The 72,089-nt window shown below is 39.1% G+C and overlaps 1 long non-coding RNA gene across 2 annotated transcripts; it reads right to left on the bottom strand.

The window, feature by feature from the left end:
* Window positions 1-38,613: 38,613 nt before the first annotated feature.
* Window positions 38,614-45,976, bottom strand: LOC147610138 (uncharacterized). 2 transcript variants are annotated; one of them, XR_015264155.1, is made up of 3 exons: window positions 45,725-45,976; window positions 39,151-40,210; window positions 38,614-38,654 (listed from the first exon to the last, which is right to left on the bottom strand). It is a non-coding gene; the product is annotated as an uncharacterized LOC147610138 (long non-coding RNA). The 2 variants fall into 2 exon arrangements; XR_015264154.1 differs by lacking the exon at window positions 45,725-45,976 and adding an exon at window positions 42,266-42,418.
* Window positions 45,977-72,089: the final 26,113 nt, after the last annotated feature.

Below are 72,089 nucleotides of genomic sequence, written 5' to 3'. Positions count from 1 at the left end.
TTAAGCATTGGCAGGCAGTGAAGCGTATCTTTCGCTATTTGAGTGGTACTCGGCATCTTGGGTTGTTTTATCCCAAGGGGGGATCATTGCCGCCAGATTTACATGCTTTTTCAGATTCTGACTGGGCTGGTTGTTATGACACACGCGTGTCCACGAGTGGTTTTTGCTTCATGCTTGGAAGCTCATGCATATCATGGTTGAGCAAGAAGCAGCCTACTGTGGCCACTTCTAGTTGTGAAGCTGAGTACAGGGCAGCTTTCACAGCTACGGTTGAGTGTGTGTGGCTCAGACGCCTTATGGCTGATTTGGGTGTTGGGCAGCCATCTGCCACCACCATCTTCACTGACAGTCAGAGCGCATTGGCAGTTGCGCGGAACCCAGTGTTCCATGCTCGTACGAAGCACATTGAGGTGCACTACCATTATGTCAGGGAGAGACTCTCTGCAGGAGAGATCAGTTTGGCTTATGTGCCAACACAGGATAACCTTGCAGACCTTTTCACAAAGGCTCTGCCTCGTGAGAAGTTCGAAGCTTTTCGCAAAGCTTTGGGCTTACTCACGAGTGGTTTTTGCTTCATGCTTGGAAGCTCATGCATATCATGGTTGAGCAAGAAGCAGCCTACTGTGGCCACTTCTAGTTGTGAAGCTGAGTACAGGGCAGCTTTCACAGCTACGGTTGAGTGTGTGTGGCTCAGACGCCTTATGGCTGATTTGGGTGTTGGGCAGCCATCTGCCACCACCATCTTCACTGACAGTCAGAGCGCATTGGCAGTTGCGCGGAACCCAGTGTTCCATGCTCGTACGAAGCACATTGAGGTGCACTACCATTATGTCAGGGAGAGACTCTCTGCAGGAGAGATCAGTTTGGCTTATGTGCCAACACAGGATAACCTTGCAGACCTTTTCACAAAGGCTCTGCCTCGTGAGAAGTTCGAAGCTTTTCGCAAAGCTTTGGGCTTACTCCCTTTTGTGGATTCGTCCACATAGCTAGGCACTTCCCTATACATGAGTGCTAGCTCTTGTTCACCGCATCACTCCAGGGGGGATTTGTTACCATATTATAGTAGTGATGTGTGTGAACACACTTAGGACCGCCGGGGCACTTTTTCCCTCACTAGGAGGTTTTTTCCCCCGTGCATTGTATATACGCCCATTATCTTCTAGGGCTTGTTATCTTTCTTTTTTGGCACTCATAATACACTACTGTGTTGTGCTCAAGCTTCCTCATCTTCTTGAAGTTGTGTGTGCATTCCTGCAACCCTAATTCCAACAGTTGTATGTAGATAAGAGGGTGTACATACACATGGGGGGAAAAACCTCCTAGTGATGAGGGAAAAAGTGCCTCGGCGCGGTCCTAAGTCTGTTCACACATAACATCACTACCATATAATGCTACGAATCCCCCTTGGAGTGATGATGTGAACACATACAGGGTATGGCCGATCAATCCTGAAAAGGAAGTATGCCCGAAGCTTTACGAAAAGCTTCAAACTTTTCACAAGGAAGAGTCTTTGTGAATAAATCTGCCATGTTGTCATGTGTAGACACATAGACCAAGCTGATCTCTGTTGTAGAGAGTCATTCCCTGACATAGTGGTAATGCACCTCAATGTGCTTAGTGTGAGCATGAAACACTCGGTTCCTCATAACTACTAATGTGCTCTGGCTGCTGTCAGTGAAAATCGTAGTGCTAGACGACTATCCAACACCCAAATCGTAGTGCTAGACGACTATCCAACACCCAAATCAGCCATAAGACGTCGTTTGAGCCACCCACACTCAACTGTAGCTCTAAAAGCTGCCATGTACTCAGCTTCACAGCTGGAAGTGGCCATTGTAGGTTGCTTCTTGCTGAGCCATGATATACATGAATCACTAAGGTGAAAGCAAAAACTAGTAGTGGACACTTGTGTGTCATAACATCGAGCCCAATCTGAATCACTAAAAGCATGCAGCTTTGACTCACTCCCTTTTGGATAAAACAATCCAAAATACTGAGTGCCTTCTTGTAAATAGCGAAAAACCCGCTTAACAGCCTGCCAATGCTTCGTACCTGGGCTATGCATAAATTTGCTCAACTGTGAGACTACATATTGTATATCTGGCCTCGTGTTGCATACATAAAGAAGGGATCCAACAGCCTACTGATACAAACTAGCATCAAAAGAGTCTCCTACATCTTGAAGACTAAGTCGAGTACCTGTCTCCATAGGTGTAGCCATAGGTTTACAGTCTTCAAGATTAAACCTCTTCAATAGCTTCTATATATATTTAGACTACAACATAACAATGCCATCATTGCATTGCATAAACTGAATCCCCAAATAATAATGCAACGGCCCCAAACTGACATCTCAAATGATGACCTGCAAATTAGCCTTAAAGGTTGAAATTTGATCTATATCGGGTCTCGTCAGCAGCATGTCATCAACGTATAGAACGATGAACAAAAATGTGTCCTTACTCCTCTTCACATAGAGGGTACACTCTATTGGACTGTTGTAAAAATCATTTGCAAAACCAAGTATGCATGAATCTTCTCATACCATGCTCTAGGAGCCTACTTAAGACCATAAAAAGCCTTTTTCAACCTGCATATTTTAGACTCTTCTCCTTTCACACAACAAAACCAAGAGGTTGCGATACATACACCTCCTCATGTAAATCACCATTCGAGAATGTAGTCTTAATGTCCAATTGATGTACATTCCACCCATGATGTGCTACCAAAGCAATGAGACACCTAATGGTAGTCATACAAGATATGGGTGCAAAGGTCTCATCATAATCAATGCCCTTTTTCTAGGCATACCCCTTTGCAACAAGTCTAGCCTTGTATCGATCAATGCTACCATCTACTTTGTGTTTTAACTTGTAAACCCACTTAGTACCAATGGCCTTCTTGCCATGAGGAAGATCTGTCAAATACCAGGTGTCATTCTTGAGTATAGAGTTATACTCATCCTACATGATCATCATCCTATGCTTCCTCAAAGGAAATAGGTTCCCCCTCATTACATAAGTAGAAATGAGAACATGATCCACATGGGAATAACTTGCATAATGAGGGCTTGTACGAGTTTTGCTAAGTAAAGGAGCTACCAACTTGCAATCCCTCAATGCATAAGCCATTTTGGCATACACCTAGATTCTTCTATGGCTCCTCTCTCCTCATCCACTACGTCCTCAATAATTGCCTCATCAAAAGGCTGATTTTGCAGGCTAATTTTACACCTGCACACAAAGGCTGAATTTCACCACTTGGTTGAGCATTCAATTGCTCCACATATGGCTAACCTCCATTAAACAAAGGTAGGAGCGAATTAAATATGTCCTGTAAGCATACATTCTTCTATTTTTTACATGAAAGCATGGGCTGAACTGAGTTTTTGACAAAAACAACATCTCTACTTACCAAAAACCGCTTTGAGGCTTGATGGTAGAGTCTATATCCCTTGGTTTCTAAATTGTATCCCACAAATATGCATCTCTACTTACCAAAAACCGCTTTGAGGCTTGATGGTAGAGTCTATATCCCTTGGTTTCTAAATTGTATCCCACAAATATGCATTTAACTATCTTATCACCAAGGTTACTACGTTGTTGCTCAGGCACAAGAGCATAATCAAGACAACCAAAAACACGAAAATGAGCCACAGAAGGCTTCCTGCTATGCCAAGCTTCAGGAGTTTTAGACTGCAAGGCCTTGGTAGGGCATTTTCAATAGATAGTTTGCACACATAGTTGCCTCTAACCTTTGATACACCCAACTATATCTAGAGTAATCACAATAAAAGTGACGAAGTAGAGATATCCCCCCCAATAGATGGTGTCTTCATAGGACCACATACATCACTATGTATAAGCTGTAATTTCTTAATAGCTTTCATAGATCCATCCTTTGGAAATGATGCCCGCTGAATTTTACCAAGAATACCTCACATACATGTCTAGTAGGGGTCTCAAGAGTTGGCAACTCAGACACCATATCATGTCTTTGAAGGCGTAACAAACTGCCATAATTCAGATGGCCAAATCGTATATGCCATAATTTTACATCACTCATAGCACGAGTCGTAGAGAGACTGAGCAAGCATCATGCTGCAACTTCTCAAATACATCCATCTTGTATAGGCCATGAAACAACGTACCTAAGGAAATGATAGAATAACCATCATTTCTATCTTGAACTGTACATCTGTCATCCATAAATTTCACCATCTAGCCTAACAAGGCTAATGCTGAAACTGACAGCAAGTTCTTCTTAATGCCTGGCACATATAAAACTTTAAAAAGAGTAAATGTGCCCCCATTTGTAGCAGTGATGAGCACAACTCAGTGATGAGCACAACTCAGTGAGCACAACTCTACCAACTCCTTTGATAGGATATGAGGAACCATTTGCACATGTGACGATTCCTGCACTTGGGATAGATTCCAGAGATGAGAATAAATTTTTTAATGAAGTAATGTGCTTATTAACACCACTGTTAAAGTACCAAGCATTCGATTCTGCCACTGACATGTATACATCATGAACAGAAGGGTTATAAAACTGCAATGTACAGTCCATGTCCAATCATCTGCACTCATGTATGTAGTGCCTTAGTTTCCTGCAATAGTGACACTTGTCTTTCTTTTTAGGCTTATCACCTTCTTTCTCTGCATCCTTACATGAGGATTCTGATTTTGGCTTATAGCCACCATGTGAAAAAGCTTTACCTTTGCCTTTTTGATTGGCAACAAAAGCTTGGTCACCAACTTGCATATTAGATCTGTTTTGCATAGACTGCTCTTCTTGCAAGAGTACTGAAACCAGCTCATCAAATGTAAGGACATTTGGATTTCCCTTCATCATGAGTCTAACGTAGAGGCAAAACTCTGATAAGAATATGGCAATGCATTGAGAGTTGTGGGCACCAATGTACTATCATGATATATCTCATCCACACTAGCAAAAGCTGCTCCTTAAAATCTTTGATCTTGGTTAAGAAGCTGTCCATTGAGTCTCCCTCATTCATGTGCTCAGACCAACTGTTTACGCAGATATATAACACGTGCTTCATTGCACACCTAGTATAATGCAGCAAGTGCATCCCATACATGTTTTGAAGTCTTACATGACCGGATATGAGGAAAAATGCTTTGCTTTTCATAGAAAGTGCAAGCAATGCATATGCCTCTGCATCTCTTCCATCCCATCTCGTTTGAGTAGCACAATGGAAGGTACTGGTGGTGCATGTGGCACAGTCACATCTATATCAGATTCTACTTCAGATGTACTCGCAGCATCTCGTTGCACTAGTAGTTGTGAAACAGGACAAGTTTCACTACCACCACTGACCACATTCCAAAGGGCTTTAGCAACACATGCCTCATCATATAGGACTACAATGGGTAGCTAGTCCTCATCATATAGGACTACAATGGGTAGTTAGTCCCATCATATAGGACTACAATGGGTAGTTAGTCCCATCAAGTTTGTCCTCAACAACAGACAACATGTTGAATACATCACTACCAAATGCAAAATCTTTCAACACACTGCAAGTACTCAGTATTCAGTGAATGCAACCCTAGATGATGTACCTGCAACACCTGGTTGCATTGGTAGTTGTGAAACAGGATGAGTTTCACTACCATTGACCACATTCCAAAGGCCTTTAGCAACAACCAGTATGTGCCTCATCATATAGAACCATAATCTGTAGTTAGTCCCATCAAGTTTGTCCTCAACAGACAACATGTTGAATACATCATTATTGTGAGCCATGACTTTCTACCAAATGCAAAATCTTTCACAACACACTGCAAGTACTCAATATTCATTGAATGCAACCCTGGATGGCTGCCAACTACTGAAGCACCTGCAAAGTGTATAAAAAATAACACAGAGTAGAGAATAGAGTGTTACTGGTGGCAAAAGTATGATGGTCAATGTTGTTGAAGGCAATGTAGATGCTGCTGCATATTAAATCTTTGTCGCGCTGCACATCCCAAACACCCAAAATCGAGAAGAACCAATCCAAAATGACACCTCTCTAGAACATCTGTAGAAACCTTGCGGTGCCCAAAACACACCCGAAACATGCCCGAATTGCAATCTTCTGCAAACCCTGAAAATTTAGTATACTTTGTATACATTACACTACAGTATATACCTTCTTCTCCTAAGAGGGTATCTCAATCGGAGACATAAAAAATAGGGTCATGAGTGAGGAGGGAGGCAGACTACTAGATCAAGTGTCAAGGAAGCTAGCTCTGATACCAATTGTTGTTGGGAATAGGGTTAGGGTTGCAACAATGCACACATACAAGATAGAGAAGCTTGAGAGCACACAAACTCAATAGATTAGAAAATGAATAAATGTGTGCCAGATACAAACGATAAGTACACACCCCAAAATGAGTAGATAAGAGGGTGTATATATGCACGGGGGAAAAAATCTCCTAGTGTAGGAAAAAGTGCTCTGATGGTCTTAAGTGTGTTCACACACGTCACTACCATATAATGCTATAAATGGATCTTGTCTACGAGCTACACTTTAGCGACATCGATCTCGACATCGATCTCTACATCATCTTATGAGTAAAATTTATACTCATTTTACTATACATTTCTTATATACACCTTGCAAGTCTCCGTTTTGTCACTTAGCGGCCTTGGTTGCATCAAAGGAGCACTTAGCACTTGTAGGTTACGTGATTACTGCTTGATATTCTTAGAAAGGGCAGACAGTGATGTATTTTAGATGCCACTGAGCTTCCCATTACAGTCCTACATGATGTAGCATGTATTGGTAGCCAAATGGCGATGGAATGTTGTGGTTGGTACTGAGAAATGTCATGGTTCCTCTGATAAACACGATGAAGAAGGCACACTAAGATACGGACTCAGTTTCACATGATACGTTACCACAAGATAGCATACCTCCTATGTAGGAACAAACAAAGTTGGATGGAAGAGATGTGCAAGCACATGTGTTTCTTGCTTTGTTAGTCAAGAGGAGTATCATTCCTCCCATTTGGTCATGCAAGACTACTAAACATGCTTAGGATGCACTTGTGTCATTGTACCAAGTATGTAATAAAGCACGTGTTGCTTATCTATACAATTAGAGTAAAAGCAGACGAATAAGGGAGACTCCATGGACAGTTTCCTTATAAAAAACAAGGATTGGACAGTGTTGATGAAGTATATCCTAGTGCCTACTGTCTTGAATGCATTATTGGACTTGTATCAAAGTTTTGCTTCTAAAGGCAATCCAAATGCCTTGAAGTTTGAGGAGTTGGTTTTCTATGCTCTTGTAAGAAGAGTAATCCAGGCAAACAGATTTGCCATGCGTACAAGAGATCAAGATTTTGTTGCCAGTCAACAAATAGGTAAAGGTAAATCCTTTCTTGAGGGTAGTTACAAGCCAAAATTCAAGTCATCAGGCAATCCTACAGATAAGGAAGGCAACAAGCCAAAGAAAAAGGGCAAATACAACTATTGTAGAAAACCTAGTCACTACATTAATAAGTGTAAGAAGATATTGGAGATGGAGAAAAGAAAGACTTAAGTATGGCTATAGCTGATGCGTCAGTATCTAATGTAGAAAATAAAGAATCTACAAACTATCCACATGATGATTGGACTTTCATTGTATAATGCAGTTTTGACTCTTCGCATAAGGATGTATGCATGGTTGTTTTACAGATGTACATGTTTGGTATTTTGACAATGGTGCTAGTAAGCACATTACTTCTCATCATAATTTGTTCTCATCACTTGAATGTGCTCCATAGGGAAACACTATTACATGTGCAAACAACTCCCCATGTCATACAAAAAGAGTTGGTAAAATTGTTCTCACTGCTACAAATGTTGGAACAATCATGCTCTCAGATGTATTATATGTACCAGGGATCAAGAAAAACTTGTTATCTATCTCTGCCATTATTAAGGCTAGCTTAGTGGTTTAATTTGTGTGATATCACAATGATGACATATGTATTTTTCATGATCACAATGGCTTAGTGGTTCAATTTGTGGATGACAGATGTATTGTTCATGATAACAATGGCTTAGTGGTTCAATTTGTGGATGATAGATATATTGTTCATGATCACAATGATGGTAATACAATTGTTGGTTTTGGTACTTTGTGTCATGGCCTTTACAAGCTAGATGCATATGAAAGACAAAATCATGTTGTATGTATAGTTTCTATCACAAAGAAAATTGGTGATACTAAGCTATGGCATGCCCACTTTGGTCACTTAAACTTTAGTAGTTTTCTACGTTTGCATAAGCATGACATGGTATTTGAGTTACCATATCTTGAAGCCCCTATCAAAAATGTTTGTGAGGGCTATATTCTTGGAAAAATGTAGTAGGCATCATTTCCTAAAGATGGTTTAGCTAGAGTTGTCCAAAAATTGCAGCTTATACATAGTGATATATGTGGTCCTATGAGGATACCATCTATTGAGGGCACTGCTACAAATGGTGAGATAATTACTCTCTAAGAAGTCTTGTTTATGCAAAGCACCAAAAAGAACTTGATGTTAGTCTCTGCCACCATTGGTAGGGTCAGACATGGCAATGGTGGCTGCTACATCAGCACCAAGTGTTGAAAAGAAGGACTGAGCGGACTATGCACACGATATCCATGATGTATACATGTGATAGGTCAACATGTTTGGTAGTTTGATAGTGGTGCTAGTAAGTACATTATTTCTCAGTGTGATTTATTTTCCTCACTTGAGTCTGCTCCTCAAAGAGAAACAATCACATATGCAAACAACTCCTCGTATCCAGTAAAAGGAATTGGTAAGGTTGTTATGCTCTACGAATGGTGGGATAATTACTCTCTCAGTAGTCTTATTTGTGCCAAGAATAAAAAAGAACTTGTTTAGCAGTCTCTGCCACCATTTCTAGGGTAGGCCTAGTGTTCAGATTTATTGATAATAACAAGTGTACAGTTCATGACCGAAGTGATGGAGACATCACCGTGGTATCTGATACTCAAATCCATGGACTTTATATGTTAGACATGTATGAGAGGTTGGTATGTGATGCCTGTTTAGTTACTACCACACATGCTATGAGTGACGTAGAGCTATGGCATGCCCGCTTTGGTCACTTTAATTTTGGTAGTTTCTTATGCCTTAAAAGACAAGAGATGATGATGACAGAGCTACCAAAGCTTGAGGCATAAAACATCAATGCACAATGTCTTATACACCTTAACAAAATGGTATGAGAGGAAGAACAAATCTCTTATGGAGATGGCACATTGTGTGGTTAAAGGCTAGTATTTACCTCATGTTTTTTGGTTAAAGGTAATTATGTGCACTTATGTGCTAATAAAGAGATGCCCCACCACCAAGGCCTTGTAGATAATTACTCCTCTAAATCTTAGAATGGTAGGAACCCCTCTATGGCTCATTTGCGTGTTTTTGGTTCAACAAAACAACTATCAAGTAGTCGAAGAGAAGTGGTCAAGCGGCAGTAGCAAATTGACTGTCAACAACCAGTCGAGAGGTGGTAGAGCAGCAATAGCAAAACGACTATCAAAACAGCCGACAGAAAGGCAACTCCATTGAGGTCATTGTGCCACATCAAGAAGGTCAACAAAGGTGGACTGTAGTAGTGAGCCTTCGTTATGAGTTGGCGAAACACATGGGCCAAACACCCAAAAAAATGGAAGTTCAAGGTGGGAAGATTCTAAAACATTATATCACACCTCCTTTTTAAGCATTTTGGTGAAAGTCAAGTGTATTATGTGAAGGTCTAAAATTGGGCAAGTTGTATATCTTATCACTCAAATTTATAGGAGTGAAATCACTTGAAAAAGACTTACTACTGGGAATGTTGAAATGAACACAATAGAGAGGAAGTACTTTGAAGCTCTAGCTCTAGGCACATAGGGGGGTCACATCTAAAAGAAGGATCATACTCCTAGAGTGAAGCAAACTACCAAAAAAAGGACCAAGCATTGTGATACTAAAGACTTGTCTGTTGCATGGATCGAGAGGAAGTACTTTGAAGCTCTAGCTCTAGGCACATAGGGGGTCACATCTAAAAGAAGGAAGCAGACTCCTAGAGTGAAGCAAACTACCAAAAAAAGGACCAAGCATTGTGATACACTTTGGGTAAGACAACCTAAGGAATTGACAGAAAATCAAAACTCAAAAAGAGAGCAACCAATTGAGGGAGTATCAGACAAAGAAAAATTAGAAGACAAGCCGTGGTATTACAAGGTTGCCTTAGCTCAAGGCCTTGGAGATCTCTTAGCTTCTAATTTGGAGCTATATGGGTGTAGTGATGGACTTTGAATGTCTCTACCTCAATTGTTGAATCTTTTGTTTGAACATTGGACTTGTATTAATCTTTCAATTGTTTCTATATAGCCAAAGTTATTTGATTTATTATGCTTCAATCTTGCTCTTTAAAACCTTAAAGATGGGTAAGGACTTCTTTGAGAAAAGTGACAGATTTGATGGTACAAAATATCACACATGGTCCATAAAAATGTAAATGGCCATGGTAGAGAAGAATTATTGGACCATAACAAAGGGTGATTACAAGAAACCAACCAGGGATGCAAAGGCACAAAAAAGTCTGGGAAGCACTTGACACCACATGAAGGCTCTAGCCTTCCTTATCAAAGGGCTAGATGACACACAAATACCACAGGTAGCAAGTGCTGCTTCAGCCAATGAGGCATGGACTAGGCTTAAAGGTATCTTCGGTCAAACTAATGCTGCTTCAAGACTATCGTTAAAAAAGAGACTATATAGGCTTGGCATGGGAGATAAGGATAATGTTGTAACCCATTTAAGAAATATCAAAAGTCTTATGAATCAACTTTTAGGGGTTGGGGTAATTATTAACAAAGAAGAAGTTGTCTTTGTGTTGTTCTCTTCAATGTTCCCAAAGTATGATAATGTGGTTGGTGTATTGCCACCAACTAAATCTAACCCTTGTTAGTGTCTCATTTGGTCCTGGAAGAAGCTCGACTCGGAGTTTCAATCGATGGCATTAAATCTTCAAGTGTGGAAGTACCCATTTACAGAATCTACAATGACGTCCAAGGAAGTGAAGAAAAAGAAGAAGGGACCCAAACCTTGCTTTTACTACAAGAAGAAAGGTCATATGATCAAAGACTATTTTTAGAAGAAGGTTGATGAAGAAAAGTTGAAGGAGATTAAGGACAAGGACAAGGAAGAGGCCAAAATGGCTAGTTTTGACTTAGACTATGTGTAGAAAAGGGTTAAGTAAACATTATAAATATTTTTAGCCAATGGGCATTTTTATGTTTTTTTTGTGTTTTTTCAAATAACTTAAACTTGGTGAGAGCTTACCATGTGTGGTGAAGCTAAACCAAGAGGGAGTATTGGAATTAATGGTTTAGCTTTAGGTTTATCTTTAACCTTTGTGGTGGGTGCTTTTATTACAAGGTGTAAAAGGGACTAGATAAGCTAGTCAAAATTAGGAGTCTAGGTGGCAAGGGAGTCACATGGCATGGGTCAAGTGGCCACCCAATTTGAGGAGATCTTGAAGGTGGCCTTAGATGCTCTCACGGGGCATAATACATCATGGATGATGTCATTCAAGTAGACGCCTTCTTCCTCTCATCCCTATATATTGGGAGGTCACAATTAGCTCCAAAAAAACCAGTGTATAACCTTTGTATTAGCACTTGAGTAAAAGGGCTATGTGCCTAGTTATTTGTGGACTACACCCGGTGTCTTCTTGAGTTATTTTGTTGCTTAACATGCTTATGAAGTACTTGTAGATTTTGTGTCTGTCTCCAATACAGATGGAGCCCTATTGTAGAGATATTCAACCTCAAGCAAGAGGAGGGAGAAACTATGCGAGACTACATTACTAAAACTAAGTATCTCCACATATCGATCAATTTATGACCAGTCTTAAGAGCAAGAGGCTTCATGACCATCTCTATAAGTCTAGACACTACATCTTTGATGAGTGTTTCTTGTGTGAGGCAATAGACCTATAAGACAAGGATGCATAGGTCATCCACCCAAACCAAGAGATAGGGTATGCATCATCCAAAGCCTCATCATCGGCCAAGGGTGCCCAACTAACACCAGCTAGAGTTTTAGTTGAGCATAGACAAGTTGGTAGAGAATTTAGGAGACCATCTAGGCCATCATTGGTAGGTCTTACCACAGCTAGCACCTCAAGCAAGGCACCCACATCTTTTCCCACAAAGAGATATGGTTTGGTGTGCAATTGGCTACCACAAGAATCATTCAAGTACAGAGTGTCCATTACTAAGGCCTAGAAAACAAAATTTTTTTGCTCATTTTGCTAGCACCACGAAACTAAGGCACAGTTCATGTTTGGTACCAAGGAAACAACGAGAACCATGACCTAGCTCATGTTTGGTACCAAGGAAACCCAACAGGGTGGATTCTGGCACATGACAAATTCTCCCTGTGCGCTAAGGTAACCGTGGCAAAATTTAGCCCAAAGGCTAATCTTCAAGGGTCTTCCAAAAGTCCTAGGCCATTTTAGACCCAAAAAATGGTGACTTTTCTAATATATTAGCCCAAGGTAGCATTTTGGGTAAATTTTAGAGAAAAAATCACCAATTTGGCACCAAAAGTGAACATATATCATGAAAATTTTCAAACATTTGCCAAGTTTTCTCAAACTCTACCTTCTATCAAAGAAAGATTCGCCAACCCATCTCTACTTTGACCATAGGATATGCTCCTTATTTTTTACCCTACATTGGCCTTACCAGCCCCACTAGGAACTCCTTAAGTAGGCAAAATCTGGAGTGCATACATATCAAAACCCGTTATCGTGAGATATTTTTAGACTGCCCCGATTGCCAAATCCACCTCCAGCACTACCACCCTAGCGAGTTCCTCTAAGAAACGCACGAGTAAAATAGTACTTAGTGACCCTGCCCACGAAAACACAAACCTAGGAACAAGAAAGCTATGAGTCTTATGACACCAACAAGACCCATATGAGCATCAACAATAGTCCCTCTAGGTATCCTGACTAGGGTTCCCCTGTCACCCTCATAGACTACTTCAAAGACATTACCTATGCTGGCTACCAAATTTGTATTCTTTGTTGACCATTAAGCATTACTGTATTTGGTGGAATAAGCCTTGCACTATAGGGTGTTAGAGAATTCACAATAGCATTGCCATGTCCAAGCATAACCCATGCCATTAGGATACCCAAGGGGCACACTACCAAGAGAGAGGTGACCACCACAAGCATGAACATCACCCCCCCCATCGGGCACTGTAGCCAACCCCCCATCGAGGTCCCACCTCTCGGTGTATTGCCCCCAAAAAATCTGATCGAGGGAGATAACTATGACTAGGTGCAACTGTAGCTTGTATATGGCTCTTCGACTTCCCAGGTTTCCACATGTGGGATAATCTAGCACACCTTTTAGATATTTCATGCTTGAATTGGCTCCAACACCCTCTTCATTTTTGAGCCACCCTGAAAACAAGAGTGAGGCTTGCCCAAGACTATAAGCCCACGCTCTCACACCATGTAAGAATTCATAGTAGCGTTGCCATGTCCAAGCACAACTCAAGCCATCAGGATGACTAGGCAACACACAACCAGGAGGAAACCACCCCCCTGGGCACTACAACAAACCCCCCACCAGGCTCCCACCTCCCACCAATGTGCTACTCCTAGAAATACTGGCAAGGGAGATAACTATGACGAGGTGTAACTCTAGCCTATATTGGATGTATGGGCGATGTGGAGGAAAGAAACAAGTTCTAGTACATCACTAAGCGAGGATGAAAGCAATGTAAAATTGCTATTTACGGGAGGAAGAGACCTTGCAAGAGTTGGAACTTCCAACATACCTTACTACTGAAAAGACTAGGGTTCTGGTTGGATTGGAAATTGCAAATAAAATCACCATAGCTCAAGCACAACCTTATCCAACATGCGAATACAATCTCATGATGCTCAAGCTATGGGATTTGTTAGGTCAACCAACACACGGCACATCCTGAGAAAAGAATAAATTTTACACAACATGATATGTTTGGGGTACTGTGAACATACAATGTATATTGAAACTAACCCCCTCACTTGCAAGTTTTTTGTGGTTGAGTATATATTAGAAATAGATTTAATCTTGGGGCATAAATGGACTATTGTTGCCTAAGCACCACTGTGCTTTGCTATAGCAATAGAGTCATCATGATGGTCAAAGATAAAAAGTTGACAATACCATACTGCAAGGAAGAGGATCCAACTTTAATGGATATCTATGATACTGAATGCAAAAGGATACAAGCCTCTTCCACAAAAGCCCTTCTACACAATGACCTACCATGTGCGTTAACAATCTACTCCTCCAATAAAGCCTCTACTCCTTTAACCCCATCCTCACCTATGAAGTTCAATGCCAAAACCTCGCAATCTCAACAGCTATTCTTGAAGAAGTTCGCATAGCCAAACCATCTATCTCTCACAAGTAACTTAAAGGAAAGACCTCGGAGCCTATGCATCTTCATCGACAAACCTCACCAAAGGAGATAACCACATGCTCAAAGGAGATAACCACATGCTCAAAGGCCTCGTCTCGACAGCCACTCCACAAGAGACTCTAACCTCACCAAAGGAGATAACCAAATGCTCAAAGGCCTCGTCTCGACAGCTACAAGAGACTCTAACCTCATCATCATTAACAATGCCCACCATGAGTCTCAAACTTGTAGCCTCAGTGCTAACCAAAGTCAAGGAGGGCCCCAAACCTTCCACATCAACCCAAAAGAAAACTCCACCAAGACTACCATAATCACGATATCTTAATAGTATCAAAATGTGGGTAGAGAAGAAGCTACTTGTAGCTCAAGGCTACTATAATGGTGCCAATCAAATTTGGGTGCCTCGACAGTCAAAACCTCTTTCTCAATGCAGCACTCAGAGGCCAAGGAAAAAGAAAAGTACTCCACACAGTCCACAAAAGCCTATAGAGTTCCTCAAAAATCTCCTCCAAGTCATCAAGTGTGGGTACCAAAAACACTTCTACATGCACAAGGGTATTACCAAAGAAATACCAAAGCTTCGGTCCCCAAGCACATAACAAAGTCCCCTAAGCTTGCATAAAGAAGAAAGCCTCAGCACCAAGCACATCGGCCACTAGTTTACAATGATCATCAAAGATGGGTGCCTGTGCTTGTGCTTCAACAACAACGATACTATGATAATAATTCCATCATATGGTTACCAAAATCAAACAATGTGAAGAAAACCTCACCACCAACTTCAACCCCAATAGCTTCACCTATAGTTCGACAAGAATGGAGGCCCAAGCAATATCAAGCAAATCACTCAACCACTCTGCATTCAGCACCAAAATAAGAGCTTGTCTATTCAAGCAAACAATCAGCAGTCCTCCCTACTGCCTCGACAACATTTGAGCAACAAATTCAAGAATCAATACCCACATCTACAATAGAGCGCATCAAGAACAAAATACAAATGCTCTTGTCACCCCTTTGGAAGTGAGAAATGAGTGCACAAGAACCTATTGCTCGCAGGTCAGGACCTAGTTGTCCCATAAAATCAATATAAAATTAAAAATATAAAAAACTTGTGACTTCATGGGGTCAAAAATCCTGTAATAATCTCACGAGTTCATGTTTCTCACAAATTATAGTCTCACGGCTTAACTTACGGCTTAAGAATCTACACTTTCACCATTTAAGCCCCATCACGGATTAAGCCATATCACGTAATAGCCACTATATATTTGTTAAGCTTATTGCTGCTTACTATTCTTTTAGCCATATCACGTAATAGCCACTATATATTTGTTAAGCTTATTGCTGCTTACTATTCTCCCTACTGCCTCGACAACATTTGAGCAACAAATTCAAGAATCAATACCCACATCTACAATAGAGCGCATCAAGAACAAAATACAAATGCTCTTGTCACCCCTTTGGAAGTGAGAAATGAGTGCACAAGAACCTATTGCTCGCAGGTCAGGACCTAGTTGTCCCATAAAATCAATATAAAATTAAAAATATAAAAAACTTGTGACTTCATGGGGTCAAAAATCCTGTAATAATCTCACGAGTTCATGTTTCTCACAAATTATAGTCTCACGGCTTAACTTACGGCTTAAGAATCTACACTTTCACCATTTAAGCCCCATCACGGATTAAGCCATATCACGTAATAGCCACTATATATTTGTTAAGCTTATTGCTGCTTACTATTCTTTTAGCTAAATTAATGTAGCAGTTGCTCCATGAGTACATATCCATACTTATGCAGCACTGGAGAACATTTGCACCAAAGCCTCACCATCAACAACTTTCAGGTACATCTCTGGATGGGGGGGCCATGGTGGGCGAAAGCCTAGTCAATGGTACAACCCATTGCCTGAAATTTTCCTTCAAATTACAAACCTCTCCAAACGACGCCACCATCTTCACAAATCAACGATCTTCAATACTTAGTAAAGATATCTATATTAGCCTCGCAAGTCAACGTAATTCTTTCAATCCTCACCAATATAAGTGGCTACTTCAACACATAGCAGATCAATAAGAGTCTATATGACTCAATTCTTGTACTTCATGTAAATTTGCTTCATAAGAGCACTTAAATATACATAAAAACATAAAAAGCACATGGGCGAAAGAAGACAGGAATAGGTCCTTCTCAACAATATTTGATAAGAATCCTACCACACAAAGGGACATCATCAAAAGCCAATTATTTCAAATGATGAATGTTGCTTCAATGAATCAAATGAGGAAGTGAGATTCACCATCTCCTTTTGATGATTAAGTCTACGTTTCTCCAGATCCTTCCCTCTCTTTTCTCTCATTATTAACATCTCTTGGTGTCCCCACTAACAAAAGTCACATGTAATCTTGCCGATGATTGCCAAAAAAAAATTTGAGCCCAAAAAAATGGGCTCACACAAATATAAAAATGTAATCATTCGCAAAAAGCCCACCCCCCACCCCGTTAGGAATTTCCAATAAACCACTAACATCTTCATTCATTAACTAGCTTTTCTTATTTCTTTTGGAGGAATAAAGATCATTGAACATCACTCAACATCAACACCATCGACAAAGCTTATTCATTCTCCCCACACAAAAGGTCTTCAACGCAATCACATGGACGCGATTGCCATCAGGAAGGAAGGATGTTAATCCAATTCTAGGATTAACAAGAGCTACCACCATTATCTTACACCAAGGAGTCACGATAGATACACCAAAGGGTCATACATTCAAGATATAAGGCAATAGTGTCCAAAGCTACAACTTGGACGGGCCCATAATGGTGTGACGGAGTATTTATGGTGATTCCCGCTTCAAGAGCATGTGGCAGGATGAAGTCCTAAAAGTGATGTACTTCATGGATATATTATGAGAGTAGTCATTGTAATAGCATTAGGCCTCTTATGAGCCTAAAGTTCCCGACCGGGCCACAGTTTAAGTGAGTGTGAAAACTTATAGCCATGTATATAAGTGAATATCTCTCATAATACAACATACTCTCCCATTGTGTAATTGAGTCTTGCTCTTGCTAATCTCTCTCCCTAATGTATGCTAGTGAGTGTGTGTGAGAAAAGTGAGGTGAGAGGAGGGATGAGGACCCGTAGTGCAATGTGGCGGTGTGACAACGCTCGTGGGAGGCATGGTGGAATTTAAGTTGTAGATCTTGGAGACCTCAAGGGTTACAAGCTCGGCCATTGGAAAGATCCTCTCACGACACTTGCGGTTCACCAGGTAATCTCTTTTTGGATGTGTTTCAAGGAGGGTTAGGGTGAGCCATAACAAATAAGAAAAGCAAAAAAGAAATTGGGTAAAATTAGGAATAAACCTTTGAGGACTAGGCCAACCCCCCACCCCAATATTTGAAAGTGAGAATCATTTCTTAGAATATGTGGGTGTTGTACAATCCACACCTTTGAGGACTAGGCCAAGCCCCCAATCTTTGAAAGTGAGAACCATTTCTTACAATATGTGGGTGCTGTACAATCCACACCTTTGAGGACTAGGCTAAGCCCCCACCCCAATCTTGAAAGTGAGAATCATTTCTTACAACATGTGGGTGCTGTGCAATCCTATGATAAGTTAGTTCAAATTCTTAGAGAGGATTTGAATCAAATGACTCTTATTCAAACCCTTGAGAGAGTTAGAGGAGCCAATGATTAAACTCAAACATCTTCAAAAGAGATCTCCTCCGAAAAGATGACTCAAAGTCCCAAAAAGAAGAAGAATAAGCTTCTAAAAGAAGCTAAAAAAGAAGCAAAACGGAAAACTCAAGAAGAGGAAGAGCTTGAAGAAGACGTGTCCAAAATCCTTGAGTATTTCAAAAAGTGTAACATAGGAGAATGTATTGTTTACGATGAAAAGGCTACGAGAATCAAGGAAGAAAGTGTAGGATCCTCATATGAAGGACCTACTGAGGTAAAACAAGTTTATCTTATTGAACCTAGTGAAGAGCCTAAGCTGCTTTACATTGCTATATGAACCTAACAAAAGAGGAGGAGAAGGATCTTATCGATAATTTAAAGGAATTCAAAGATGTGTTTGCCTGGAAATACACATATAGGAAAGGAGTTTTACCTAAAGTTTGCAAGCACAATATTCTTATTGTTATGGATGACGCGCGCGAAAGGCAAAGGTCTCGTCTCATGAATCCTAATTATGCAAAATTAGTTCGAGAGAGAAACTCGACAAGATCATCAAGGTTGAGTTCATTTATGAGATTGAACACACTGAATGGGTTTCACCAATTGTGTTGTGCCAAAGGAGAATGAAAAACTCAGAGTGTGTGTTGACCTGAAGAAAGTCAATGCAGCACGTTAAGGACCGTTATCCTTTGCAATTTACTGAGAAAGGGTGGCTAGAAAGGAGGCTTTTAGCTTTCTAGATGATTTCTCAGGCTATAATCAAGTTCCAATTGAACCTGTTGATCAACTTATGACCGCTTTCATTACTAAATGGGACACTTTTGCTTACAAGGTTATGCAATTTACTGAACATGTATTAGAAAGGGTGGCTGGAAAGGAGGCTTATAGCTTTCTAGATGATTTCTCAGGCTATAATTAAGTTCAAATTGATCATGTTGATCAACATACGACCGCTTTCATTACTAAATGGGACACTTTTGCTTACAAGGTTATGCATTTTTGGTTTAACCAATGCTCTTGCAACCTTCCAAAGGCTAATGTGTATGGCTTTAGGAGACTATCTAAGATAATTTGTTGAAATCTTTATGGATGATCTGGTTGTAGCATCACTTTGGAAGGAACACTTATGCTGCTTAAGGAAGGTGTTTCTTAGATGTAGACTCTATAGAATCTCTATGAATAAAGAGAAATGCTAGTTCATGGTAAAGCATGGAGTAATCTTGGGACACATAGTCTCTAAAAATGGTATTTCCATGGATGATGGTAAAGTCAAAGTGATCCTCAAATTACCTCCACCAACAAATCCCAAGGGAGTGCAAAGGTTCATGAGTCATGTCGGCTTATAGAAGATTTATCTTCATGTATGCAAAAATTTCAAGACCTTTGTACAAACTTTTGATTATGTATGGACAGAGGAATGTCAAGAATCATATGATAAACTCAAAAGGCATTGGTATCAGCTCCCATACTAAGAGCACCAAAATGGGATGTCATCTTCCATGTGCACATTGATGCCTCTACATTTGCTATTGGATGTATACGAGCTCAAGCTGGAGAACATAATATGGTTTTTGCTTCTATCAGTTTGGCTAGCAGACAACTCAATGATGTTGAGAAAAATTACACAACTCCTGAGAGGGAAGGAGTGCTATTGGTCTATGCAGTAAAAAAGTTACAACACTATTTGTTGGCAAACAAATTTGTGTTCTTTGTTGACCTAAGCTCTTCTTTACTTGGTAAATAAACCACATGCTAGAAGACAAATTACAAGATGGTTACTCATCTTAATGGAGTTTGACTTTACGATTACAATACTGAAGGGATTCACGCATGTGCATGCTGATCATTTATCCAGAATTACAAATGGAGAACCTCCTATAGGGGTAGATGATGATCTCCCTGATGCTCCCTTGTTCCAAGTGGACATAATTCCTAAATGGAGCATTGATATAATAAACTTCTTGACCAATGGATTACCTATAGACAAGGCTATGCCCATTGGAAATAATGAGTGATAGGGGAACATATTTCATAAATGAAGTTGTACAGTTCCTTTTGAGGGAATTCATGATTGTGCATCGAAAATATTTTCCATATTATCCTCAAGCTAATGGACAGGCTGAGAGTACAAACAAAATTCTTTGTACCATTATGACTAAACTAGTCAATGAAAAGCAAAACGATTGGGAACAAAAGCTTCCAGCTACACTTTGGGCTTATCGAACAGCTTACAAAACAGCTATTAGCATGACACCATTTCACTTGGTATATGGTTTGGAAGCAATCATACCTATGGAGTTAATAATTCCATCTTTAAGGGATAGCACTTGTTGAAAAGCTTGAACGGCATGAATTACAAAATAGGTTGTTCCAATTAGAGCAGCTAGATGAAACTAGGCTAAGAGTGGCATATGGCCTCTATGTCGAGAAACTACGTCACAAGACTTGGTTTGACAAATAGTTGGTTAAATGTGAATTTAAGGAAGGTGATCTCGTACTTATGTATGCAGTAAAAAATAACAAACAAAAATTGAAGCTGATGGGTATGGGACCTTTTCGAATTTTTGAATTTACAACCTCCGGTTCAGCAAGGTGGGAAATGTTGGATGGAATCCCCTTTGATTCCTTGTTGTGAATGGAAGCAAATTACGTAAATTCTATGGACCACTAATTAAATCCATGTTGAATGAAATACATAAAACTCAACAAAAGAAATAACTGGAAAAAGAGAATAGAAGATTGGCCCAGTTGGAAGGCAAGGCCCGAGCCGAAAAAGCAAAACAAAAAAGAAACAAGACATATATAAATAAAGTTGAGTGCTTGACGCACAATCCCGATGTGATGAGGAATATGTTGCTCGTGGCCACCTTTGGTTGGGTTTTCCAAAACGAAAAGTAGGTTTTTCCTGGGTCTTTTAGATTCAGGAGAAGATAAAAACCTTCTGTCCTACGAAACATGGGGAAAGATTGGAAAACCAAAACTTAAAGAAATAAATCTTGTTCTGAGTTCGTTTAATGGTTATGATTCCAAATGCCTCGGTGTATTAACAACTTCCTACCATGTTGCAAATGATCTTTTAGAAGGTAGTTTTTATGTTATGAACGCAAGTGAGCTGTCGGAAGAGATCATACTCAGCCGGAACTGGATGGCCAAGTCCAAATGCAACCCTAACTAGAAAGATCATACCATGAGCGTGGTGCTTCCCTTTGGGGTAAACACTATATATTTAACTAATGATATACCAATAGTATGGTCCAGCTCAGTAAGAGAACCTAAGCACTACATGGAAGGGAAGATTATAATAAGTATAGTAGAACTAGAGCTAGATTTGATAACATTGTTGCCCCTTATCAATCCAATCCTAGGATTAACAAGAGCTACTGCCATTACATCAAGGAGTCATGGTAGATACACCAAAGGGTCATACATTAAGATATGAAGTAATAGTGTCCAAAGCTACAACTTGGACGGGTGCCTGTAATGGTGTGACGGAGTATTTATGGTGATTCCCGCTTCAAGAGCATGTGGTAGCAAGTTAGAATGAAGTCCTATAAGTGATGTACTTCATGGATATATTATGAGAGTAGTCATTGTAATAGTATTAGGCCTCTTATGAGCCTAAAGTGCCAGGTCGGCCACAGTTTAAGTGAGTGTGAACACTTATGGTGATGTATATAAGTGAATTTCTCTCATAATACAACATACTCTCCCATTGTGCAATTAAGTCTTACTCTTGCTAATCCTCTTTCTAATCTCTCTCCCTAATGCATGCTAGTGAGTGTGTGTGAGTGAAGTGAGGTGAGAGGAGGGACGAGGACCCGTAGGTGCAACGTGGCGGTGTGACAACACTCGCAGGACGACACACAGTGGAATTTCTTCTCAAGGAGTTGTGGAGCTTGGAGACCTCAAGGGTTACGAGCTCAGCCACACTTGCGGTTCACCAGGTAATCTCTTTTTGGATGTGTTTCAAGGAGGGTTAGGGTGAGCCGCCATAACACCCCTAAAGCTGAAACCTTTATGGAATTTGGCCAAGTTCTTGCTAATATATCTTCTGCAGTCTCAGTTCTTCTAAATGCAGACATGCCCAATGTAGTGGTAAATGGATACCAATGGGTGGCATAAAAACATTTAGTGAATCCAGCTTCGCATAAGCATAAAGCTTGTTTTGGGCTCCCAAAAAACAAGTACATCCCAAAAAGCAAGTACATCACTTGTCAGCAAAGGATGAATGGAGCCCTCTAACAATAAAACCTCAAAGAAATCAAAAGAGGCAGCAAAGTAACTCTACTCTTTGCTATGCTAAAAATATACATGTCACTAATAATAGCAAGATCTATTGAAAAACAGTGTTAAAATGGTTACCACTGGGAAGTTAGATGCAGTTACATGGAAACCCACAGATATAGACTTATATGCAATCTGCAAAATAGGAATCATGCCAGAAGTGATACGGGAAGTGGCTCCACAATGAAGATCCATTGTTGGGAGGACGTGTGAACCCACATGGCTTTCACCCAACGAAGACAAAACTATAGGCACAGTTCAAAAAGACAAAGGCAAAAGAGCTTTGGATGCAAAACTTTCTCTGTCAAATTTACAGGTCATTGAAGAGCAGATAAAAGCCTTACCATCAAGCTCTAGACCAGCTTTTGGTATAACCAACACTCCTATGACTCTAACACCATAGGCCCAGGCACCACAAATGCAGGTCCAATGCTCAAAATCAGAGAAATCATAAAAAATATACCTGCAGCTAACTGGACAGACAACACCTGTAACTTAGGGATAGAGAACTCAATTTTGCAAACTAATTACAGAAATGGAATGCTCTCTTTCTTGATTAAAGATATCGTGAGTGCCTAGCATCTCTTGCTCCATGTTGGTGAAGAGAATCTGTATTTCAATTTCCACCTTTTTGGTTTGAATCTCACAATTCTAAATTAGGGTCACAATAGCTATTGTAGATTCTGCATTAATAGCAAGTGCTTCTTGGGCTACTTCTAGGCTGGCCTTCAATCTCCAGAACAACTACTCCAATTCATATACTACCCATTGAGCATTATGTGACTATGTTTTTCTTTCATCTAAGTATTAAGCCGAAGGTACCTGTATTTCTTCTTGAGGTTTATCTGCTTTTTGGTCATCAGTAGGCTTGTCCTACCTGTTGGTTGACTTTCAGGTGGGGCTTCGGCCAAGAGTAGTTGAGAAGATAGACAGGTTATAAGGATAGGTTAATTTATTTAGTTGCTTCTTCTTATTCTCATCCACATCTAGGTTTTCAAGCGTATCCTAGAAGTAATCATGAAAACCTTATGCTAAATTTGTTTCTTCCTCATTCTTCAGTATGGGATAGTTGAGGTGAATAAAATCAAATTCCCTTAAACCCCATGCTTCTAGATTTTCTAAGTGGGTGCATAGTAGAAGGTACAATTTTCATATCCCCAAAGTTTGGTAAGATTTACTATTTTTAATCTTCAGATAATTGTAATAATCTTGTGCCTCATAGACCCATATGTGGTCATCCAAGTTATGCTATTAGCTATAATCCCTGTGGGACAAGGAGAATCAAATGATAGATTTTCTGGCAACCCTAAGGATATAATCTCTTCATCTTTTGTGATTTCCTGAGAATGCATCAAGACTCTCACCCACGCTTTGAAGTTATTTTCTAGCTCTAGGTCAATGTGAAAAAATGACCATTATTAATGTAGGTGCATTATGTCTAGACATTCTTTGGACCATCCACTCTATATCTTTATGTATAAGTTCTATTTTAGTGAGGGATAGAAGAAGAGATGATGTGAAAAAAGATTGGGTTTATGCAAGGTTTCTAGGTGCGACTATTAGTGTAGCCAATTGACTTGCATGATTTGTAATAGTATCTAGTGGCATACCTTGGTTGTGTTCTCTCAAGGAGGACTCTCCTTCATTAAGTCCTACTAGCTAAGAGGACTCTAACTCTTTGCTCTTTTCTTTTACTCTTCTAGTTTATATCTAAGGCATTCCTTTTGTGCTCTCTCTAGTTGGGAAGAGAGTTCTTTCTTCTTCTCAATACTTCTTAGTACTGCCTTCTTTTCCTCTTCTTGATGTTTTTGAAGTTGTGTGATGAAGTTTTCTTTGGCTTCATGAAGCTACTTTTCCGTTTCATCACATACAGCGAGCAGCCAGCTTTGTATGTTGAGTGAATCCTCTACTAGCTTGACTTCTATCTCTCTGAGTTGCCGTTAAGAGATGCTTGCTACCTTCCAGAGCTGACTTCTTTTAGTTTTTACAGCTGCTAGTTCCTTACTTATTGCCTCTTTCTAACTTTTCAAGTCTATATTCATCTTTTCGAGTCGTTCCTTATCTCCATTAGGCTTGTTGCAATTTGCAGCCCACAACGTAGATATTTTTTTTTTCTTCAAGCTGTGCTAGGAGTTCAACTATGAGTTGGTCTTGTTGTTCAGTCTCTCTTACCCTTGACTCCAACTTGGTAATCTGTTCCTCCTGCTTGTAGCATAATTTTATCTTTATTTTCTACAGTGTGCTTGTAAAAGATTTATGTGGTTTCTCGTAAGGATTTCGTTAACCTCAATAGCTTTTTACTTGGATACTCTTGCAAATATTTGTAGCATTATATGGTAGTGATGTGTGTGAACACACTTAGGACCGCCGATGAACTTTTTCCCTCACTAGGAGGTTTTTTCCCCTGTGCATATGTACACCCTCTTATCTAATCATTTTGGGGTGTGTACTTATCTTTTGTATCTGGCACACATTTGTTCATTCTAATCTAGTGAGTTTGTGTGCTCTCAAGCTTCTCTATCTTGTGTGTGTGCATTGTTGCAACCCTAACCCTAATTCCAACAATTGGTATCAGAGCTAGCGTCCTTGACACTTGATCTAGTAGCCTGCCTCTCTCTCACGACCCTGTTTTTATCTCCGATTGAGATACCCTCTTAGGAGAAGAAGGTATAAATATTTTCGGGGTCTGCGGCACGATTCGGGCACGTTTTAGGCACCACAAGGTTTCTGTAGACATTTTGGAGAGGTGTCATTTTGGATTGGTTCTGCTCGATTTTGGGTATTTGGGATATGCAACGGTAAAGATTTGGTGTGCAACAACATCTAGAGTGTCTTCAACAACATCGACCATCATAATTTTGCCAGTAACACTCTATTCTCTACTTTGTGTTATTTTTCATAGACTTTGCAAGTCAGCCAGTTGTTGGCACCCATCTGAGGTTGCATTTAGTGAATATTGAGTACTTGCAGTGTTTTAAAAGATTTTGCATTTGGTAGACAGTCATGGCTGGTAGTAGTGATATATTCAACATGTTGTCTGTTTTGAGGACAAACTTGATGGGACTAACTACCCATTGTGTTCCTATATGATGAGGCATGTACTGGTTGCTAAAGGCCTTTGGAATATGGTCAGTGGTAGTGAAACTTGTCCTATTTCACAACTACCAGTGCAACCAAGTGGCTGCAGGTAGATGTGACTCCTCCACATGCACCACCAATACCTCCCACTACTGCTCAAACGAGATGGGATGGAAGAGATGCACATGCATATCCATTGCTTGCACTTTCTATGAAGTGAAGCATTATTCCTCATATTCGGTCATGTAAGACTTCAAAATAGGCATGGGATGCACTTGCTGCATTTTACTAGGTGCGCAATGAAGCACGTGTTGCATATCTGCGCAAACAGTTGGAGTCTGAGCACGTGAATGAGGGAGACTCAATGATAGCTTCTTGACCAAGATCAAAGATTTTAAGGAGCGGCTCGCTACTAGTGTGGATGAGATATATCCTGATAGTACATTGGTGCCCATAGTTCTCAAAACATTGCCAGATTCTTATCAAAGTTTTGCCTCTACCCGCTCTGCGCAAACAGTTGGAGTCTGAGCACGTGAATGAGGGAGACTCAATGATAGATTCTTGACCAAGATCAAAGATTTTAAGGAGCGGCTCGCTACTAGTGTGGATGAGATATATCCTGATAGTACATTGGTGCCCATAGTTCTCAAAACATTGCCAGATTCTTATCAAAGTTTTGCCTCTACCCTTAGACTCATGATGATTAAGGGAAATTCAAATGCCCTTAAATTTTGATGAGCTGGTTTCAGTACTCTTGTAAGAAGAGCAGTCTAGGCAAAACAGATCTATTATGCGAGTTGGTGACCAAGCTTTTGTTGCCAATCATAAAGGCAACGGTACTTCGCATGGTTGGCTATAAGTCAAAATCAGAATCGTCATGTAAGGATATAGAGAAAGAAGGTGACAAGCCTAAAAAGAAGGGCAAGTGTCACTATTGCAAGAAACCAGGGCACTACATAAATGAGTGCAAGAAACCAGGGCAAGTGTCACTATTGCAAGAAACTAGGGCACTACATAAATGAGTGCAAGAAAAGGCTAGAGGAGAAAAAGAAAGAATCGGGCATGGTTGTGGTGGTGGTGGCTGATGCATCTGCACTAAGTGTAGAGAAGAAGGAATCTGCAAGTTTTCCTCAAGATGATTGCGCATGGACTGTACATTGCAGTTATGACCCTTCTGTTCATGATGTATGCATGTCAGTGGCAAAATCGGATGCTTGGTACTTTGACAGTGGTGCTAGTAAGCACATTACTTCACAAAAAAATTTGTTTCTCATCTCTGCAATTAGTCCCAAGTGCAAGAACCATCACATGTGCAAATGGCTCCTCATATCCTATCAAAGGAGTTGGTAGAGTTGTGCTCATCACTGCTGCAAATGAGGGCATATTTAATCTTTCTAAAGTTTTATATGTGCAAGGCATTAGGATGAACTTGCTGCTGTCAGTTTTCAACCTTAGCCTTGTCAGGCTTGATGGTGAAATTTGTGGATGACAGATGTACAGTTCATGATACAAATGATGGTTATTCTATCATTACCTCAGGTACCTTGTTTCATAGCCTATACAAGATGGTTATTCTATCATTACCTCAGGTACCTTGTTTCATAGCCTATACTAGATGGTTATTCTATCATTACCTCAGGTACCTTGTTTCATAGCCTATACAAGATGGATGTATTGAGAAGTTGCTACATGATGCTTGCTCAGTCTCTACGACTTGTGCTATGAGTGATGTAGAATTATGGCATGCACAATTTGGCCATCTGGATTATGGTAGTTTGTTACGCCTTCAAAGGCAATGTGTCTGATTTGCCAACTCTTGAGACCCCTGCTAGACATGTATGTGAGGGGTGTATTCTTGGTAAAATGCATCGAGGAACATTTTCAAAGGATGGATCTATGAGAGCTATTAAGAAATTATAGCTTATATATAGTGATGTATGTGGTCCTATAAGGACACCATCTATTGGGGGATATCTCTACTTTGTCACTTTTATTGATGATTACTCCAGATATAGCATGGTGTATCCATTAAAGTAGAAGTCAGAGGTTTTTATGTGCTTTAGGCACTTTGTATCCATGGCTGAAAATGCATGTGAATGTAAAGTTGGCACCCTTCGTTCATATCGAGGGGGGGAGTATATGTCCAAGGAATTTCACGCATATATGGCTGAAAAAGGCATAAGGCATGAATGTACAGTGCCATACATACCTCAACAAAATGGTGTGGATGAGAGGAAGAATAGATCTCTCATGGAGATGGCAGATGTATGGTGAAAGCCCAAGATTTACTTCATGGTTTTTGGTTAGAGGCAACTATGTGCGCAAACTATGTGTTGAACAAAATGCCCTACCAAGGCCTTACAGCATAAACCTCCTTATGAAGCTTAGCATGGCAGGAAGCCTTCTGTGGCTCATTTGCGTATTTTTGGTTTTCTTTATTATGCTCTTGTGGCCTGAGCAAGCAACAACGTAGTAAGCTTGATGATAAGATAGTTAAATGCATATTTGTGGGATACAGTTCAGAAAAAAGCAAGGGATATAGACTCTACCATCCGGCCGCCTCAAAACAGATTTTGGTAAGTAGAGATGTTGTTTTTGTCAAAAACTTAGTTCAACCCATGCTTTCATGCAAAAAATAGCAGAATGTATGCTCACATGACATGTTTGATTCACTCCTACCATTGTTTAATGGAGGGCAGCCATATGTAGAGCAATTGAATGCTCAACCAAGTGTTGAAATTCAGCCTTTGAAGGTGCAAAATCAGCCTTTTGATGAGGCAATTATTGAGGATGTAGTGGATGAGGACAAAGCAACCATAGAAGAATCTAGGCGTATGCCAAAATGGCTTGTCCAGACATTGAGGGATAACAAGTTGGCAGCTCCTTTAGCAGAACTCGTGTAGGTTCTCATCATGCAGATTATTCTCATGTGGATCATGTTCTCATTTCTACTTTATGTAATGAGGAGGAACCTGTTTCCTTTAAGGAAGCACAGGATGAAGATCATTGGATGCATGCTATGCAGGATGAGTATAACTCTATACTTAAGAATGACACTTGTTATTTGACGGATCTACCTCGTGGCAAGAAGGCCATTGGTACTAAGTGGGTTTACAAGTTAAAACGCAAAAAGAAGATGGTAGCATTGATCGCTACAAGGCCATAATTATTGCAAAGGGGTATGCCCAGCAAAAGGGCATTGATTATGATGAGACCTTTACACCCACATCTCGTATGACTACCATTAGGTGTCTCATTGCTTTGGCAGCACATCATGGGTGGAATGTACATCAATTGGACATTAAGACTGCATTCTTGAATGGTGATTTACATGAGGAGGTGTATGTATCACAGCCTCCTGGTTTTGCTATGAAAGGAGAAGAGTCTAAAGTATGCAGGTTGAAAAAGGCTCTTTATGGACTTAAGCAGGCTCCTAGAGTATGATATGAGAAGATTCACGAAGGGTCTTCCTTGTGAAAAGTTTGAAGCTTTTCGTAAAAATTTGGGCTTACTGCCTTTTTAGGATTGATCGGCCATACCTTGTACATGTTCACATCATCACTCTAGGGGGGATTTGTAGCATTATATGGTAGTGATGTGTGTGAACACACTTAGGGCTATCGGGGCACTTTTTACCTCACTAGGAGGTTTTTTCCCCCCGTGCGTATGTACACCCTCTTATCTACTCATTTTGGGATATGTACTTATCTTTTGTATTTGGCACACATTTGTTCATTCTAATCAAGTGAGTTTGTGTGCTCTCAAGCTTCTCTATCTTGTGTGTGTGCATTGTTGCAACCCTAACCCTAATTCTAACAATCTTCTCTTTCCAGTCCTAGTAGAGTTACTATCTGTACTTGAACCCTATTGACCTCAGGATCTTCAATGTTTTCGCTAGTCCTTAGCTTCTTCCAAGGTCTTGTGGAGGTTTCTACTTGTTCATCTTGTCGGGTGTCAAGCCTTCTTCAGCTTGTCGAGTGTCAGGCCTTCATGTTTCCTCTGCTCCTTCACTTTGCAAAGTTTCTAAGATTGTTGTATTTTCTTCCACTTGTTTGCCTTTTTCTCTATCCATTATTGCAGCTTCTGTTCCTTTATCCTGTTGTTGTGAAGTTTCCTTAGAAAGTTCTCCAACCCGAATTTCTTCACGTGTTGGATATTTTAATGTGGGAGTTGGTATAATTTGCAGACCCCTTTAAACAAGAACGGATTAGCTACTATATTCTTGTGATCTCTGTAGTAAGCTTGTATATATCCTTGTGAATTTGAAAACCCTAGTCATCTTCTTTTGTAGTTGCTAACATGTAAAGAGGTGTTGGGTTAATTTTGTTATGTCTATCTATGTACTTAGCCTGCATGCATAGAGCTTAGCTTGCTTTTATAATAAGCACTAGATCTGTGATGACGTTAAAAGCTACTCCTACATTTGACCTTTGCCAATTTCTTATGTACTTGCTCAAATCCAATCTTTCCATTGTAAGTATTGTGTATCGGGGTAAGGCTGATAATTGCAGGGCTTCGAAGATAAGTTCTCTATCGATGGCCACCTCCACTGTGTGACCTCCTCATTCCACTATTCCTATATTTAAATATGCGTCATAGGTGCCGAGGAATTTTAGAATTCGAATAGGATCATAATATTCAGACCAAGAGCTTCCTAAATGACCAAGTCATGTGGCTTGCAGCTTCTCTTGTATTGTAGGCTCTTGTAGAATTGGGTAGTATACAGGTGAACGGTACACAAATACCCATTTTTGTTGGTCATCCTCATCAGGACTGTATTTTATCAGTCGCACCTGGACTCTCTTTGTTTTCACCAGCATCTCCTAGCCAAGTTTTTGAATAGTTATGTTTGATAGCCCATCCTTCAACATCCAAGGTAGATGGATCACAAAATTCTAGCCTCCTCTTCTTCATAGTTGCTTTTGAGCTTACTGCAGAGCTTTTATGAGTCCTAGTAGATATGATTTTTGCATTCACCAGTTTACTTTAATGATTTGCTTCTTTTAATCTTAGTGAGAAATTACTAATAATGACATGAAACCATAAAAAGTCTTCTACCCCAAAACCCATAGAATTTGGACATGGATTTGATATAAAATTTAAATTTTTTCCCTTTTTTGTGGTGAGTTCTTATGGCCCTTTTTCCTTCTAATTGAAAGTAGTCAAAAATCTTGGGAGCTGGAGACTGACAAGATACCCCTTCCCATACCTAAACATTTCACACTCTTCCACAAGTGTGAAAGTAGATTATACATAAAGGGTTGAGGTTGGGTTTGAAATTAAATGTTGCTATAGAAACAAGGATAGCCTTTCAGAGCAAGGTTCTGAGTCAACTGTTGCAGGACGTAATCTTGGTCCAAAAATGCCACTGTCTAAAAATAGAGAGTCAAAATGTTTGCTCTGCAAAGACATGAGCACATTGGTTTTTGGATAGGACATTACAAAATATGCAAGAGTTTTCCATGAGTAGGAGAAAAAACTAATTGTTTTGGAAGAAAATAGTCAAAATTTCCAATATTGGCCCAAAAAATGGTATGGGGTCTTGGCTACCTAGTGTAGGGTATAGTATATGACCTTCAAGGGGTATGAGATTTTGTAGGCCTATGGAGGGTACCTAGACTTACACATAAAACTGATTTCATGTTATGACTAGCCCTCACTAATTGTGTTTAGCAAGTAATTTTGTTTTTATGCAAAATAGCATGATCTAGCATTAAATGCTAAAAATAGTCAGTGAATGGTCTTAGATGGGGACGAGGTTTTGCATGCCTATGTGGAACACGACTATAAACTTTTATTTTAGATCTTAAGTCATCCTGGTCATGCATCACTAAGATTTTTAAATTCTAGTGAATTTATAGGCTATGCGAAAATCTAAAAAATTTTGATAGAACCTCCCCATATTTGTTATACATATTGTAATTATGATTGAAATATTTAAAATAAGGATATAAAAATTGCATAGACTTAATTGTTAATTGACTAGTCATGAATTTGAAATCAAAAAACAGTAATTAATGTAATTTAACTTAATTTTTGGCTAGAAAAAGTATTTTCTAAAACAAAAATTTACAGAAAATAGCAAATCAAAGCTGACAACAGATCGAAAAGCATAAGCAGGGCTGAAAATATGCTGAGAATTGGTAATTAGTTTAGGTTTAGTTGAAATCCAAAATCTTTGATAGAAATCAAGATAAGAATTCAATTTTATGAGAAAAAATATGCAAAAGAGAGTTGAAATCTAGTTAACCGGCTTATCAGGCCCGTTTGCTAATTAGCAAGTAGTTTTGGAATTTGGGGATGAGGAGAGTGAAGAAGCAGATTGATTTTCTTTATGCAAGCTTGAGGTTGAAAATCTTCTAAAATCACATTATGCAGGCATGCATAGTGTGCGGTAGGCTACGAGCATTCCGAGCTTAGTAGAGTGTAGAATTCCAATGTTTGAGGGCAAAAAATAAGCAAAGATAAATAGGTGGGGTGAAGGGAAGCAGTTGATTGGTTTATGGCTGTCTACTTGTGAATTTTTGATAGTAAACCAAACTCACATGCAAAATAGCTTTTTATGGCCAAAAAATTAAGTGAAATAGCTTAAATTGTTGAACAAAAGCCCAAAAATCACCAAAATCAATCAAAATGTTGGAAGTGAAAGAAGGCCATAATTAAGCTTGAAAAACATTAATTATCATCATTAATCCAAAAACTAGGCAATTAAATACCAAATTGACCTTATAGCCTTATAAAGTGGGTCTCGCCTCCAATGCTGGGAATTTGATGAGATTTGGCAAGATTAGTTGTCATGTTGAATTGTTGCTTTTTGTAACAAAATCTTATATTTATCCGACTCCATTAGCACGTTCAATTTGCCGGTTGTAATCATGGCCAAGTGGTGGTTTGTAGATTTTGTCGAGTGAGTCCTAGCAGTACTTGAGCAGCTTCAAGAATCCCATACATTTAGCATGTGTCTTGTGAGATTTTGTGTATATGTAGGTTGTTGTATGGGCAACTCTCATACAAATTTGTACAGTCATTAGGTGTGTGTTGAGACTTCAACCACACGCAAGTGTGTGAACAAGGTGTTTGCTTCTTGGGCATGTGTGTTTGTTTACCCTCCAAAGCAGATAAGTCATTCAATTACTATTTATAGTGGCCACCACTACTGGTCGAAATAGATGAAGATTGGACACATGGTATAACTATAGGATGTCTGAAACACTGTTGTGAGGCCACATACCAAACAAACTCCATCTGCATCCTCAAATTACAAAGCATGAACATTTGATGAGACAGTAACATGTAAGTTGCAAATCTATGCTTGGAGCCTATGTCAACAACCCTATTAAACGTGCTATAGATATGTCCATTTGACTTCAAGTTTGATCTGTGTGGCTAGTCTGGCATATGAAAAACAACAAGAAAGATGCATGTAGCAAACTGATATGTAGAAAGCCTATTTTTACCAGGCGTGGACAAACAATTGGTCATGATGCTTGGTTTTCACTTTTTGCATTGTTAGATCTCGAACAGAGCTTGGAAAGTGGTTTGACTGACCTTAGGTGCCCCGAGAATGCAACCAAACTTGGTAGTCCTGTGAAGTGTATATGGCACGTACATGGTACCATTTTAACATATATCAGTGTCACAACCATTGGATGATGCTGGACCCTTCATTTGATAAGGCATGAACAAGCTAGTAGGCATGAGTGCCAGAAATCTGTTCACACTACCCATTGCATGAATTTAAACCAGTTAGTTCAGTTTACATGGTCAGATTGCCTCTATATTTGGTATGTGTATAGTCTAAAAAGCTGTGGACCTATGTACATAAGCATGTAGCATTTCAATGTCTGTAAGGGCTAGAAAATACCAGGCGTGGACATCTGTTTTCTTCTCCTAGATTAAATGCGGAAACATTGTGAGATACTCTTTTCGAGCTGCCTAAAAATGGACATCTGTGGACCTATGTACATAAGCATGTAGCATTTCAATGTCTGTAAGGGCTAGAAAATACCAGGCGTGGACATCTGTTTTCTTCTCCTAGATTAAATGCGGAAACATTGTGAGATACTCTTTTCGAGCTGCCTAAAAACATATCAGATGGATCCAGAATGACCTGAGACTTGGTATGCCTGAGGTTGTGTGTATGAAGAGCTGATGTGCATGAAATCAATAAATTTAGACATTGGGAAGCCCTTGTTTTTACTAGGCGTGGACATCTGATTGGCCATAATGATTGGGCCTGGTCAATTTGCAAGCAATGGAAGAAAAAAGGCATAAGGAGGAAGAAACAGCTCACCAAGTAGAGGAAGAGAAAAGGCACAAGGAGGTGGAGGATGCAAAGGAGTAGCTCTTGCACCAAGAGTGACGATATAAGTTTTAAATTAAGGCCAATCATCCCAAGGCACCACTCCTCTTGGGCCCATCAACATAGTTCATCATGCCCACTACTAAGTAAAAAAGACGATTCTCGACTAGGGGGTAATAGCTTTAAGGGAGATCCACATATATTCTCATGCCCAAGATATAAGGGTTGTCAAAGAAATTTTAGAGGAAGTTGCTTTAGATCTATGAAGGCCCAGCCCAACCCTCCTTTGGATAGTACTACCATCATGAGAGATTGGCTATCCTCCCCCTTGGGATGATCCAAACAGACATTCCTCTAAACCCAAGGGGGTCTAAATAATTTCTCTTTTTTATTCAATTTTAATTAAATATTAGGCATCAAAATTCATAGCATTTTAACAAAGTATAAATTACAAGTTATAAATATACGCTTTCGTCAAGGAAATGGAGAGGAGACACAAGCCTCCATCCATCCTTCTTGTAATCTAGCCAACCACCCTCCAATCAGCCTTAAGTATGGTTTAAGTACTTTGTTTTCTTAGAATTATTTAGTTATCATACCCCCATAAGAAAGAAAATTGTCAAACAAAGTCAATCATATATTTTCAATGACTAATTTAGCTTAGCTAAACCTTGCACACATGAGGTAGATTCTTTCTAGGGAAAGTTCATTGGTTTACCCATATCAAAGCCACTCTGTGAATACCCATATCAAAGCCGCTTCATGAATACCTTGGTCTCTTTTAGCTTGGAACATCCATGGGGCCAATACCTTGGTCTCTTTTAGCTTGGTACATCCATGGGGCCAATACTCGTCAAAATCCTTGTATTTTTTAATAAGCTACCTTTATGGACTCCTCTAGGAGTCTTGGCATCATGGACCTACACTAGGACCATAACTTATAGACCTTGTCCTAGTCTCAATAGTGTTGTAAGGTCATGGCATGGCCACCTACATAATACCACATGCATAGTGCCAGGGATAATGAGGTCATACATAAATAATAGAAGACTAGGGCCATTATCATCCCTCCTCCACCAATTTTTGTGGCTTGGAAGGGATTAGAGTGGCGGAGCTTAAGCGCATAATGGCATGAACACTACTGGTATGGGTGACCTCCCCGGAAGTGACCCCCAATTTCCAACATGGTATCAGAGCCGTAGATGATTCAATTACTTTTCTTAAAGGCTGACAATGATAATATAAGACATGCATTGCAAATAGTTCAATTATTTTCTCATGCATCTGGTTCTAGATGATGCAACATTCATAAATCTAGAATCATTAGTCTCTCCTAAAGATGGTGACTTTGACATGGAAAGGTTAGGATGTGAGGTGATAAGGAAGGGACATATTGTTAGGCATCTGGGGATTCCTTTTAGAGTAGGGGTGGCCAGCAAAGATATAGCTAATTAGGTAATTGAGAGGTTTCTAAATAAGATGAGGAACTCGAAAGGGATTAGGGTATCTTTTCATGATAGAGTGGCCATTGTTAATTCAGTGTTGAATGCATATATCATGTTGTTATGTCCAATAGTAGTTGACTTCAAAAAATGCCACTAAAGGAGGATCATCCCTCCTATTAGGATGTTTATTTAGAAAAATAACAGGGATGATAGGAAGTATCTAACCTGGTTGGCTTGGGAGAAGGTTAGCTTTCCTAAAAACTTAGGAGGACTTGGAATTTTGCACTTGCCCACCCATGCCAAAGCCAGGGTGGCTAACCAGCTTACCTAAATGTTTATTGCATGATGAATTTTGGCCCAAAATGGTAAGAGAGGTGATTTAGGATTCCGGTGTACAGTGCAAGGGGAGGTGGATTGGATTAGATTGGAAACCAAGCTATTCTATTAGACACCACTGAGGATTCAGAGCTCCCCCTTTTGTAGATTTCTCAGTCTTAAAACTAGAAGAAAGTGATGGGACTGATGAAGTGGGAGAGATGCACAAGGGTCATAGGAAACTCTTTATTTAGTCTAGGATTATGGTGGTCTCATAAATTTACCCCCCGCTAGCTCAGCTGGATGTAAGAATAACCAGAAGATTGAATAATAAGAGGATAAGATGGATTAGAGACTGTTGGGATAGATCTCAAGTTGGGTGGAAAGAGTTAGGATAGATAAGGGATGAGTTTAGGTTACTGCTGATGGAGGGACTTACAAGTAGAAGGACAAGCCTTGTAGGAGCATTAGGGGAAATTTGGGATCCAAATGGTCCCTTAAGGGTTTTCTCTCTCTTCTTGGAATTTGGGAAAAGTGCAAAAATAATATTCTCTCTTCTTTTCGAATCTAAATTCACCTTTTTTCATATTTTCTAAAGAGATTCAATGCTTATTTTATTCTAATGTGCTTAAATTTTACGAAAGTTTAACCATTGTGAGTGAAAATTCATAAATGTGAAAAGCTAGTACTCTATAAAGTAAGAAAATAAGTACAAGAATATTTCTAACATATGTAACTATGAAACTATATTTCTGACATAAGTACAACATGGAATTCAAAGATGTTAATTGGAAAAAGTGACGTTTTTTAAAAGAACTTGAATATATCTTGAAGCAAACTTAGTATGCAACCTTTGTAACCTTAAAGGTGTATGTACTTCATTGAAGAAATCAAGCAATAGTCACATCATTGGGTTGTGTACTTCACACTCCCTCTAACATTGTCTTCTCTCTCTAAACTCTCTATCTTTGTCTCCGTAGCCATGGATGCCTTCACCTTCGAGCCAACATAACTCACGCATGTTTCAACATGACCGTGATAGATTATGGCTAGTGACTCACCAAACTCCTCCAGACTCTAATTGCCACACGCCTACTTGGTACACCGATGACCCGAACCTAATGACCCATACCACTTGGCTAAACCACCCACCTTCTTGCAGCTCCATGGCCATGAGTTCTTGCATGTGGAATCTTCAGTACACATGCGACAACTTGAAGCTAATGGGGATGGAAGATTGACGTGATGTGTAGAGAGAGAGTGAGATATATATATATATATATAACTCAGAGATAGTGATTTGCATGACTCAACAATCAGCTTAGAACAAAACCCCCTGGCTTGGTTTTGCCTCCTATAGTTGTGAACTCTGAGCTGCTAGACTTTCTCAACTTCCTGCTGCTACTATTGCAAAAAAACGAAGGGCTTCTTTCTAAGGTTGTTCTTCACAACTCCACTCAACCTATTGCTTGGGCCACGTTACTTGGGAAATTCCCAGCCACAAGCCTACTTACCAACAATGACCCCAGCCTAATGACCCCAACAATGACCCCAACCTAATGACCCATACCACTGGGCACAAGGAGCTTTTGTTCATTCTCTATATAGGAAAAAAAAAAGCATTCACTAGATAATTCCCTAGATATAAATGAACATATCTAGGAAAAGTGCAAACTAGAGAAAATGAAACACTTTCCTAGATAGGCTAACTAGGAAATATGTGCATGGATTTCTCTATATATGAAAATTTACCTACATAGGAATTTTTTTTCCTATGTAAGTAAATTTTCCTATATGATTTCTCTATATAGGAAAATTTGCCTACATAGGAATTTTTTCCCTATATAGGCAAGTTTGCCTACATAGGAATTTTTGAGATATACATGAAAAACAAAAATTCCTATGTAGGCAAATTTGCCTATATAGAGAAATCCATGCACACATTTCCTAGTTAACATATCTAGGGAAATGTTTCATTTTCCCTAGTTTGCACTTTTTCTAGATATCCTTATATCTACCCATGTACTTATATAGTGAATACATTGTATCTCTAAATAGTGAATACATTGTATCTCCATATAGGGAATACATAGAAGCTTACCTTTTTCTATCTATGAATCACGTTAATATACTATTTACCACATTTTATAAACATTTCAAGATTATCTATCAAATATTAAGATATACAATAGGTGTCCCATGTTAGATCTACATCCACCAAGACTACATTCATTAGAGAGGTTTGGCTTATCGTTTCACCACCTGTACATACATGCAAACACATCTTAACTTTGAAACTTCAACAAATAACAAAGATATGGGAAGGATCACAACCCTCATAACTCAATCTTGATGTCAATGGAGCATAGCCTATAATTAGTTGGACGTTTCTATGAAGAGGAGTCCCATGTTAGAGCCGCAACCCTATTGCTACAGCTCTCTACAACTCTCAGCTTTCTACCATGCCCCATGGGACAATACACATCTCAGCCTTATGAGGGCAAATCTCGTGATGCAACGCAACCTTGCAAGAGATCAACTCAGCTCCCAAAGGTTGGACATAGCTCTTATAGTAAAGATTATATCAACCAGTATCTATAGAGAAACTGCGTCTAACACCACAGTAGTCAAGTCATTGTAGTCAAGCATCCTAGACAAGATGAAACGGCCCTAAGCACTACGAGCATTCAATAAATCTCATTAGCTAAACTTAGCCAAAATGCATAGAATGTTTGCATATGCTTACTTTATTAACGGTTGGATTAAACCCATGTGTTGTGCTGCTTTGTTTAGGCTCCTTCCATACACTTGGATCCCTGCTATACATTGGTGGGTGATAGGGTATAAACAATTGATGAATGGCCTCTCATAATCAAATACAGTATTTGTAACACAAGTTGATAAAAGAATCAGCAAAGAAGGGAAAACATTAAAAGAATCAAGATATACCTATAACCCATGCTTCTATCAAGCCCTATGCCATTGTTGCTTTCTTTATGAAAATGAGGTTGTTGAGTGTATCCTCCATACTCAACTCAATCAGCATCTATGAAATCTATGTGACATTACCGATTTGAAATAAGACCTAACTAGAGCAAAAACATCATGCCTATAATTCATTGTCATCAGAATGTTGTCATCAGAATGTAAATAAGAGATACAGTAAACTCAGTTTATCTAGCACCTATGAAAATGTGTCATTACTAGTTTGAGGCAATACCTACTTAGAGCCATATGCAAGAGTACCTTCTAACAGCAAAGAATCCAAAAAGGCACAACAAGCCAACTTCACATTAAGATCTCTTTGTAGGCTTTAAAAAAAATATCATGGCTTCTCATTTTTAATAGCATCCACAAGTCCTCTAGATACAAACTCTTCCATGTAAACAATTTTCGTTTCCATGCGTAGAGTACCCCCACATGCATCCCTAGATTCGAATCATTACCAACTTCAGGCTACCAAAAAATCCTCTTAATAATAGAAACAAATTCATATAAAACACCTGCTTAGAACATCACATATAATCACGAGCCAATGTCACCTCAGATTATTTGCCTGGATGAATCACAAAACCGAATGAATATTAAACCCTTACATATCTCATCTTTTGTTGATCTATCACATAGCATCTAAGAAAGTCTTCTATAGTCCTAATACCATTCTGTTGGAGCCTCTTATGAAAAGCTCCATCTTTACCGATCTTGTCGAATCACCACACCTTGTCAACAAAAGCTAGTGGGGAGTGCTTTTTGTAAAAAGAAAAGCACAAAAATTAAGAATATCATGCAAATAACCAAACTCTAAAGAAGAGGGGGTGATTTTGTAAACTGAAAAGCACAGAAATAAAGCATATCATGCAAATAAAAAAACTCTAAAGATACACAAATAACCAGATAGCTTACATATTATGTCTCCTCCCTACAAGTGGAGTATGTAGCTTGCCAAACACCAGCTCCATTAGAACCACCCAGAATTGGTAGCTTGCCAGATACCAACTCCATGAAAACCACCCCAAAACTAGTAGCTTTCTAGACACCAACTCCATCAAAACCACCCCAAAATTGGCAGCTTGCAAGCAGACCCACCCCTTATGTCTGGCACTTGCCCCATCAGAACCACCCCTTGTGTCTATAGCAGTTTTCTATGGCCTTCATGCTCGAGAAGGGGGAAAGAGATTGATAAAATATGCAGTACATAATTGGCAACAAAAGAGCATGGATAGTGCACGCAAGAATCCTTTATAACCAACCAAAGCCAACATATTTTACATGCTTCTCTATTGCCTCTACTTCTTTCTTTACCTTTAAAAAGAATCACTCACCTGCGAATGCTTTGCTTGACAATAAATAGAGATGTTATATTGTATACCTTATCAAAGAAAGCATTGACTTTCTCAAGCTGCTCTGACATGGGAGGTTCAACAGTCCAATTTTCAATCTCTTTGTACCAAGGAGCTCAGCCTAAGGTATAGAGTTGCTGCTGCCCTTACAGTTTCAAGCTTTTTAATCGGAAACCCGTGAAAGCGTGCTAGTACTTGCATAAAGCATAAGCAAAGGGATTTCTTCATGATGTTTTGTGGAATCGGTTGTATTTTAAAATTCCTGCAATTCAATGACAATGTTCTTAACATGCATCATCACCATTGAATATCATGTATCCAATCAGTTGCTCTAGATGAGCCTCCATAATTTCATGAAACTTCAAGAGCTTTATGCATATCATCAGTTTCAAATGCCTCCAATCTAGATTTCACCTCAAGTATAGAATTTGCATGTTTCTGTACATCAACTTTGATTTTCTTGAAGTATGCAGATCTGAAAGGACAGGTTGAAAGAGAAGACAAGAAGGTGAACCATGCTCTTCAAACTTGAACATCTATTGCATCTCAACTGTCTAGAAATTAGCAACTAATGCATAGAAGGATGTACATGAGAATCTTGCCTTCTGGTGATCTCAGCAAGAGCTTCAGCCATTCCCTCATGTGTACCAGCTCCCACCATTGTCTAACGTTGTACCGCTACATCAGCTGATATTGAGAAGATGGATGTTGCTCCTTCCACCTTTTTTTTCATCCCCATGTACAGGCTACTTATAGTAGAAGATCTCTTCAACTTAGCTGATCTACTGGACTGAGTTGTTTTTATTCCTAAGTTGAGGTGGGGGTGGACGTGGAGGTAGAGGTGAGCTATACTAAGAACCTATAAGAGCTTACTACCATCTCTTGCACCCCCAGCCAACACCTCCACCTTCTTTTCATCTCTACCTCACTCATCATGATCCAGCACAACATGAATCTTTCCATCCCCCTCTCTCTAGATCACTTTTGCAAGCTCCATAACAAAAGCCCAATTGAACTCTCTCTACCCCACTTTCATGCTCTTTGCTAACTCTCTAGAACTCCTCTTTGATGCCATTCCACCTCTCCACACTGTCACTCCTCGCTACCTGACTCTCTCTAATCTTAAAGCTTGGTTGTAAGAACCATCCAAGTCTTTGATGCATTACCTATCTAGCCCAAGAAAAGGAGCAATAAAATATGTATCCCCCCAACATACTTGATTGGTTGTACCTTGATTGTGGTTAGGCACGGGTTGTACCTTGATTATCATCTACAAGGCTAGAGGCAAGCCCTCCCACAAAGGAACCAATAAGTCCATGAGCTTCCTGTGTGTTTCATGACCTTTGCAGCACACTTTGAGTCTCTCTCAGACTCTGTGTATTTTAGGGTTAGTTCAAGAAATCTCAGTGCTTTTTAGGCATGTAGAGGCATATCAAACAAGAAGTCTCTCAAGCTCTTTGCCATGCATTTAATTGAATTATCAGATAGGACCTCCTCTATCATGACCTTAAGCAAAGCAAGGAATGAGGATGGCAAAATGCATGCCTCCACCCATGAGGACAACATCCTCATCGCGTTCGAGGCATATGGCAGGATCTCTAAAGTCCCTGTCAAGCTTTTAAGTGCGGTTTCGGAGCTCGCTGACATGCGCAATGATGTGTGCAGATTGGCAGTCGAGAAGAGGGAGACCATCATCATCTTGCCTTACAACTTCTATCAGAAGGAAGATGGCACAACAGAGCACATCAATCCGGGGTTAAAGGCACTTAATCTCAGGGTTATTGTACAGCATGCACCTTGCTCTGTGGGTGTACTTGTAGAAGGGGGTATGGGGGTCAGACCAGCTCTCAGAAACCTCTAACCCTCACAAAATTGCGGTTGTGTTCTTTGGAGGGCGAGATGATAGAGAGGATTTAGCGCTTGGGTGGAGGCTTGCAGAGCATCCCAATGTAAAACTATGGATTCTCATGTTTAAACCTAATCAAGAGCAAGGGCAGCTTAATCATGAGATCAACATAGATAATTTTACTAATCAAAATGATTGAAAGTTTGATGAAGAGAGCTTAGCTACCATTAAATCATTAACAGAGGAGGCACGAGACAACTCATGCTAATCTATACACCAACTCATGTCAGTAGTAGGGGAGGGATCCCTCTCAAATATGGGAGTTGAACGCATGCTAGCTTTGGTCAAGCTAGACCCAATCTGGCAGCTCCTCCTTGTGGTAGAAGGAAACGCAGACAAGACACAACCAATTAAAGAAAACACACACACAAAAAAAAGACCCTAATTTTGAGAACAAAAGAGGGTTTTTACTTGTGAACAACGAGTGGGATCATGTTGCAGCCAAAACCACTCTCATGTTACCATTGCTAGTAGATTCGACATGATTTTTGACGACCTCTGTCCATGCCCATAGCCGTGATCTGGTGCTTAGATACCAAGAAATGGCGGCAACCAGTCGACCAGATGAACTAGATGGTTTAAAAAATGGGAAAAAATCTAATGGATTCTTTAATTTTTTTTCGCGAAAAACAAAGATACTACTTATATATTTATATATATATATATATATATATATATATATATATATAAAGAGAGAGAGAGAGAGGTGTATTAACGTCAGTAGAATGCAACACGAGGGCATATACAACCAAGAGTTGGACTTGAACTCGGGTGGATCATGGCCTTTTTAAGGGAGAGAGAGAGAATCACTTTTGTGAACTGCGACTTGGGGTAGATAAATAATAGCTTTTGTGAATTGTGTGTATACATACACACACTTATACATATACACCCAAATAATCCAAATATTAATATAAAGTGTAACCTGTGATAGCTATATAATGTGCATCCAATTGTACACTTGCAAGCTGGGCTAATGGTGATCGAGATGGGTGCCTCCAAGCTACACTGTATGGTTAAAATAATGCATGGGCCTTTGTTTTCATATTTTGACAAGTTACAACACACCAATTAAGATGTATATATATATATGAGCTGTATGAGCTCTTCTCAATCCCTATGTGATCCTACAGGCTTGTAGGAAGTCTTGTGGGTCGTATGATCTTATTAGATCTCTAATGAACAAGATTTTTTGAATTATATGAGATTTTACACGAATTATATGACCTCTTAGTTCTCAACTTAGATTCTAATTGCAAGTCTTAGGTAATCTTGTCTTTGATCATCTCAAGATCTTGTAAGCACCTATGACTAAGGTACAACTTACTCACAAAGTCATCTTAGATCACAATCATCTCTAATCATCTCATATTGACTAGATCTCTAGTCATTTCGACCTTAGCTTTGATCATCTCAAGATCTTATAAGCACGAGAACCAAGCTAAGTTCTATGGGTATTATGATCTCATTAGATCTCTAACAAGATTTTTTAGAGTTATATGAGCTCTTACATAAATCATGAGATCTTACATGAATTATGAAATCTTAAGAAAGTTCATGAGCTCATGTATGGTCTTTTGAGCTCTTAAGAGTTTCTACCGTACATAAAAGCTGATCTTAGACATTATAAGATGATCACATTAATCTAAGAAATTATGTGAGCTCATATATGGGCTTATGAGATCTTAAGAGCTTCTACCAGACACTATGTGGTCATAAAATTAGATTATAAGATTATCACATTAATCTAAGTTGTATATATGCAAGTAAATTCATGTTTATGACTACCACCTCAATATGGAAAGGAAGATGCACGTCAGTGCACAACAATAAATGTATATTAAGTTTAAAGAACTCTTATGAGCATGAAGTAGCTCTTGGGTCCACTTTTACTTCTCTACATGATTCCTAGTCACGTACACTTTCACATAAGAAACTATATCAAAAATAGATATACTACCCATTTATTATCTCAAAAAATAAATAACTACCCATTTATTAGCTTTAAAAAAATACACTATCCATTTATTATCTCATATGATGAACAAAGAACTTTCATCTGATCCTATCAACTCATAAGAGCTTCCTATCGACTCATAAGAGCTTCCAAGATCACATCCACATGTGAAAATACACTATCCATTTATTATCTCATATGATGAACAAAGAACTTTCATCTGATCCTATCAACTCATAAGAGCTTCCAAGATCACATCCACATGTGAAAGAGCACGTATAAGGACACATACATCGTCAAAATCTTCTTCCCATCATCTCGTGCATGTGAGATTACCTTGTTGACATGTGAGACGTACAAGTTCTACAAGCTCTTCTCAATGCCTATGTGATCCTATGGGCTTGTAGGAAGTCTTGCGGGTCTTATGATCTCATTAGATCTCTAACAAGATTTTTTGAAATTATATGAGATCCTACATGAGTTATATGACCTCTTAGTTCTCAACTTAGGTTCTGGTGGGTCTTAGGTAATCTTATCTTTGATTATCTCAAGATCTTGTAAGTACCTATGATTGAGGTATGACTTACTCTCAAAGTCATCTTAGATCTTAGATCACAATCATCTCTAGTCATTTCTACTTTTCTTTGATCTAGTCATCTCACATTGACTAGATCTCTAGTGATTTCTACTTTTCTTTGATCATCTCAAGATTTTATAAACACTAGGACCAAGCTAAGTTCTATGAGTTGTTCTCATCGTATGTGCTCGTAGGAAGTCTTATGGATCTTATGATCTGAGTAGACTGCTAAACAAGGTTTTTTTTAATTATCTAAGCTCTTACATGAATTACATGATCTCTTACATAAATTATGAGCTCTTAAGAAAGATCATGAGCTCATGTATAGTCTTATGAGATCTTAAGAGCTTCTACCATACACTATGTGGTCATAAAATCTGATGACATTATAAGTTAAAGTAAAATTTTTAATAACCATTTAATCATTTGTGGTTCAATTCTCCACATAGGCAATCCATTCTCCATATAGGAAATGGAAATACCTAGATAATAGCCCATATTTCTTATTCATTCTCTATATAGGAAATTTAATTATCTAAATACTGGCCCATATTTCTTATATAGGAAATTGAATTACCTAGATATTGACCCACATTCTCTATGTAGGAAATTGAATTTCCTAACTATTGGCCCATATTTCCTATGTAGAAAAATGAATTACCTAGATACTAACCCATATTTTCTAGATATGGAAATAGGCAATAAGATTACCTAGTTTTAATATAGAAAATTTTCATCTACATAATCAGGAAATCTTTCCTATATATCGTGAAGTTCACTATATAGGGAACCACCAAAAGTTCCTTGTGTGGGCCGAACCACCCACCTTGCAGCTCCATGGCCATGAGTTCTTGCATGTTGGATCTTCAGTACACAGGCGACAACTTGAAGCTAATGGGGATGGAAGATTGTCGTGATGTGTAGAGAGAGAGTGTGAGAGAGAGAGAGAGAGATTTAAATGACTCAACGATCAGCTTAGATCAAAACCCCCTCCCTGGCTTGGTTTTGCCTCCTATAGTTGAGAACTCTGAGCTGCTGGACTTCCTCAGCTTCCTGTTATTGCAAACGAATGCTTCTTTCTAAGGTTGTTCTTCACAACTCCACTCAACCTATTGCTTGGGCCACGTTGGCAAGACCTGGGAAATTCCCAGATAAATCGAAACAAGACGGCATTTCTGTGATTATAAAGGCCCCAAGAAGCTTTCTGCTTTAGATGCGTCCTCTGAAATCTTGGGCGGTAGACACAAGACATTAATCTCGATTAATTTAACAGTTACCTTGATTTAACCACCATTATATCTGAGATTATTATATAAGCCAGGTCTCGGATGCATACCTGCGCAGCCAATTGAGGAACGCTTTCAACAGGCCCATGACGACTACGCTAGATGAACGATGATGACCACGACGAGTGAAAAGCACGATACAGCAGGTGGGGTGGGGCTTCGGCACCAAATATTAGTGGCAAACAGGATTGCTCAAAAAATGCACGCTCATTTCAGCCGGCCGGAGGTGGCCGATCGCCCCTGCATGTGCTAAGGCTACCCAACCCCTCTACCTATCTCCCCTTTTAAGTGGCCAAAGGAGAGAGGAGTCGTCAAGGGAGAAAGAGAGGAGCAGTCAAAAGGGAAAGAGCAGAGATTCACGGTGCTCTTTTTTCAAATTTGAATTTTTGAAACGAGAGCTATCCGTTTTTACTTAATCATTTTTTGAGAGAAAATATAGGGCCTCTTCAACTCCCTTTTAAAAGGTCATCTTCATGATGAAAACTTCAAAGTGTAAGGAAGACTTGTGTATGTAAGATACACTTATTTAAGTTTAGGCATATCTTACCATGCATCCTTATCTATTAAAAATTTAATTAATTAAAATTATATGTATTTATTTATTTTATAAATACTTATGTATATATATATGTATAGATATATATATATAGATATATGTGTCTAAAAGTAATAAAATATAGTATTATATATAATATATATTTGAGAGAGAGAGAGAGAGAGAGTGTGTGTGTGTGTGTGTGCATGTATGTAAGAGAGAGAGAGAGAGAGAGAGAGAGTTTCTATGTGTAGGAGAGTGTCTGTGAGAAGAGAGAGTGTGTGTGTGTGTGTGAGTGAGAGAGAGAGACAGATAGACAAACAAACAAAGAGAGATAGAGACAGAGACAAGTAGACATTCACACACACACATGTACACATGTACACACATCCACACTCGTGCATGTGGAGGGGGTGTGTGTATGAGAGTGAGAGAGAGAGAGAGAGAGAGAGAGAGAGAGAGAGAGAGAGTATGTGTTTGAGAGAGTGTGTATGCGAGACAGGTGTGACAAGAGAGAGAGAGAGAGTGTGTGTGTGCATGCACGTGTGTGTGTGTGTGTCTGTGTGTGTGTGTGAGAGAGAGAGAGAGAGAGGGTTGTGTTTATGCACGTGACAGAGACATAAAGAGAATGCATGAGAGAGAGAGACACATAAATATGCATCTATGTGAGAGACGTATACACAACACAAGCATATACGTACACACACTCACTCACTCACAAATACACATGCATAGATGCATACACACATGTGCACTTGCATACACAGATACATATGTAAGCACATATGCATACCAGAGGAAAAACTTTATATTGTACCAATATGCAGGTCACCTACTTGTTCATCTTTATGCAACGTTACATGACGTACATGTTTAGTGTTTGCCATAAGTTCATTGACTATTTGGTGGAGAGAGAGAGAGAGAGAGAGAGAGAGAGAGAGAGAAGAGAGAGAGAGAGTTATATTAGCATCTACAAAAAATCAAAGCGTATATAAGACTAGAAGTGTTGCAATGAATCCATGAAGCAATCACATCATGGAAAAAAAGCTATAGCCATCTAGGTTGTGGTGGGAGAAAAAACTACCTAGATGAGAGTAAGAAAGGACTCAACATATCAAGTATAAACCTTGTGTCGCAAAAGGGAGATCCATGCATAGCCTTTACATAAGTAACCTCATGCAAACCCTATACCCATGGTGGTGACCTCATGAGAACCCTATATCCATGGCGGTGACCTCATGTAGACCCGCTACCCGTGGGGTAGAGCAATCATGTGCCTCTAGAGCATCTCTCGTATCTTGGACTACTATGTGTACCCAATGGGCCTTAGATGCCTTGCATGCTACAACCTAAGTGTTCTCTCCAACATAGGAGGCATAGTGATTGGGCCTTAGATGCCTTGCATGCTACAACCTAAGTGTTCTCTCCAACATAGGAGGCATAGTGTATATATATATATATATGTATATATATATATATATATATATGTATATATATATATATGTATATATATATATATATATGTATATATATATATATGTATATATACATACATACATACATACATACATACATACACACACACACACACATATATATACATACATATACATATATATGTACATGTATATATATATGTACACACACACACACACACATGTACTATAAGAATGTTGTAATACACCTAGTGTGCCATGTGTAATGCCCATGTATATATATATATGTACATGTATATATATATGTACACACACACATGTACTATAAGAATGTTGTAATACACCTAGTGTGCCATGTGTAATGCCCATGTTCGGGCATTACACAAATGTTACAGTACATGTGGTGTGCCATGTACACAAGCATTACATGTGGAATGTGCCATGTCTATATATATGTATACACACACACACACACACACACACACACACACATGTATGTATGTATGTATGTAGGTATGTATGTGTGTGTGTGTGTGTGTGTGTGTGTGTGTGTGTGTGTGTGTACACACATATATGTATGTATGTATGTATGTAGGTATGTATGTATATGTGTGTGTGTGTGTGTGTGTGTGTGTACACACACACTTATATGAGTCTAATCATTTACATATATTTATGAAAAAGAAATAGAAACACTCAATCGTTTTCACCTTATGAGAGTGCATTGACCATTTCCTCTTTAGAAAGCTTAGTGGGTTCACCAATCAACTATGAGAATTCTTAAAAAAGCCTTACCTTCTTCTCATGGGAAGGGAAAGAAGGCAAGCTTTTCATAAGAGCTTGAAAATTCATGAGAGATTAAAGCACCAAATAAATCAACAATTAGGCATCTAAATGATTAATTATTAGACTCATAAAAACAATACTAGAATGCTTACACAAGTACTACCTTCATCCTACCTTTATATGAAAAGGGACCTTAAATTTGAGGGCATAAATATTAAAATACAATATATATTTATGTACTATATATATATATATATATATATATCCATTAATTATATTTTTTATAAATTATTATTTTTAAAATAATTACATTAAAATGATCAATTAAAAATGACCAAATTATTTAAAGGTGTCAATCACCATTCATTTGGTGTGTACTTTGTACCTGTTATGACATTATTTTTTATCCTTGTGTACTTCTTTCAATTTCTCTTTACAATGAGTTGCACAATCTCCCTCCCATCTTCTAAGAAGAATCTATGTTTCACCAATGGTCGAGTTCTTGTGAGTGCAAAGTTCTTACAAGAACAAGTCGCCCCCATGTCATTCTATGGATTGCAATATTGGGTCCCAAGAGTTGTGTGTCCCTCTAGAGCCTACCTCTAATCACATCAAGGAGAGGAGATCTATATACTTGAGTACTCTCTTTCAGCCAATTACTCCACAATAGTTGATGCTTCGTTAAACTCAAACCCACAACCAATAGCCATCTTAGATAGCCCGCCTAGAGGACTTCTAACTCAATCAAATGTGATAGATTTACTAGGAATGGACTTCATAAAGCATAAGTATGATCCCCACTAGCGGTCAAAACTATAAACCTCCAACATTGCCTTCCCTGGAGTGTGTCGGCAGTGGGGAGAGGCCATTACCTAGGTAGATTGAAGCGTGTGAATGAGCTTTTCCCATGCTTAAAGAGCCATAGAGTCTCAAACACATCACATTTTAGTGAGAGCATGCTAAAGGCACCACCACCACTGGAGAGGAGTGCAACAATGCACGTGGAAAGAACATTTGCCATTACTACTCAATGTCGGCAATGTGCATCACTACATGCAATTGCTACATCTATTATGTGATGCCCTTTGACGAGACAATGAGCCGATTGATGATACACATCGGTATCCATGAACATAATGTATGGGCTGGCACATCAAAGGCACTAATTGATAGGACAAAGCAAATGGTATCCAGGGTGTTAGGAGTAGATCACAATGTCGAGGAAAGAAAGGTACAAATGTGTGTGGCAAAAGAAATCATGATGGCAGCGCTAGTGCAAGAAGGTGGTTCCTCACATTTCATTAGGGAACAAGAGTTCATCAACGTTCCAGAGGAGGTGGGACCGCTGGTGGAAGACAACCGGTAAATTAAATTAGTTGGATAGTTATTTTTTTGTAAATGAGCTATAAAAATCTAAATAAGTGAAGTGTGAAACCTAAACAATTTGATTATTAGGTTTTGGAGGTCAGTAATAATGTAGCCTGCTCCACGACCTTCTAAGGAGAGCTTCGTCTTGAATGCACGTCTGAAGTTGAAACGAGAGCTCACTTACAAATTTTTTCATGGAAACAGGTTCCTAGGATAAGGGTCCACAGGTGAGAAGTGCTTTGTTTTCAAGATGTCCACCATTGGTGGACCCGCTTCTAGGTTGGATTTAGTGAATCGAATGTGATGGACCGGCTTTGGGGACCTACGACATGCATGGATACAGTTTGACCACACCTAACGAACAATAGATTGGGTAACCATGGCTTGTCATGTGTATGACCCAAGGTAGCATATTACAAATGTCATAATAAATGTAGTCAAAGGATTTCAACTATGTTAAACTTGAGTTTTCACACAGCATACAAGATCTTCTAACAATTGTGACATGTGAAATGAAAGAGGAGGATATGGAGGCCCAATGTCTGTTTTGGGAGTATATATCAATGAGGTGATGGAAAACCATGGTTGTGAAAGGGTAGATTTCTTTGGTTTCATGGCAGATGAGGCATAGGCTAACTACAATGCAGTTCGATATGTGTTCAAATGGCAGGAAAAATAACATCTGATAGATAAGGAGAGGTCATAGCTATTTCATTATAGGAGCAGAGCATGGTTCCCCACACAACAAATTATGTGTGCACCACATCTTAAGGTGAGCACAAAGCAATGTACGAGAAGTGGTGCATGGCTCCTACTGGTAAAGTTGCATAAATAGAGGCTTGATTAATACATCAATGGTGTGGTCATGTGATGGATAGGAATATTTCAGCAATGGACTCTTTATTGAGTTGGTGGTGGGAGGTGCACATAGCACATTCGGGTAGTGTCATGACAATAGTAGAGAGAAGTAATGATGGTCCAAATACCCCAAGACAAGGAGGTCTATTCATTATGGGAAGGTGGATACCAGGTGGAGAGCAAGGATGCAAAAGGTGTCATGCCTACCCCACCTGTACCGATGGGGCTACAAGGTCCTTTACAATAACAAGTAATAAAGAACCACCATATGGGTCCACTACCAACACAGAGGCATGTGGCTCAGGCATGCGAAATGGCATAGGAGTCAAGTACCGCATGTCGATATCAGAGGAAGCGGCAAAAAAAAGGCTGCGTTGAAAATGAAGGCTATGGTGGTAGAAGAAGTGCAGAGGCTACAGCACAAGCATGAAGTTTTCAAGATCGAATTGCACAGGGATTATACACACGTTGGAAAATACGATGTGCATGTGAAAGAGAAACCGTGTTGTATGTGTCCAGATTTTGCAGATAGAGAATCCAAGAAGAAGCCTTATCTTGCACGCAAGCACTTGTACTTCATTTATTTGCATGTTCTTGGCTTGAGCCAGAATGAGAATATGTTCATTCACCAACCTATCCTCTCGAGCTTGGAGCTCTACAATGTCTTGTCTCGCAGGAGAACCTACCCTAATTTAGACCATTGAATGCATGGAATTTCACATGCCAGATTTTCTCATTTCATGTTTTGTAGTATTTTGGGAATTTTGTAACCTCACTAGAAGCAACCTCATTTTAGAGTGTTTGATTGTGAAATATCTTTCTCTCCCCCCTCCCTCCCTCTCCCTCCCTCTCCCTATCGATTGTTCATTTTTAAGTAGGTATAGTATTGTAGAACGTGGTCCAGTATTGATGAATGGTAATCGCATTATGAACATTAAATGGTTAGAAATCTTAGGAACATGAGAGGGGAACAATGAGGGAGAGAGGGAAGAGAGAGGCAAGGTGGGCCACAAAGCACATGAAGCCTTTTCTAAAATTGCTCGTATAAAGAGAAACAATACATACTCGCTCTTCCCCAAAAAAGTACGAAACAATGCCTTTATTATTGTGATGTAGAAAATTGAGTCAAGATGCCTTTATTATTGTCATCAGAAAAGAAAAAAGGTGTTCTTTTTTGTTTGTTGTAAAAGTAGAGAACATCTCTTCCACTCCTATAAATATAGAGATAAGCTCCATAGCACTTTGTCAATCACCATTTAGCTAAGCCTTGTTTATAGAGTAAAGCACCCACAACCTTCCTTCATATTGCTTGTGATGGCCTCATCAAATGTTAGCATTGAAGTTGTTGCTACGCGTATCATGAGGGAGGCAACCAATGCAAAGGTCAAGAAAAAGACCATAGATGATGCATAAGAATGGAAAGGTCTCACATCCTTACCACTTCCTGGTAACTTTTCATGGTATGCCATTACAAAGATCTGGGCTTGGTCCAAAACTACATGCCTAGACCATGGACATATATCAACATAGGAAACTGCCTCTGAAACTAGAAGCGAGGATATAAGAGAATCCAAAATATATACCACGTTGAGCTTCCCATGGGAGATTCGATAAAACTAGGTTGCACAAATAATTCATATCATATTACTTTGAGAAAGCATAACACTTTAAATTAAAGTTTAGGGCATGGGCATAGCAAACCTTAAAATAGCATGCATAACTCTGTCGTTGACCTCCTTGTGTATTCTGGATAAGACATTAATCTCCTCCACATCAAAAGAAAAGTATTGAGGAGTGTTTCACACTAGAAGCCTCATAACGAAGGAGGGGGCAAATACCTGAAAGCTTCAATGTTAGAATTATGCAATTCTAAACAGACAGCTTCTTTTCTCGCCCTTTCAATACTCTCCCTATTAGCCTCCCGTTATTGTGTGTTGAGCCATGTGTCACGCGAATGATTGACCTTTGTCTCTTCTTCAGTGACACTAACTCTTTCCCTCAGGGGAGGGATCTCCAAGACACCTTTCATCTTTGTGTCAGTGAGGTTAATTGGCTCTAGAGTCTTGTCATACCTAAACCTAAGAAGCCATAGCGACGAGTACATGTCCTTCAACATCATTGTCACTCTGTGTGCATGGGCAGCTTGAACATAGCTATCCTAAAAATACTCAATGAGCCAATCCTCTCGATAGCCTCCTACAAGCAACCCACCAGCGTCGAGCCCAACCAACACACATACCAATGTGGTTCCTTTCACAAATGGATATGACAAGGCACTGGAATGGAAGCTTCAAAAGTGCGCTCTACATGTGCCTGTACACCTTTCATAGTTCATGTAGAATGGACTTGTGCCACTCGTACCTCCGAGTCCTCTCATTGACCAAAGACCCACATTGCGTTGTACAATAAAGAAAAGTCCAACACTCAAAATTGGCTCAAATGACTAACAAAGAACTTTTTTGATAAAAATCACTACAATGCCATAGACAAACATCTAACACATTCACCCACATCGCATTGTATTGAATAAATAAAACAACATCGTGCAAAATCGGCTCAAATGACTAACAAGGAAAATATTTTGGCCAAAAATCACTACAATGCATGCGATAGGCAGACATCTAACACATTCTATCCCCCACATCACGTTGTATTGAATTCATAATAAAGAAAACTCCAACACACAAAATTAGCTCAAATGACCAGCCAATAAGGATAAATTTTGGATAAAAATCACTACAACACAATATGCAAACAACCAACACATTCCAACCCCCACATCGTGTCGTGTTGAATTCACAATCAAGAGAACTCCAACTTGCAAAATAGACTCAAATGGCCAATGAAGACAAATTTTGGATAAAAATCGCTACAACACGATATGCAAACAACCAACACATTCAAACCCATATATCATGTTGTACCAAATTCATAATCAAAGAAACTATAGCACGCAAAATAGGCTAAAATGACAAACAACGAAATTTTTGTGGATAAAATTCACTACAACGCAATAGGAAGACATCTAGCACATTGAATCCCCCATATCGCGTTGTATTGAATTCACAATCAAGGAAACTCTACACATGTTAAACACCTATTTAACAAGTACGTGTACCAATCAATACAACGTGAGAAAAGAATCCATAAAGTATGTAGAGTGTTGTCCTCACAGTGTAATGATTGTACTATAGGAAGAGTGGTGTTGTAGTGTTATGTTTTTTGTTATGAATCTCTCAAGACTCCATGCACAACAGACATGCAAGGAAGAAGAAGACATGGCACAAGTTATTAAACATTAGATTGCGAAATGAAAACTTACTTGCGGTGCGACCGGTGTTAACACTTCTCTTAGTGATAATATTCTTGATACTGATCCGTGATGATAATCTCCAACCTTTGCGAATTTTAAGGTGAGTTCTCAAAACTTAACGGTTATAGATGACTGTGAGTGTCATTTTTTTACCTATGCAAATCATGTATATTGCAATTTAGTACAACACGATATAAGGCTTCACTCGCCAACATCCACCCTAAATCGCGCTGTATTGACTTGAAATATAAAAGGTCTAAATAGTGTGAATATAAAACCCTATGGCTAATCGCCAATCCAAAATTGCATTGAATGAGCTTGCCAATGTGAGTGCTCCATGATGCCTTGGGTAGACCAAATAGCGAAGCTTCCTTGATTTGCAAAGTAGGGACCATGAGCCTCCAAAGTGTGCTGGAATAAAAATGACAACAACATATGTACATTGGTGGTTATTTTCAATAAGAATCATTGGACAACATGAGAACATACAAAATTGGAGAGCTTACCATATAATGTGTTATGCTACTTGATGTCCATGCTTCCACACCAAGTACTTATAAAACGTTGTCATAGCTTCTTTAAAGTCGTTGGCATCTTCTTTGTTGAATGTCATTTTCTATAGAAGTGTAGCAACCTTATTGAAGGTAGTCCATACATTAGCCTTGCAATTCTAGTCTTGCCATTATTACTACAATTTGGGACAACCATGTGTAACTTCCTCCATGCCTCATACTTCCATGGTTGAAGAACTAATAAATGGCATCAGTAAACCCTCTCCAAGCTCCATCCACACCACCCTTACCTCTCAGTCTTGTAATTGCCTCTTCGGTAAGGGGGGTCATAAATAGCTCATCCTTCAATAAGAGGTTGTTCAATCTCACTTTGTATCAGGTCATCTTCACCCCATTCAGCCACATGCCACCCCCATTTCAGAGGCATATGATCAGATAAAGCTAAACAAGGGTCCACTTTTATGTAGAAGGTATAAGGTACCCCCACGAGGCTCGATGATTGTAAAAAACTCTATCAATCCTTGATGAAGACCTAGAGTACTATAGACTAAAATAAGTGTGTCTAAGTTCACATCCCTAGACCCCCAACTCCCTCCCATCCACCAGTCCTATCTTACCTCTAAGTCTTTCCCACTTCCTTTTCTCCTGACCCATCAAAACAATGCTTCCACCACACCTATCCATTTATTTCTCTACCATATTAAAGTCTCCCATTAGGATGCAAGGGTAATAAATATCCACTCCCACATCTCCCCTCTTACCTAATGATTATGAGCACCATACACATTCACTACCATACCCTGTCCTCTTCCACTTGAATTGCTACCACAAGAATTTTGCCCATTAGGATGGTTAGCTATGATGCTAGGCTTTAGTTCCTTCCTAACTATAGTCATAACCCCACTAAAACCTAAATTAGTTTCTCCATACAAAGCCATCCAATCTTTGAATCTATCCTTTCTTAAGCACTTCAATCCAAAAAGATTATGTTTATGCACAACCATCATTGAGATCCCCATTCTTTCACTAATTCCCAAAAGGTTACATTATTCCTTATATCTCTTAATCCTTTACCATTCCAGCTACGCTCCCTCACATCACAGGATCTGCTCATGCAAAGTCTATATAGGCAGGTATCATATCCACCTCTATCTCTTCCTCCACTATTAGACCTCCCCTAGTTCCTTAGTCTCCAATTGAATAGCTCTCCAAGAAGTTTCCATTGCCAATGAATCTGCCCATAGAGGAAGTTTCACTATCCTCTACCCCTAAGGGGCTAAGGGGATTAGAATAGAGAAAAGCTCCATACCCCTCTTTGGAATTTCCACCAGTCAATAAACCCTTCCCATCAGGCTTATTATGATTTTTTCATGCCTCCCCTTTTATTTGTTTAAGGATACAAACCCCTTTTCCTTTATCCCTCACTTTATGCCATCCCTACTCTCCAGATACCCCCTCCTCACAGTTACAAACTTTTCCCTCCTCCTCAATAGTTTTTTCATCAGTACTCCTAGTTTTATTGCCCTCCTTTATTATACCACAATTTCTTGCGATATGCCCAAATCATTCGCATCTAAAATAGCCTCAGTTAAATCCCCAAATATCAACTTCAACTCCATCTTCCTTATCTCACCCAAGTCAACCTCTAAGACTTTAGGCGTCTCCAACATAGTATTCAAAGTTACACAAATCTTGTTTGGGTGTCTCCCATTATCCTCCCTTGTAAGATAGATGACAATCTTAAGCTCCTCTTAATCAAAGAGGCACTGGGATTACTAGATGGCTTTTACAAGGTGAGTAGTAGATGTAGGAGCTTCGAGGAAAAGCGTTTCATTTTTAATGAAATTCTGAAGTGCATTCCATTAAGGAAGTTGGTAAAGATAATGTAATAAGCTTTTAAATTATTGATGAATGTCTCTTTCTCACTCTCTCCCTCTTTATTTGTTTATCTTTCTCTCTCTTTGTCCCATACAATCATGTAATACACAAATAGTTATTGTTACGTTTTATTGTGTCTTTGGATTAGAAAAATAGAGAGATCATAAGTTTATTATTTTTTTTGGGTTTTTTCGTGTGATTGTGTAGAAGGAAGCACAAGGCCGATAGCATCAAAGCTGGTGATTCAAATCCAATTCTCTGTTCAACTTGAGGTTGGTTTCTTTGTTGGCATTTTGTCTTTATCTATTTGTGTGTCTATTATATGGTTGGCTCGATAGAGGGCGAGAGCTATATATGTGTGTGTGTGTGTGTGTGTGTGTGTGTGTGTGTGTGTGTGTGTGTATGTATATATATATATATGTATATATATATATATATATATATATATATATATATATATATATATAGAGAGAGAGAGAGAGAGAGAGAGCACATTAAAACATTCTCTAAATTTTCTCTTTTAATCTCATTGAGTGTGTTACCACGTTTAAACAATTTATAATATCGTTGTATTTAGCTATATAAGCTATAAACATTCCATTTATTAGACTATTGCCTTTTAGATTGTAGAGAGAGTTCTAGTAGCGAATAGTTGTTTTAACTTCAGAACGTTATTAAAAAAGTGTAAAAAATTTATGATTTTGCCAATACATAAAATATAGAGAGACACTTATATGTATCTCTATGATAGTTTACTAGGAGAAATCTACATATAGAGAGACACTTATATGTATCTCTATGATAGTTTACTAGGAGAAATCTCTATGATAGTTTACTAGGAGAAATCTACATTTATATAGATAGGTTTCTAGGGTTGGTTATATATTGGCAAAGATATGAAGAGAGATTTGTTGAGCCTTAAGATATTTATTTTGAATTTCAGCAAATGGAGATTCAGAATGATAACAGCCACTCAAGAGATATACTGGATGTGAAGGATTCTTCCAATGAAGAAGTAGCTTTGTCTACTCCATCGGAGTTGATGAATGTTCGAGCTTCAAAACACCTTGCTAGGTCAAGGTCTCCATCCAGACAACCAAACTCTAAACGTCTACAAAATATTGCTGACATATGCGAGCGGTGTGAGAAAAATCAGGTTGCTTGCAAGGAGTAATTAGAAGCCCTTTGGGATAAGATCTGTGGGGAAGTGGCAGCCAAAGGGGAGATATGCTAAGAGACGAGTTGTCTCATCATCTCCACCGCGTCCTTGACAGTAATGGTCGGATGGAGGCTAACCAACTAGACATGATTTCTTTCATGGAGAATATGCATGTTGAAATTGGGGAACGTCAAGGCGGATGTAATGGACAATGTAAAGAACAAGTGGATTCTCTAAAAGATCAAGTACATACTTTAGGCTTAGAGGTATTGAGTCTTAAGATATCTATTAATTGACTCAATGCTATTATGAAAAAGATGAGTCGTATGTTAGAAGCCCGGGTGGTTGCCTAGGGTTTTGGTGAGAGTAATGATGTTTTTACTCAAGGCAAAAATTGCGAGTTGAATTGGCTCTCTCTTTTGGACTATATGTATAGATTTTCCATTTTCTCAAATTCAATACTTCTCTCTTATTTTGTTCTCTCGCACTTTTTTACTGTGTCTCAACTTCTATTTCCTCTCTCTCTCTCTCTCTCTCTCTCTCTCTCTCTCTCTCTCTCTCTCTCTCTCTCTCTCTCTCTCTCTCTCTCTCTCTATCTATCTATCTCTGTGATTGTATATGTTATTACCTTTATCTTTGTAAAGAGATGGATTGTATATGTTATGCTCACTTATTCATCTAGGAAATGGTTTGTATATGTTATACTCATGTATGTATTAGAAACTTCTCTAAGAATTACATTCTTATTGAGCTGAGTCTATTTGGAGCAGGGTCACATGTGTAATAATGGCTGTTGAAGTAGAATATTATGTTGGTGTTTTAAGTTACTAATGTTTTAAAAGGAAGTTGGTATTCCCTATTTTGTGTTTTGAAGGAGATTTGAAGATGGTTAGGAGCTGTTTATACTTGAGTTTAAACCAAGTTTGTCGGCTTCGAGTTTTGGATACAACATGTGTGTCTCGCCGTAACCCTTCAAGGACAAGGGCTTGCATTCAAAAACAAAATGTTGCTAATTTAATGAATTATGTTAATGAAAATGAAGTTGGAACATTTGGAAGGGTTGAAAATGGAGAGGAACATAGAGGAATCCATGGTGGAATCCACTTACTCACAAGAAACAGAGCAATTGCTAATGCTATGGTACTTTAAGAACTTATCAATGAACGTCGAAATGCACAGCCACCACAGAGAGATATAGAGCAAGGCTCTTTTTCATTTGATTTAAATGAGCTGCCCATGGATGATAATTTCCATTCTATTTATTATGTCATTGGTTATGTGAAAGATATTATATCCGAATGTCACTCTATAAGGCATGCGTTTTCATTTCCTCGGAATGTTAAGCACCTAGCAACTATGGTGGTGTATTACGGAGATCGCACTCTTCACTCATTAGGAGCCCTTACTTATAAGTGCCATTTTTGTGATGCCCTAATTTGTAAATGTGAGGCATCAAGAAAGCTAAGACAATATGTTAGCAAACACTACTGTGGAAGTGGGAATGTCTCTTTGCTACCTTTGGAAAACCCACCTCCTGCATTGGCTAAGTTGCTGCTTGGTAATGATAATACAAGTAAGGAATACAAAAAGAATATCCGCTCTTAAAATAATGCTTTGGCATTTATTTCACTTGGTGCTCACTTGGATAATCAGTTCACTAGGGGGGAGGAGTATTTAATTTCCGAATCCATGGTACTACCTATTATTATGTTGGTTCTGTAATACCTGATGAAACATGAGATGCAGCTCCTCGATTTGTCCAACTATACATGTATGATACAGAGCATGAATTAGAGAATAGAATTCATGGGATGACTTCTTTAAATCATAATGTACTTGAGAGGTTGCAAACAATGATGTATGGATATAATCCGTATGCCTGTGCTCTTCGTACAATGAGAGAAATGTTACAATGAAGTCCACATATTGATCTGAGAATGGTCATCTGAATCGCGATCAACTTCAAGGCAATACTTTGTTCCTACAAGACGTGAGGTAGTAGCTATCATGCCGGTGGGTCAAGGGGATGATTTACATGGGGGGCATAGAGATATTCAAATAGTGTCATGCACAGGTGCTAAAAAAAATATCCAACTTGCACCGATCGTATATGCCTCTATTATATGTTCTTCTATTTCCTCGAGGAGAGGATGGTTGGCATGTTAGAATTCCACTCAATGGTAGGAATAGACAAGGTTCAAATGAGGAGACAAAGACCGTAACTCAACGGTAATCTTATGCATATAAACTACAAATAAGGGAAGATACAAATGCCTGCCTTCTTCGCGGTGGTCGGCTATTGCAACAATACATTGTTGATGTATATAGTAGCATGGAAGAATCTAGATTAGTATGGATACACAATAATCAAAAAGCATTGTGTGTTGAAGTATACCAAGGTCTTGCAGATATGGTTAATTCAAGTGATGGGGTCAATAGAGTCTTTGGGGGCATTGCTGGTAGGGGGCCTAGATATATGCATCAATTGTACCAAGATTCAATGGCAATTGTTAGGAAGATGGGTAAACCTGACCTATTTATTACCTTCACTTGCAATCCGAAGTGGGATGAAATAACCAATGCCTTACTGCCTGATCAGGTTCCCCAAGATCGACCTGACTTGATAGCTCGGGTCTTTTATGAGAAACACAAGGACATGATGCACTTATTGGTGAAAAAAGCAATATTTGGAAAGGTGTTGGGATTTGTCTGTTGTTGAATTTCAAAAAAGAGGCTTGCCACATGCACATATATTATTGATATTAGAAAGTGGAAGTAAACCGGTGGAGATTACACACTATGATCTGTTGGTATGTGCTAAACTTCCTGATAAGGTGATGTTTCCTGGGTTGCACACCATAATTAGTCATTATAACATGCGTGGACCATGTGGGGAACTAAATATGCGCTCTCCTTGCATGGTCAACGGGAGGTGCTAACATCGGTACCCTCGAAATTTTTGCGAGACTACTAGTATTGATGACAATGCTTACATGCGGAGAGATGATGGGGTGGTAGTTTCATACAGGTAAAGGATCAAAGAGTGGATAGTTGATGGGTTGTTCCATATAACCCTTTTTCTGTCTATGAGGTACAAAGCCCATATTAACATTGACGTATGCTCTACTATTACTGTCATAAAGTATTTGTATAAGTATGTATACAAAGGACATGATAGAGCTACTATAGAGTTGCAAGACTCACACGGGGTTATTGATGAGGTTAGTCAATATTTGGATGCGTGGTACGTGTCTGCCTCAGAGGCATGCTGGCGTATATACCGATATGATTTGCATGATGAAAAGCTTGATATACAAAGGTTGCATGTCCATCTCCCAATGCAGAACAATGTGATATTCAATGATCATAATGATTTGCGTGATGTGATTAGTTGTGATAGAAACCAAAGAACATCTTTGACTGAATGGTTCAAAGCTAATCAATTATATACAGATGCAAGTAGCGTACTATATGTTGATTTCCCTTGCAAGTGGGTGTGGAATTCAACTTTACGCTCATGGACTAAAAGGAAAAGGAAAAGGAAAAGGAAAAATGTTATCGGACGTATGTATAATGTTACTCCGAGTAGTGCAGGTGAGCAATATTACTTATGTATGTTACTTATTGTGTGCAAATGTTGAGGATTTGGATGGACATTTGTATCCGTGTTTTAAGGTTGTGCATGTGAAGCCAAAGGAATGCTAGAGAGCAATGAGGAGTGGTATATGTGTCTCCAAGAAGCTGCATTTGAGAAAATAGGATTCCAGATGCGTTCAATTATTTGTCATTTATAATGGTTTTTATGAGCCTATATCCCATGGACACCTATGGAATAAATTCTCCACCGAGCTTTCAGATGATTATTTCCATACCTTGCATAGCAGAGAGGGTGTCCAGATATTGGTGTTTGTCATTCTATAGCAAATAATGAAGCTATGTTGCAAATGCAAGACCTCTCATAATAGTATGGAAAGCGGTTGCATGATTTTGAAGGGTTGCCTGTTCCTAATAGATCAAGTGTTGCCAGTGTTAACAATGGTTTGCTGATGGAAGAGATGATGTTTGATTCTGTTCAGTAGGTTGTTTTGTCTGTTTCCATGGAAAGGAGTCTAAATAGTTGTCAATCAAGAGCATTTGACACTATCCTTGGGCTGTTTCTTTGAACCAGGGTGGTGTTTTTTTCCTTGATGGACCAGGTGGATCAGGCAAAGCCTATCTTTATAATGCCTTGCTGTCACGATTATGTGGAGAGAATCAAGTTGCATTGGCATGTGCCTCATCTGGAATAGCTGCATTATTGCTTTCAAATGGTCGTACAGTGTACTCACGTTTTAAAATTCCATTGGTGCTCAATGCTTCTAGCACATGTGGAATTAAAGCTAACAACCATCAGCGGAGGTATTGAAGCTTGCAAAGTTAATTATTTTGGATGAGGCTCCAATGATGCATCGATACGCATATGAAGCACTGGACAGGACATTGAAAGACGTTATGCAGAGTGATTCACTGTTTGGTGGGAAAGTTATGCTCTTTGGTGGTGACTTCAGGCAAATCTTACCAGTTGTGCCAAAGGGATCGCGTGAGGACATTATTGATGCAACGTTATGCCAGGCACATATTTGGAGATATGTGAAAGTTCTAAAGCTCACCCAAAACATGCGGGTTAAACACAGTTCTTATGATTGTACGGAACAAGAATTTGTCAAATGGACATTACAAATTGGAGACGGCTCTATAGGCCATCCAAACAATGAAGGCATAGTGGTAATACCACCATGAATGTTGATCCATGGGAACTCCATTTTGAGTTTGGTAGAATGCGTATACAAAGATCTTCAGAGGGTATACAAATATCTTCAGAGGGTGGAGGAATATGGATGCTTCTTTAAAGATCGTGCTATACTTGCACCACGAAATCTAGAGGTTGATGAGGTTAATGAACTAGTCTTGAGTGCGTTGCCCGGTCTTGAAAGAGAATACCTCGGTGTGCTGATTCAGTTGCTTCTTCCGAGAATGAAGCAATATTGTACCCAATTGAGTACTTGAACAATTTGAACTTGGGTGGTGGTTACCCTCCTTATCGCTTGATTCTAAAGATTAATGCTCCTATCATGCTGCTCCACAATTTGGATCCTCAGCGAGGACTTTGTAATAGTACCAGATTGATATGTAAGCAATTTCACTCAAAGGTGATAGAAGCAAAAATCATTACAAGTACCAACATTGGAGACAGGGTCTTTATTACTAGGATAACATTTATACCTACTATGCTGCAATTGCTTTTTGACAATTTCCTGTAAGGTTAGCCTTTGGTATGTCAATAAATAAGTCCCATTGGGGCTTTACTTGGCCACCCAAGTATTCACACATGGACAGTTGTACGTTGCTATGTCACGTGTTAGATCATCTGATGCAGTGAAAGTGTGTGTAAATCATCATATGGAACAGGAAAGCAGCATAGAAGGTTCAAGCGAAGTCTTCACAACCAATGTTGTCTACAAGAAGGTTTTCCAAATGGTATAAACCAGGATGTAAGTTTAATCTATGCCTAAAAGGTAGAGAACAAGCTATTGATATAGCAGCTTAAACGCTGGAGACTACAATCATAGATATATCTATATCAATGAAAAGAATATTTCCAATGATGTAACATGTGTAATCTATGTTGTCTTTCTATGCAATCTTTCACATTGATGCTTCTCTCTTTGTAACATGTGTAATCTATGTTGTCTTTCTGTGCAATCTTTCACATTAATGCTTCTCTCTTTGGTATTATTGAATTCATGTGTATAAATCTACTTGCATTTAGCTAAAGATACCATGTAGATCCACAAAAGAGAGTGCCACGTCATTGCTCAAGAGGTGGTTCTGATTGTTGAGATGACGGACGGGTGTTGGTGAGTTCCTATTTATTATTTTTGGATATTTGGATAAGCAAACATTTACTTTTGACTTGCTTTTATTTATTTTTCTTTCTTGGCACACAATACTAAACATATATATAGAGAGAGAGAGGGAGACCTTAAAGTGTTATGTAAATTATTAGTGTTGTGAGTGTTATATTTGATATCAGGGGTATATTTCTTAGGATGGAGGTGGCAAGGAGATCATTTTCATTTGTTTATGGTGATGGCCAAGATATTAAAGGTAATTATTTTTTAGATTGCTATAATTCATGTATTTTTGTTTTTCATAATCTATGTAATATTCATGGTTGAATTGTAGCCCCTCCATTTTGGGAAGGATAAGCAACAACCTCTCTAATTATCGAACTATTAGAGAGCACCGGTGTTTTACGATATATATAGAAACATGTTTTTATGTAGCTTTTGCATTTTGTTTGGTGAATTTATATTGCTATTGATACATTCTTTTCACAAAACAGGGAATATCTTTATTTTTTAAAGTCCAAATTATTGTTGGGTTTGCATGGTCGAGACCCTTACAACGAGAGCTTTGGGCTCCTTGGATTTTACAATCTGAGATTTCAAAAGATCACGGATCATGTAATGTTTGTGGACTATGAAAAGCCTGATAGGTTAGATTTTCAAGTCATAGGTTTTTTAGTATGTTTTTACAAGCAATTCTTGGTTTGGATAGGTTTTGTTGCAAGGGGTTATGCACATTTCTCTTTCAAAAGATGTTGCTACGCTTGTCTTAAAATGCTGAGATTGACCTGCAGAGACGGTAGTTAAACAATTGGTGGCTTTCTGCTCAGGTAAATTTTGGTGGTGAGAGTCCACTTTTATTATATGGATAGACTTTCCATCTCACATTCTGAAAACTGTTATACGGTGCCATAATTGTTGCCTCAAGTAAAGTTGTGAGATTCACACATTTTGAGGAGTTTTGTGTATGATAGATTCCAGGGAAGGATGTTATGTCACTGAATGTATGGTTACAGATGTGTGATGGAGAGTGGGCATGCTTTTTTATAGTGTGGACAATTTCCTTCTGGTTCTTGTTGTTGATGAGCATGCAACTCTTGATTCAATATCAACAAAATGTGACACTGTTTCTCTACATTTTTTAATAGAATTCTTGGCCCACACACCACCACCTTGAATTCATCTTTAATGTAGATAAAAGTAAGCTTTGTAGTGGTTTAAGTTATTGTGAATCCTTTTCAGTTGTTTGATAGGATACATGAAGAAAGCATAAAGCCTAATAGAGTTATGTTTTCATGGATGTACCTCAAGTTGGATGTGAAACGGCATCATCCGGGCAATTTAGCCAAGTGAGTTTAGAGAGGTAGGCTAGAGGTCATCTTTGGTGATTGCCTCTTTACTTAGGCTAGAGGTTATCTTTAGTGATTACCTTTTTACTTAGGCTAGAGGTCATCTTTGGTGATTGTCTCTTTACTTTCAATTGTTTTGATACCTATTGACATTATTGCAAAATAATCTAACATTGAAAAGATTAAAAATATCTCTCTAATATAGAAAATAGTGTAAGGATCTAAACAGGCATATGTTTCCGGAAGAGTTAAAGCGTGGTGGGATAACCTTGCTTGTATGGTGGTGTAAAAGTTGCGGCCATTAGTTTATTACAAGCAGTGCCACAAGGAGTAAAGAACATTTGTATGTTGGAATTAGAGTTACACACACAAGATAGAGAAGCTTGAGAGCACACAAACTCACTAGATTAGAATGAACAAATGTGTGCTAGATATAAAAGATAAGTGCACACTCTAAAATGAGTAGATAAAAGGGTGTACATACGCATGGGGAAAAAAACCTCCTAGTGAGAGAAAAAGTGTCCCGACGGTCCTAAGTGTGTTCACACACATCACTACCATATAATGCTATAAAACCCCCTTAGAGTGATGACGTGAACATGTACAAGGTATGGCCGATCAATCCTAAAAAGGTAGTAAACCCAAAGCTTTACGAAAAGCTTCGAACTTTTCTATGAGAAAGAGCCTTTGTGAATAAAGCTGCCTTGTTGTCATGTGTAGGCACATAGACCAAGCTGATCTCTGTTTTGTAGAGTCTTTCCTTGACATAGTGGTAATGCACCTCAATGTGCTTAGTGTGAGGATGAGACACTGGCTTCCTTGCAACTGCTAATGTGCTTTGGTTGTTAGTGAAAATCGTAGTGCTAGATGAGTGTCCAACACCCAAGTTAGCCATAAGACGTCTGAGCCATGCACACTCAACTATAGCTTTAAAAGCTGTCCTGTACTCAGCTTCATAGCAGCTGGAAGTGGCCACTGTAGGCTGCATCTTGCTGAGCCATGATATACATGAATCACCAAGGCGAAAGCAAAACCCACTAGTGGACAATCTGAATCACTCAAAGCATGCAGCTATGACTCACCCCCATTTGGATAAAATAATCCAAAATACTGAGTGCCCTGTTAATAGCAAAAAACTCGCTTAACAGCCTGCCAATGCTTTGTTCCTAGGCTATATATAAATCTGCTCAACTGTGAGACCACATACTGTATATCTAGCCTCGTGTTGTACACATAAAGAAGGGATTCAACAGCCTGCTGATACAAACTAGCATCAAAAGAGTCTCCTGCATCTTGAAAACTAAGTCGAGTACCTGTCTCCATAGGTGTAGCCACAGGCTTACAGTCGTCAAGACCTCTTCAATAGCTTTTGTATATATTTAGACTGCAGCATAACAATGCCATCATCGCATTGTATAAATTGAATCCCCAAATAATAATGCAAGGTCCCCAAATCTGACATCTCAAATGATGACTGCAAATCAGCACTCTTGAAGGCTAAAATTTGATCTATATCGGGTCCCGTGATTGAGCAGCATGTCATCAACGTATAGAATGATGACCAAAAATGTGTCCTTACTCCTCTTCACCTAGAGGGTACTCTCTATTGGACTGTTGCAAAAGTCATTTGCAACCAAGTATTCATGAATCTTCTCTCATATCATGCTCTAGGAGCCTGTTTAAGGCCATGAAAAGCCTTTTTCAACCTGCATACTTTAGTAGCAAAACCAGGAGGTTGCGATACATACACCTCATGTAAATCACCATTCAAGAATGGAGTCTTAATGTCCAGCTCATGTACATTTCACCCATGTTGTGCTACCAAAGCAATGAGACACCTAATGGTAGTCATACGAGATGTGGGTGCAAAGGTCTCATTATAATCAATGCCCTTTTGTTGAGCATACCCCTTTGCAACAAGTCTGGCCTTGTAGCGATCAATGCTACCATCTGCTTTGCATTTTAACTTGTAAACCCACTTAGTACCAATGGCCTTCTTACCCCATGAGGTGGATCTCTCAAATATACCAGGTGTCATCTTGAGTATAGAGGTTGACTCATCTTGCATAGCATGCATCCAGTGATCATCATCCTGTGCTTCCTCAAAGGAAACAGGTTCCTCCTCATTACATAAAGTAGAAATGAGAACATGATCCACATGAGAATAATCTGCATGATGAGAACATGATCCACATGAGAATAATCTGCATGATGAGAACCTGCACGAGTTGTGCTAGGTAAAGGAGCTACCAAGTTGTGCTAGGTAAAGGAGCTGCACGAGTTGTGCTAGGTAAAGGAGCTGCCAAGTTGTGCTAGGTAAAGGAGCTGCCAAGTTGCTATCCCTCAATGTCTGGCACAAGCCATTTTGGCATACGCCTAAATTCTTCTATGGCTGCTCTCTCCTCATCCACTACATCCTCAATAATTGCCTCATCAAAAGGCTGATTTGCAGGCTGATTTTGCACCTGCAAAGACTGAATTTCAGCACTTGGTTAAGCATTCAATTGCTCTACATATGGCTGCCCTCCATTAAATAAAGGTAGGAGCAAATAAAACATGTCCTATGAGCATACATTCTGCTGTTTTTTGCATAAAAGCATGGGCTGAACTGAGTTTTTAACAAAAACAATATCTCTACTTATACCAAAATCTGCTTTGAGACCGGATGGTAAAGTCTATATCCCTTGCTTTTCGAATTGTATCCCACAAATATGCATTTAACTACCTTATCATCAAGCTTACTGTGTTGTTGTTCAGGCACAAGAGCATAAGAAAGATAACCAAAAACACGCAAATGAGCCACATAAGGCTTCCTGCCATGCCAAGCTTCCTAAGGGGTTTTAGACTACAAGGCCTTGGTAGGGCATTTGTTCAACACAGTTTGCGTACATAGTTGCCTCTAACCAAAAATCATGAGGTAAATCTTGGGCTTTCACCATACATCATGCCATCTCCATGAGAGACCTGTTCTTCCTCTTAGCCACACCATTTTGCTGAGGTGTGTATGGCACTGTAGATTGATACCTTATGCCTTTTTCAGCCATATATGCATGAAATTCCTTGGACATATACTCCCCCCCCCCCGCGTCTGAACGAAGGGTGCCAACTTTACATTCACATGCATTCTCAACCATGGATACAAAGTGCCTAAAGCATATAAAAACCTCTGACTTTTGCTTTAATGGATACACCCAGCTGTATCTGGAGTATCAATAAAAGTGAGGAAGTAGAGATAGTCCCCAATAGATGGTGTCCTCATAGAACCACATACATCACTATGTATAAGTTGTAATTTCTTAACAACTCTCACAGATCCATCCTTTGGAAATGATACCCAATGTATTTTACCAAGAATACACCCCTCACATACATGTCTAGCAGGGGTCTCAAGAGTTGGCAACTCAAACACCATATCATGCCTTTGAAGGCATAACAACCTGCCATAATTTGGATGGCCAAATCGTGCATGCCATAATTATGCATCACTCATAGCACGAGTCGTGGAGACTGAGCAAGCATCATGCTACAACTTCTCAAATACATTCATCTTATATAGGCCATGAAACAAGGTACCTGAGGTAATGAATAACCATCATTTCTATCTTGAACTGTACATCTGTTATGCACAAACTTCACCATCAAGCCTAACAAGGCTAAGGCTGAAATTGACAGCAAGTTCTTAATGGCTGGCACATATAGAACTTTAGAAAGAGTAAATGCGCCACCCCCATTTGTAGTAGTGAGCACAACTCTACCAACTCCTTTGAGAGGATATGAGGAACCATTTGCACATGTGACGGTTCCTGCACTTGGGACAGATTCTAGAGATGAGAATAATTTTTTTTGTGAAGTAATGTGCTTACTAGCACCACTGTCAAAGTACCAAGCATCCGATTCTGCCCATTGACATGTATACATCATGAATAGAAGGGTCATAACTACAATGTACAGTCCATGCCCAATCATCTTAAGCAAAACTTGCAGATTCCTTTTTCTCTGCACTTGGCGCAGATGCATCAGCCATAGCCATGCCCGATTCTTTCTTTTTCTCCTTCTCTAGCCTTTTCTTGCACTCATTTACGTAGTGCCCTGGTTTCTTGCAATAGTGCCACTTGCCCTTCTTTTTAGGCTTATCACCTTCTTTCTTTGCATCCTTACCTGAGGATTCTGATTTTGGCTTATAGCCACCATGCGAAGAAGCTTTACCTTTGCCTTTCTGACTGGCAACAAAAGCTTGGTCACCAACTCATATAACAGATCTATTTTGCCTAGACTACTCTTCTTGCAAGAGTACTGAAACTAGCTCATCAAATGCAAGGGCATTTGGATTTCCCTTCATCTCATGAGTCTAAGGGTAGATACAAAACTCTGATAAGAATCCGGCAATGCATTGAGAACTATGGGCACCAATGTACTATTAGGATATATCTCATCCACACCAGCAAGTAGCTCCTTAAAATCTTTGATCTTGGTCAAGAAGTTGTCCATTGAGTCTCCCTCATTCATGTGCTCAGACTCCAACCGTTTGCACAGATATGTATCATGTGCTTCATTGCACACCTAGTATAATGTAGCAAGTGCATCCCATGCCCGTTTTGAAGTCTTACATGACCGAATATGAGGAATAATGCTTCGCTTCACAGAAAGTGCAAGCAATGCATGTGCCTGTGCATCTCTTCCATCCCATCTCGTTTGAGCAGCAGTAGGAGGTACTGGTGGTGCATGTAGAGGAGCCACATCTATATTAGATTCTACTTCAGATGTACCTACAGCACTTGGTTGCACTGGTAGTTGTGAAACAGGACAAGTTTCACTACCACTGACCACATTCCAAAGGCCTTTGGCAACCAGTACATGTCTCATCATATAGGACCACAATATGGTCTGGTTGATGAGATTATTGATCAGGTTCTTTTATAATTAGGATTGAATCCTTGATCCAAATATTTCAAAAAATAGTAAATTCGTAAATGACTATGGAACTCGGATTTGGACATAATTGTAAATATGAAAGTAGAATAGGTGGAGTGTCCAAGTAGACAATGCCCGAGGAAAATTATGTATAGCAAGAACATGACTTCCATACATGAACATTGTCAAAGATGTGTTTAATTACTTTGATCAAATCTTAACTATAATTATCCTTTGTAATGGTTAATCTCTCACACATTAATTAATAAGATTAAAATTGAGTGTATGAACCTTTGATTGGCTAAGGTTATGTTTTTTTGTTTTATAAGGTCATTATTAATTAGGCTTTAAATGGCCAAATTTGGCACCTTGTGTAGACTCTTGGTCATGTGTCCACTATTTGCTACTCTCAACTCATCTCCCACTTACCATATGATAGCAAAATTGGGTAATTGATTACATGCATTTGTGTGAGCTTTTGCATCTTCTCCTCAAGCTGAAAATTGACACAAGTGATTAGGGGAGCTCATAAACCGTCATTAATGGCTATTGCTAATTACTTGTTTATGATACTAAACCTCATTTATTCTACATGAGATTATGATTAGGCACTATTGGGACTTTAATTAGTGGTTTTTAATCATCAACAATAAAGAAGGGGGTGTGTCGTTGTTTTTAGCCTGAAAATTCTACCTTCTACCTATTAATTAGAGCTTAGAGATTGCTGCCTCTTGAAAAAATTACAATTATAAATACCAAGACACAAGACAAATTCAATAAGAAAATTCAACATAAATTTCTAAAAAACCAAGACAAATAGACCGTGTTTCCTATTTATAATCCTTAACACTTAAGTCATATGGCTAGCGCCAAGTCCTTAGGCATGAGACCATGTCTCTTATTACAATGCTTGACACTGTAGGATTTTTTCAACGACCTATTAACCCTAAGTCATCTGGCTATCTTTTTGAAATTCTTTCTTGTCTTTTTATCAATTTCTATTTCAAATATTTCCCATTCGGACAAGGAACATGAAACGCAGGGAAGGATAAAGAGCCAAGTCTGGGACTACTTGAAATCCAAGGGATCCATAAGGGTATCCACATAACATGTTCTCAATTACAACAAGCTTGTAGCCTCAAAGCCATGCCGTCAGTGGACAAGTGCCATTGGAAAACTACATAACCCAACCCCATGGAGTAAGAAATCGCAAACCCTAAAACATAGGGTTTTGTGCAACCACACTCCCTTACGTTCCACCGTCATGTGAACATGTAGAATGTTGGAGTGGACATCAATGTAGTAACACACACATTGATGTAGCAAGCGAGGAGAGATATATGGAAGCATAACACTGAAAGTAGATCGACGAGAAATGAATGAAGTATAATTGAAGTGTCATGATAGGGTCAAAGTAGATTGATGGAAGCACAACACTCAAAGTAGATTAATGAGAAATGAATGAAGTACAAGTGAAGTGTCATTGACAGAGTGAAGTACAAGTGAAGTGTTATAATAAGGTCACTTATACACTTGTAAGAGTACATACGTATGCTTGAGGGAAAAAAACCTCCTAAAGAGGGAAAAAGTACCTTGGCTTATTATTACCCTACATCTACACATCACTACTGTTGCTACAAATCCACCTTGTAGTGATGATGTGAACATGTATAGGAATAATATGGTGGTTGATCAATCCCCAAATAGCAATAAGGCCAAGGCTTTATAAAAAGCTTTGAACTTCTCTCATAAGAGAGCCTTCGTCGTGAACATATATGCCACATTGTCATGTGTAGAAACATAAGCCAGGCTAATCTCTCCTACAATAAGCCTCTCCCTGACATAATGATAATATACCTCAATGTGCTTAGTGTGAGCATAAAACATTGGTTATCAATGAAGATGGAGACTGCTATCCAACACCAAGATTAGCCAAAAGGCATATAAGCCATACACACTCTACAATACCTATAAAAGCTGTCTTATACTCAGCTTCATAGCTTGAAGTGGCCATTGTTGGCTGCTTCTTACTGCACCATGATATACACGAATCATCAAGGTGAAAGAAAAAACCACTAGTGGACAATCGCTTGTCATAACATCCAACCTAACCAGAGTCACTGAAAGCATGCAACTAGTGGGTCATAACATCCAACCTAACCAGAGTCACTGAAAGCATGCGGCTAAACATCACTCCCCTAGTATAGAATAAGCCAAGGGACTGAGTGCCCTATAAGTATTTGAATACTTGCTTGGCACTTGCTCATGCTTACTTCTAGGACTAAGTGCCCTATAAGTATTTGAATACTTGCTTGGCACTTGCTCATGCTTACTTCTAGGACTGCGCATAAACTTCCCTAGTTGGGAGACCCTAAACTAAATGTCTGGCCTTGCATTACATAGATAGATGAGGCGCCCAACA

This window comes from Cibotium barometz, chromosome 50 (genome assembly GCF_041138505.1).
Source record: "Cibotium barometz isolate CiBa-2024 chromosome 50, ASM4113850v1, whole genome shotgun sequence".
Classification (NCBI taxonomy): domain Eukaryota; kingdom Viridiplantae; phylum Streptophyta; class Polypodiopsida; order Cyatheales; family Cibotiaceae; genus Cibotium; species Cibotium barometz.
Note: the sequence above shows the minus strand (reverse complement) of the source record. Positions and strands in the feature narration are given on the sequence as shown.